Source organism: Garra rufa, chromosome 1 (genome assembly GCF_049309525.1).
Source record: "Garra rufa chromosome 1, GarRuf1.0, whole genome shotgun sequence".
In the NCBI taxonomy this organism is placed as follows: domain Eukaryota; kingdom Metazoa; phylum Chordata; class Actinopteri; order Cypriniformes; family Cyprinidae; genus Garra; species Garra rufa.
Genome location: NC_133361.1, coordinates 84520023 through 84592111, shown reverse-complemented (window position 1 = coordinate 84592111; position 72089 = coordinate 84520023). Strand labels below are relative to the sequence as shown.

At 38.5% G+C, this 72089-nt stretch overlaps 2 protein-coding genes across 2 annotated transcripts; one reads left to right on the top strand and one right to left on the bottom strand.

Annotated features, from left to right (window-relative positions):
* Positions 1-20209: 20209 nt before the first annotated feature.
* LOC141326361 (RRP12-like protein) lies at positions 20210-27971 on the top strand. The gene is made up of 6 exons (XM_073835110.1): positions 20210-20352; positions 20436-20499; positions 23169-23252; positions 24744-24830; positions 24921-25003; positions 27824-27971. Exons 2-6 carry the CDS (start codon positions 20470-20472, stop codon positions 27873-27875), a joined length of 336 nt encoding a protein of 111 aa, XP_073691211.1. The 5' UTR covers positions 20210-20352; positions 20436-20469; the 3' UTR covers positions 27876-27971.
* A 3077-nt stretch (positions 27972-31048) lies between these two features.
* Positions 31049-67007, bottom strand: LOC141321196 (NACHT, LRR and PYD domains-containing protein 12-like). The gene is made up of 9 exons (XM_073833358.1): positions 66944-67007; positions 66741-66860; positions 62370-64143; positions 62017-62190; positions 60219-60389; positions 59938-60108; positions 57267-57428; positions 53817-53863; positions 31049-31653 (listed from the first exon to the last, which is right to left on the bottom strand). The coding sequence occupies exons 1-9, from the start codon at positions 67005-67007 to the stop codon at positions 31106-31108; spliced, it is 3231 nt and encodes a 1076-aa protein (XP_073689459.1). The 3' UTR covers positions 31049-31105.
* Between the last annotated feature and the right edge of the window lie 5082 nt (positions 67008-72089).

Here is a 72089-nt window from a genome sequence, read left to right as displayed (position 1 = left end):
ACCAACAATCAACAAACATACATTAATCTCAAAAGAACCATACTTAAAATAAAACATAATTACCTTGTTCTCCCTTGAACCAGGAGCTAAACCCATAAACTGAAAATCTGTGAATCAGCCGTGTATCCGTGCCTTGTTGTCGTGCTTCGCATAGCACTCCATGCCCAGCGTGCTTGCTTCACGTCCAATACTACACGCGTCATATCTAATAGGCTCAGTAAATTCGGTGTCATAATTAAAGTCCCTGACCATAACATAATTTACCCAACAAATCGAACCATATACAAAATAAACATACACAAATAATAATAACATAATTCCAAATCACAAACAAAATAGCACATAACTTCAGGTTTCATTACACTCCCACCAAATCATACAGCGTATGAAAAACGTGAATGATTTCCAGATATAAACACTCTAGAACTCATAGTAAACAAACCCATTTTATGCAAAGCACCAATTTTTTTACTCCCTCAAGAGAGAATAATATAGTGACACTAATTGGTCTCCATCAACTGTACAAGTTTTTGTATAGGCCTTTAAATCATTGATGATTTATCGAGACGTTTGCCTTTCATATCAAGTTTTGAATCGCCTAGACATATTCTGGCTTTTCTAACAAGTCCGTCAGTACTAACAGTAGTCTCTTTTACTCTGCCTAGTTTCCATTTGATTTCTTGGCAAATCATCATCTTTCACTATAACAATATCACCAACCTGAATATTTCTCTTAGGGACGTGCCATTTTTGTCTAACGGCTAGATTTGCAAGATATTCTCTGCGCCAGCGACTCCAGAACTGTTCTAACAGATGTTGCACTTGTCGCCATCTTTTACGGGCGTACGCATCTTCCTTGAAATTTCCTGGGGGAGGTAAAGCAACCGTTGACTTTAATGTGAGTAGATGGTTGGGAGTGATTGGTCTTAAACTTTCAGGGTCAGTTAAGCAATCAACAGTGAGGGGTCTGCTATTCACTATCGCCATAGCTTCATAAAGGTTCGTAAAGAAGAATCATCCAATCTTGCTGAATGAAGTGAAAGTATGGAATTTAAAACTGCCTTCACGGTTCTGATCTGACGCTCCCATACTCCACCAACATGACTAGCATGTGGTGCATTCATCACGAAGTCATATTGTTTTTCAGACAAGAATACAGTCAGCCTTTCTGTGTCAATTTCTTCAAGTGCTTTTTTGAATTCATTTTTTGCACCCACAAAGTTTGTTCCTTGATCAGATCGAATCTGCTGTACAGCGCCCCTGATGGCAATAAAACAGCGTAAAGCATTGATAAAAGAGTCCGTTGACATGTCCGTGAGCATTTCAATATGCACAGCACGTGAACACAAACAAGTAAGAAGTAGGCCATACCGCTTGCATGCACTTCTTCCCCGTTTAACAAGGAATGGTCCAAAACAATCCATACCAGTGTACTTGAATGGAGGTGACTGGTTTACTCGCTCTGATGGCAGATCAGCCATTTTCTGCACCTCTGTAGGTCTTCTAAGTTTTCTACATGTAACACATCCTTTGATATACGAAGCAACAGCTCTACCAATCCCTGGAATCCAATATCCACAAGATCGAATTTCATTAATGGTAAATCCCTTTCCTTGATGTTTGATCCTTTCATGATAATGTGCGATTATCATTTTTGTGACGGAGTGATTCTTTGGAATTATAGTAGGGTGTTGTGAAGACTCTGAATGATCTGAGTGACGAAGTCGACCTCCCACCTTTAGCACCCCGTCTCCATCAATGAACGGATCAAGAGAATACAATTCAGAGTGGGATGAAACATTTTGTCCCTTCTTCAGATTCTTCAATTCATCCTTATAGACATGACCTTGCAAGCATTTAATAATATGCAATTCAGCTTTTTGTCGCTCGGATGTAGTGCTCAGGTGACTTGACTTATCTTTACTGGCTCTCCTTATAAGTCGAGCAACAGCTCTAACCGCTCGTGACCACGAAGAAAATTTGGACAAGCGATCAATCAAATTTACTTCGTCAGCACCTTCCGTTTTTAAAACTTGCGCAGTCTTCACCTCTGGGTCTTCCATGGAAAGCTGTGTCTTCGTCTCTACTGGATTCGGTAAATCTTTCTTCCATAAAAACTTAGGGCCAGAAAACCAGATGGATGATAACAATTGATGAACATTTAGACCTCTCGAGGCGTGGTCAGCAGGATTTTCTTCAGAAGGGACGTACCTCCATTGTTGTGGAGTTGTGCTGAGCTGTATCCTTTGTACACGATTTGCCACGAAAGTGTGAAACTTACGAGCTTCATTCCTTATGTATCCCAATACCGCTTTTGAATCAGTCCAAAATAATTCCTCCGCATCAACATAACTTAGTTCTCTTTTAAGTACATTGCTTACTTCAACAGAGATAACTGCTGCCGTCAATTCTAGTCTGGGAATTATGACCTTCAGAGGCGACACTCTTGACCTTCCCATTACTAAAGCACAGTGCACATCTCCATCTTCATTGCAAAGTCTCAAGTAGGAGCACTGCCCATAACCAGAAACGCTAGCATCTGAAAAGTGATGCAACTCTACCTTGACAATTTTCCCAAAATTGTTAGGCGCATATGTTCTTGGTATATTTATTTCTTGCAAGTTGGTCATATCTCGTTTCCACTGCTCCCACCGTAAGTGAAGTTCCTCTGACAAGGAATCATCCCATCCAGTCCCACGCTTGCAAATCTCCTGCAGAATTCTCTTTCCATTAAAAAGAATAGGTGCTATAAACCCTAACGGATCATATACTGAAGCCACTGCGGATAATATTCCACGACGAGTAGCTGGTTGTTGTTGCAGCTTGACATTGAACTTGAAGCAATCTAAATTCCTTTGCCACTGTATTCCAAGGGCTCTTTCTAACGGCAGCTCAGATGCAAACTCCAAATCCTTAGCATCAAATGCAAGCTCGGACATAGGAATACTGTTCAAAACAGTGCCATCATTCGACATGAATTTATGCAGTCGCAAACCACCCTTTGCACAAAGTTTTCTTGCTTCATCAGCAACCTTAATTGCCTTCTCTGAATCTTCCAAACTAGTTACTCCATCTACATAGAAATTTTTTAATACAAATTCTGAACCTAGAGGATATAGATGACAGTTCTCGTTTGCGATGTGCTTCAAGCCAAAATTCGCACACCCTGAAGAGGAGGCGACGCCAAAGATATGGACCTTCATTCGAAACTCAAGAGGGTTCTGATTGAATTCTCCATCTTTCCACCAAAGGAATCGCAGGTAATCTCGGTCAGCCTCATTCACATGAAATTGATGATACATTTTTTCCACATCACACATCAGTGCAACTGGATATTGTCGAAATCTAATCAGAATGCCAATCAAATTATTAATCATGTCAGGACCTTGAAGCAAATAATCATTCAATGAATTACCGTTAAACCTTGCTGAACAATCAAATACCACTCGCAACTTATTGGGCTTTTTTGGATGGAAGACGCCGTGGTGAGGCAAATACCATGTTTCTCCTCTTTTGCCGCTATCATTCACTACCTCGGCATCCCCTCTTTGAATAATCTCACTCATATATTCCTTGTACTGTTCCTTATACCTTTCATCCTTAGACATCCTTCTCTTGAGATGGTCAAGTCTGGCCACAGCCAATTGTTTGTTATTTGGCAGAACAGGTCTTTCCTTAAAAGGTAACGGCATCTCATAATGCCCATGCACATTTTTGTGAATGCATTCCTTCAACTTATTGAGGAAAAGAATATCATCTTGAGATACCTTTATTCTCTCTTCACTAATGTCCTTGAAATCGGTTTCAAGAACACGAATCACATCTGCTGGAGTGAAAGGAGGAAGTTCCTTGGTCGCAAGGCGATGACATAGACCACTTTCCTTGGGCAAATCAATACGTGGAGATGAACACCCTACAATACTCCATCCCAAATCAGTTCGTACAGCAAAGGGTTCGTCATCCTTTCCAACAATCACCTCTCGAGGAGCCATCGACCGAGGGCAGTTATACCCTATTAGCAGACCAATCTCACAATCCTTTAATGGTGGCACCTTTTCCACGATACTTGATAGGTGACTCCACTTCTTTGCGACTTCACAAGTAGGAATGTGCTGACGATTCACAGGGATATAATCTCTGGTGTAAGCAATTCAATTCAAGTTTATTTGTATAGCGCTTTTTACAATACAAATTGTTGCAGAGCAGCTGTACAAAAGTTTTAGGCTACTACAATATATTTAGTAGCTTATTAGTGGTGAATACTGTATGTTGAGTCGATGTACATATGATATAAATATTAAAATCAGTAACTGTGTAATCAAACAGATGATGAACACTAATTGCAATGGTTATGTGCTGTAATCGACTTGTAGGAAAATTATGTAGTGCTGTATGTTGTTTCAAGGCTGGCATCATCTGCGGTCCTCTGAGGGGTTGGCATCATCTCTTCTTCTGAATCCGGGCTGAATCTTGTGTAAACCCTAGTTACCACGGGATGGAAATCCCGTGGCAAGAGACAGAGAAACAAAGAAATAATTAGCGTAGCTGCTGTTCCAACTTCCGACCAAACAAAAATGATGTGTTTAGCCCAAGCTGAGGAATATTAATGTGCATTTGATCAGATGTAACTGAAATTACAACGTTATGAGATACATTATGTGAATGCTTGGCTAAAGAGATGAGTCTTTAATCTAGATTTAAACATAGAGAGTGTGTCTGAACCCCGAACGTTATCAGGAAGGCTATTCCAGAGTTTGGGAGCCAAATGAGAAAAGGCTCTCCCTCCTTTAGTGGACTTTGCTATCCTAGGTACTACCAAAAGTCCAGAGTTTTGCGACCTTAGGGAGCGTGAGGGATTGTAGCGTAGTAGGAGACTAGTTAGGTATGCAGGAGCTAAACAATTTAGGGCCTTATAGGTAAGAAGTAATATTTTGTAAGTGATACGGAACCTAATAGGTAGCCAGTGTAGAGACTGTAAAATTGGGGTAATATGATCATATTTTCTTGATCTGGTAAGGACTCTAGCAGCTGCATTTTGGACTACCTGTAGCTTATTTATTGAAGAAGCAGGACAACCACCTAGTAGTGCATTACAATAGTCCAGTCTAGACATCATGAATGCATGAACTAACTTTTCTGCATCAGAAACAGGTAACATGTTCCGTAGCTTAGCAATGTTTCTAAGATGAAAGAATGCTGTTTTTGTAACATAGGAAATATGATTTTCAAAAGACAGGTTGCTGTCTAATATAACACCCAAATTTTTGACTGTAGAGGAAATAACAGTACATCCATCTAGTTGCAAGTTGCAGTTTAAGAGATTCTGTGTACTGTTTTTTGGTCCAATAAGTAATATCTCAGTCTTATCTGAATTTAACAGTAGAAAATTATTGGTCATCCAGTCTTTCACATTTTTAACACACTCTGTTAACTTTGATAAGTTAGAAGTTTCATCTGGTCTTGTTGAAATATATAGTTGAGTGTCATCAGCATAACAATGGAAACTAATCCCATATTTCCTAATAATATTACCGAGGGGTAACATGTAAATTGAAAATAGCAGAGGACCTAGGACAGATCCTTGTGGCACTCCATACTTTACTGGTGATAACTGCGATGACTCCCCGTTTAAATAAACAAAGTGGTAGCGATCGGACAGGTATGATCTGAACCATCCTAAAGCCTGCCCTTGAATACCTGTATAGTTTTGTAATCGATTTATGAGTATTTCATGATCTATAGTGTCGAACGCAGCACTAAGATCAAGTAAAACTAGCAATGAGACACAGCCTTGATCTGACGCAAGTAGCAAGTCATTTGTGATTTTTACAAGTGCAGTTTCTGTGCTATGGTGGGGCCTGAAACCTGACTGAAATTCTTCAAAGATATTATTATTTTGCAAGAAGGAGCACAATTGAGCAGACACAACTTTTTCTAGAATTTTAGACATAAATGGAAGATTAGAAATGGGTCTGTAATTTGCCAATTCACCAGGGTCTAGCTGTGGTTTCTTAATAAGAGGTTTAATAACCGCTAGTTTGAATGGTTTTGGGACATGACCTAAAGATAACGATGAGTTAACAATATTAAGAAGCGGTACTTCTGCTACAGGTAACAACTCTTTTAGTAATTTAGTGGGTACAGGATCTAATAGGCATGTTGTTGGTTTAGATGTGGTGATAAGTTTATTTAATTCTTTCTGTTCTATAGTTTTAAAGCACTGGAGTTTTTCTTTGGGTGTAATGACTAATGTTGAAGTATCAGTTGCTGTGGTATCTATATTAGTTATTGTGTTTCTAATGTTGTCTATTTTATCAGTAAAGAAATTCATAAAGACGTTACTATTAAACTGTGCAGGAATATTCAGGTCAGGAGGTGTTTGGTTATTTGTTAATCTAGCCATTGTGCTAAATAAAAACCTTGGATTGTTTTGGTTTTTTTTTTCTATGAGTTGGTGGATATACTCGGCTTTAGCAGCTTTTAAGGCCCGTCTATAGCTGGACATACTGTTTTTCCATGCAATTTTAAAAACTTCTAAGTTAGTTTTTCTCCATTTACGCTCAAGATTACGAGTTTCTTTTTTGAGAGAATGGGTATTACTGTTGTACCATGGCGCAGTACGTTTTTCTCTAACCTTTTTTAGCTTGATTGGGGCAACAGCTTCTAATGTGTTAGAGAAGATAGTGCCTATGTTACTAGTCATTTTGTCTAGTTCATGTTTATTTATGGGTGCACAGAGCAGCTGAGATAAATCAGGCAGGTTATTTGCGAATCTATCTTTGGTAGCAGGAACAATAGTTCTGCCCAGACGATAGTGCGGAGCTATATAGTTAACATCAGTGATACGCAGCATGCACGATACGAGGAAATGATCGGTAACATCATCACTTTGAGGTATGATATCTATATCAGTAAGATCAAGTCCGTGCGATATAATTAAATCTAGTGTATGATTAAAACGATGAGTGGGCCCAGTGACGTTTTGTTTGACTCCAAAAGAGTTTAACAGGTCATTAAACGCAAGTCCTAACGGATCATTTGTATTATCAACATGAATGTTAAAATCCCCAGCAATTAATGCTTTATCAAAATTAACCAATAGGTCAGAAAGGAAATCTGCAAATTCTTTTAGGAATTCTGTATACGGCCCTGGAGGTCTATACACAGTAGCCAGAGCAAGAGATAGGAGAGATTTATTTTGCATATCTGACAGAGTAACATTGAGTAGGAGTACTTCAAATGAATTAAACCTGTACCCTGTTTTCTGGGTAACATTGAAAATATCACTATAAATTGTTGCAACACCACCGCCACGACCAATCTGACGAGGCTCATGCTTATAACAGTAGTTTGGTGGAGTAGACTCATTAAGACCAAGTGCTTTGGGTGCGAGTGATCTAATGTTTAGGAGCCCAAGCTTTAAAAATTGATTTTGTTCATTTATTGTGCATTTTTTTGGTCTAATCACGATTAGATTTGTTCTAGATCCTGCATTAAATTTTTGTTTTGACCTCACTATTCGAGGAACAGACACAGTCTTTAAAGATTGGACAGCACCAATACTATCGTTTAAATGTGCATAACAAAAGCCATCAACGCAACTATTTGAAGAATTGCTTACTAGTCAAATGGAGCGCAGCGTCCTGGAGATGTTGTCCGACAGGAGTTCTGCTCCGACTCTGCTGGGGTGCAAACTAGAGATATAGAAAAAACAAAACAAAAACAATCAATCTCGAGAGTTGAAACACCAAACCAACAATCAACAAACATACATTAATCTCAAAAGAACCATACTTAAAATAAAACATAATTACCTTGTTATCCCTTGAACCAGGAGCTAAACCCATAAACTGAAAATCTGTGAATCAGCCGTGTATCCGTGCCTTGTTATCGTGCTTCGCATAGCACTCCATGCCCAGCGTGCTTGCTTCACGTCCAATACTACACGTGTCATATCTAATAGGCTCAGTAAATTCGGTGTCATAATTAAAGTCCCTGACCATAACATAATTTACCCAACAAATCGCACCATATACAAAATAAACATACACAAATAATAACAACATAATTCCAAATCACAAACAAAATAGCACATAACTTCAGGTTTCATTACACACATACACCTACCTCCTGGAGAGTGTTCTTGATCTGGCCTACTGTTGTGAAGGGCGTTTTCTTCACCAAGGGAAATAATTCTTCTGTCATCCACCACAGTTGTTTTTGGTCTTCTGGGTCTTTTGGTGTTGCTGAGCTCATCGGTGAATTCCTTTTTATGTTTTAAACAGTTGTTTTGGCCACACCTAATGTTTTTGCTATCTCTGATGGGTTTGTTTTGTTTTTTTCAGCCTAATGATGGCTTGCTTCACTGATAGTGACAGCTCTTTGGATCTCATCTTGAGAGTTGACAGCAACAAAATACCCTCAAATTAAAGCTGACAGTCTGCAGTTAAATTCGGTCATTTCATTTCAAATCCATTGTGGTGGTGTATAGGGCCAAAAATGTTAGAATTGTGTCGATGTCCCAATATTTATGGACCTGACTGTATGTATTCAAGCAATGTAGTTCTATGGGGTACAGCATTTGATGTTAATCTCTCAAAAGACAGCAGTTACCATTTGTCACATGTACTTTTTTTTATAGCTCCTAGAATTAGCAAATCAACTGTGCCATCATCTCTGGAATTTGGGCAGGATTGGCCAAATATGGTGGCTGACACCTGCACCTATTCACCAACACTATTTCTCTGGAATTATTGTTGACTTATTGTTTGTCTGTTTGTTTGAAGGAGGATGATATCAATTCAATGGCCACCAGGTGCAGCATTGCAGCCTGAAACCACCAGTTATCTGCAGTGAAGACTGCATTCCTGAACAACTTGACTGTGACAGCTCAGATGTTACGGCCCATAAAAGTGCAAGATAGTTGTGAAGGGATCCTTTTGGCCCATATCTCCAACATGAATCAATGGTAAGTCCAGTGCAACAATTACAAATAAAAATACTATATGTTGTTTATTGATTTACAACACCCTAAATACATGTTATGTCCCTCCAGGACATTTACACCAGGTGGTGCGTGAGGAAAGCACACAGGACCATCAGAGACTCCAGCCACCAGAGCCATGGATTGCTCTCATCGTTACCATCAGGCAGAAGTTATTGTAGAACCTGCACCAGCAGACTGTGAGACAAGTTTTTTTCCACAGGCAATTAGACTGCACTGAACTTGTACCAGAAACCGTACACTGCACATCAAGCTCTTATGTACTGCACTCTATCAGTTGCACTGCCTGGACTCTGACTCACTATTATTCTGCACCATGACATTCTGTTTGCACTAATTCATTCCATACTGCACTGCAAAGGTATGCGTACTGTGATTATTGTTGTAATTCCATGCTCTCTGTATAGCATACTATTTACCATATTGTTCTCTACCTGTATTGAGTCCCATATAAATATAAAACATATGTTGTGCATACTGTCATGCTGCAGTTTGCACAAAAAAAATGTCACCGCATGCACACTTGTGATCATGGTATTGTGACAAAGTGATATGATTTGAATTGGTCATGTGTCTTTTGTTCGTCAGTTGTACTGTAGTGTGCTGGATAACAGCTGCAAATTGTTCATGACATGGAAGAAAATTAAGATATGGACAAGCAAACAATAGGAAGAAAACCAATAGAGCTCTGATGGTGAGCAGGAAACTGAATGTGATTCTATGATACTCAAGACATTTAACCATGCATGGGTGGCTTCATCTGGTTAAAATAACATGGTTTTAACACAAGCCATTTTTATTTCTCTTGAATATCATTTAATATGCTGCTTTAGCTGTCTTTATGATGTATTGGATAAAAATATGGTAAATATTCTTTATTAGGAATGGTGTTTGGTAAATACACCATTTAATTTTGTAAACAATACACATAATTACCATGAGTGTTTTTATTAAGATGTGACATTTGGTCATATTAATGACATTCAATTACATCAGTGTTTCTCAACCCTGGTCCTGGGTGCCCCCCAACACTGCACATTTTGTATGTCTTCCTTATCTGACATACCCATTTCAGGTCCTGGAGATGTTTTCTAATGAGCTGATGAGTGCAATCAGGTGTGCTTGATTAGGGAGACACACAAAATGTGCAGTTTTGGGGGAAGCCCAGGACCAGGTTTGAGAAACACTGAATTACATGAAGGGAAGTTTGAAAGATTCATTAGAAGAGACTGCATGGACTATATTGCTACAGGCACTTTATACACAGCTGAGGGTGATGGACCAGGGAAAGATCAACATAAATCCTGTACTGTATAATAAATAAGATGAGCATGCACATTACTGATGTTTTGCACATGAGGATGAGGAATATTTGACAAAGTTACAAATTAAGTCTTTTATATTATGATCCTTTGCATTGCATGAATTGTATGGCTTTTGCATAAACCACACTGTCTGTACCTTGTCTTACTGAATGACACACTGACATTGTGTGATAGTACAAAGAAGTCTCACAATATGTATTGGTTGTTTAAACGGCTGTCTTCATTTCCTGTCATCACGGTATTCTTGCTCCTGATCTAATGAAATAAATGGAGCCCAATTCAAATAGGAAATGTCTATTCTTATTCTAAGATAACTATGACTTGCAACTTACATATTGGCAAGTTGTTGAAAAGACAGTGTGTTGTCATGATGAGAATGGGTTTGTGTGTTTTTACTGCCCTTCCATCTCCAGGGGCCCAGTAGAGTCCCATGGAAGAGCAAAAAAATGAACATTTCAAATGGCTGTAAATCAGTGTCTGATTATAATGTCAAAGAGAAAAATGGCAGGACAACTACTTATGCTATGTTAATTACATAATGTTGGACACAGTTTTCAAACATACATGGAAAGGTGGTGTTTTAAAAAGTGATCTTAGTAAAATACCAAATTTCATCCTGCCTCTTAAATATGTCATAGTGGAAAATGCAATCTTTTTTTGAACAAAGGTTTATCTAAACATGTTCATTGTGCAAATATCTATTTTAATATTAAACATTTTAAACTATATTACCCACAAACCTCTGCCATTCTATCGATAGAACGCAAAAATATGGCGCTGTTATTTGTAGTTTAATAAAGACCTGCTTAGGGTTAGGGTTACGATCTCGGTACATTAGGAAGTTCTCACAACATAGCAACACTTCATTGTTAACCCTCTAATGCATGAATTATGGATTTGTACTAAAAAAAAATATTTAATCTAATTTTGTGGAAGATTTACGATAACAGATTAATAATTTTTTTTTTTTTTTTAAAACACCACCCCCCCTTAGTAGATTTTATTTTGTTGCCCCAGGGCAACGCTATGCAGTATAGGTAGTAAATCACAGAGAAAAATGTAATATTGTCTCAACATTTATTAGGAAACTTGAGGGAACAGGTACTCTTTTGAACTGAAAATGTGTTTCAAATATTTAATTGACATTTGTCCTCTTCAAATATGTCTTAACAAATATTTTATTTAACTTTTTGTCAGTCCATTCAAATTCAACAAATAGTGGCCATTTTCTTTTAAAAACATGCTGTAGACATGTTTGCAGTGTTCACTTTCTCACTCTGTGTGAAACTTCAAGAAGCAGTTTGTAGTGCTTGTGAAGCAGAGGTGGGCATTACACTTCCTGCATTTAGCTTTTGGAGTGCCTTTGCAGCCTGGTACCCTGCACCTGCCCTTCTTCTCACTCATGATGATCCAGTGGGCTGTAGCATCCAACCTCACATCTGGGATTGGGATTGGAGCAGTGGGTCCCTGCCTCTTCTTTGTCTCATAACTTGAAATTCCACCACTGGGCCGTCCTCTTTTCTTTTCCAGACTTTTCCCAGATTTGCAGTGACCCTGTGCAATGTAGGATTTGAATGCATACAGCCGCATGACCTCAGCATCTGACAGGTTATTGCATTTACAGTGCCGTTTGTACAACAACCAGCAGGTCACCACAATCATGTCTAGAAAGTGGAAAAACAGACGATGATACCACTTTTTTGATCTGATTTTGGTTCGGTAGAGGGCTATAAGTGAGTCGAGGAGGTCCACCCCACCCATGTGCTGATTATAGTCTCTTACAACAACAGGACAGGGGACATCAATGATCGCCTTGCTTCCTCTGTCCCATCGCTGGACATGAGTGACTGGATGTGCTCCCACGTAATCACTCAGTAGGGTCACTGAGCGATTGTCATACCACTTTACTGCATACAAAGTGGTATTGCCAACAATTGCTGTCTTTTCTTGAAAAGACCCACGGCCAGATCTTTTCAGCTCAGCATCAGAAACCATGCTGCTGCCTGGTAATCTGTTGGAGCGAACAGTACCAAGACAGTGCACCCCTTGACGAGCTAGCTCAAGTTGTAGTGGGACACTGGTGAACCAGTTGTCAAAGTACAGTTTGTAGTTTTTGTGTTGTGGCACTGGTTGAGCAAGGCGGAGGACAACATTTCCACTGGCTCCTATATCTACCAAATGGGTGGGCTGCACTACTTTTCCAGTGTATACTTCAATGTTGTGTGGAATACCATCAGAGCCAGCCAAAACCATAAGCTTATACCCCCATTTTTTGGGCTTCTTCGGCAGATACTGCTTCAGGCGATTTCGTCCCTTAAATGGGACCATTTGTTCATCAATACTCAGCTTCTCTGACATGGGTATTGTATTCATTTTAGAGACAAGATGAGTAATCAAGGGTCGGATCTTGAACAGCTCATCAAAATTGTCATCGGATCGAACTGGTTGATCATCATTATCATTGAAATGCAGGAATCTCTTGATTTCCTCCCATCTGTTTAGAGTGAGTGTATCTGCTACTTGAGAAATTCTGCTTTCAGGGCGCCAAAACATCCGTGTTGCTGGCAGTCCAAACAAGGACATGTACAAGGTAGTGCCCAAGAACTTCTCCAGTTCGGTTTTGGTTAGGTTAAGGGGCTTGTTAAGATTAACCTGTGCTGCATACAAATTTGACTGTTCTACAACAACGTCAAGTATATCATCAGAGAAGAATGTTTTGAAGTACTGATAAGGGGATAAGATGTCATCAGCATTTGGAAGGCTGTCTTGCCAATCAGGGTATGCAGGGAAACTAGAATCATGGCTGGTTTTCCACCTTGGTTGCTGAGGGACATCCTCACCATCATCATCCTCAGATTCTTGTTCTTCTTCACTCCTCTCATTATCGTTTTCTTCATCACCTAGAATAAGAGAACATTTGTGGCTAAATGAATTGCAAATTGTGACTTTGATAGAATTGCCTTCCTTTCCCTAATAACTTTGCTTTCTGAAATCCTATTTTCTTCAGGAGTAACGGTATATATTTAAATATGCCTTTTATTTTTAAACATGTTTTTTTCTGCTTCTCAAACCTCTTTCTGGGGTCCATTCTTCATCACTGTCACTTCCCTCAAGCTCACTGTCCTCACTACAAAATCCATTGTTTGCTATAATTCTGACAAATGGCTTCTCTCTGTTCTTTCTACCATAAAATGTCCCTGCATCCATTTTCCTGTAAACATCAGTGCAGAAAACAACGCAAAATCAAAAACACTGAAATTGGCATTCAAAAAAGTCAAATGTCTGTCTTTAGCATGTTATTGCATTGAAAACTAGCCTGCAAAAATAAAGAAAAAATTATATATATTTCTTTATTATTATATTGAGCACAAATACATGTAATGATATGTGATTACATCAAAAAACATTGTCAATGAAGAACTCCTTGAAAAGTACCCCTTACTGCATAACGTTGCCCTGAGGCAACACAAAGAAAAACTGAACTGATTAACATGCTAAATAAAAAAAAGTGAATAAAACCTGACAAAATGCTTATCTACTCCTTCATGCACACATACATATTTTTTATTTACAATTTATGTCATGTTAAATAAGATTACTAAAGCAAATAATCTTACCTTCTTCTCACAGCATGCACTCCTGTGACCACGTGTCAGAAAAGGAAGTCCCGCCTTCAAATAATGCTTGATAGAGACTGCCACACCTTTTTGGACTGTTTCATAGCAATTATTTGACCGTTTTGATTGGTTGAAATCTTTTAAAGAAACGTGTAATGGAAATGGGGCTTAAGAAAACATTGTGTTGCCTGAGGGCAACACTATGCGGTAGAGGGTTAACTGAAGGTATTACTGATGTAATAATAAGAGCAACACGGACTTTGGACTATCTTTTATCCCAAATGAAAAACAACGCTTAATGTTGCAATCACAGCGAGTTCCGCGAGTGCCAAATGGCAACCCAATTGAACAGAGGCGTCTCACTTACTTGTCCACATATGGTCATTCATGACAGGATCTTCCGGGTTCTTGTGGCGAATACAGATAATCGGTCAAATATTTATTTGTCCCCACTCAAATAGAAACTGGAACAACAGATTGGACGTTTGGTTAACTTGATGCAGCAATAGATTTATTGCTTACCAGGATTATTTTTATTTTATTTTTTCAAATAAGGGCATAATGGTTCCCATTGTAAATTATGTTTACACTAATATAAATTTATGTACAATATTTAAACTCAAAAGTTTGTATGTAAGTTCCTGTGAAAAATTCAAAATGTTTCATTTGCTTCCAAAACAAAAAACATGCACCTCTAATGATTATTTAAACATGCAGCTTTTTTAAAAATTCAATATTGCTTCTGTAACATTTACAGTGTATTAAGGGTAAACAATTAATCACTTCTGTTTCCTGGAAATGGACCTTACAAAATTGCCACATGAACTATAGGAATAATAAAAATAAAATAATTAATCACACATGTTGTAGTCATTTCCCAATGTTTATTGACATATCAAACTTTTCACATATAAACAGTGCCCAGAACAGCATTCTCTCTCAGTTTGTGCCATTATGAAAAAAAAAAAGACAAAACAAGCAGTTGATTGTATTTGAAATGCATTTGCATAGAGGTAATTAAGAAATAGGCAATAGAAAACCCCTTAAAAAGATTGTCTAATATTCCAAAATAAAAAGAGAATTTGTTTACAGAAAACGTTAAGATAATATTCAATGCTTCTGTTTAACAAACTAATAGGCAAAAAATGATTACAACAATACTTGAACATTTTACAATTATTACCTTTAAATTTATATCTCTCCTGTAATCATTGTTTGCTTCTATTGTGACTAAATGCAAGACAAATTATTGGGTAATAACAATTATAATTTTATTATTATTTAACTTTCTCCTCTACAGTCAACACTCCCATCTCTACTGTGGGCACTCCTGTCACTATCACTATATATGTATATACATAAGTAGTCTGTGAGAAATCCTGCAAGACAGGAAGAAAGAGAATTTATCACATGATGAACAATAAAAACATTAACAACAACAAATGGCAGATGACTAGCGTGTACAACAGTAAACAGAACGCTATTGTCCGTTGGTATGGATGCTAAAATAGTTCTTATTGTTGTTCTTGCTCTTGGTATGAACAGCTTTAAGCAATCTGATTTGGTCAAATTAACAAATGATCTGATTTGTGACAAGTTAAACTAGCATTTCCAGACTTGTGCTTCTTAGACAGATGTGTTAAATAAAAATCAACATGGAAAGAAAGGCAGACTCTGAGGTGTGGGCAGATATCATGTACTGTTAGAACAGGAAGAGGCAGTGCCAATTTGTAAAGGTTAATATAGAGAGAATACAATGGACTTAATATAAACTGGACTGGTATAAATACTCTGCCTCAACTCTCATGTTAATTGTGTCCATTGTAAGCAGTCAATGGCCAATGACAGAAGTACAAGTGAAAATCATAGAATTTTAGTGTGAGTACACTTGTACAATACCATAGACATTTGCTGACCTGGTAAATTGTATGAATTATTAATACTTCAACATGAGACTTTGTTGGTTGTTCTTTCTGATGGGGCTGTAGGGTATGTAAAGATGCTGCGCAAAATGTAACTGCAGCAGGCTTGTGCAGGCTTAAGCCTATTCAGACTAAAATGTAAATCTGAGCTTTTTCAACTGAAGGACACTTGCACTGACTGATCTTAAAATATATCAGTCCCTTTTGTTTCGTCTCAAGATGGACACCAGTAATGTTTTTTTTTTTTTTTCTGAGCACATTTATAAAAAAATACTTAAATCTAATTGAACTAGATTTCAAGATGGTAAGTGTCTGTCAATAGGAGGTGAACCTGATTGCTCTTGCAAACATGAAGTTTTTGTAGCTCCACCTCCTCTAAAATAATATTAATTTCCTCTTTTTGAAAAATGTATTTTCTTTGTTTTTTGGTTTCAGCCATTTTGCTAGTGTCTTCACCCCTAGGTATGTGCTCATTTATATTTTTGTCCTATTAGCAAATGCACATCAGGTGGAGATAATTAGGCTAAACTTTTCAAAAATAAATGTAAGAACTTATTTATTTATTTACTTATTTATTTATTTTGATGTGAGATCAGCAATTGTTGATACAAAAATGGATAAATAATCTACTTAATTAAGGTTTCATATAAATATTGAAAATTATGCTGATGTAATTTCCGGCAAGGACTGTTAGAATTTGTATTATGCGAGATTGGAGCAAGACAGTGTTTTTACGGTAGGACATTTCCAGTTAATTTATGTTTTTAAACGTGCTCAAGAAGAAATTGTGCAGGACTTTATAATTATGTTATTCGAGTTGAATATACATTCACACAAGTAGAAGAAGAAACGGAAATAAAAAATGAGATGGATTGCTATAACAGCATGTGCAACAATGATGAGCCATTCTACAGCGTGACATTTCAGCACTTGACCAACGGACAGCGACTCCTAAGTAGCACTTAAAGCAGGACTGCGTGCAATTGTGTTAAGTGCATTTTTGGGAAACGCACGTGAAACAATAACGAACGTTCGCAAAATGACTAGAAAACGCTCTTAAGCGCCAAGATCAATGGTTATCGGGAAACGCAGCCCTGGTTGGTTGTTTATACACTGACCCGCGCATCACTGCCAGCCACCCAGTCTCCTCCCCCGGCGGGAATGGTACGGACCAACTGCAAGCGCAAAAACAGAATAATGAGTCATGTGTTATGTGTTCAAAAATCCTTTTCGGATGCTACAGCCTAAACTTGTAGAACAGAAAATTAAACAGAGAGACAAATATCTTTTTGTGAGGTATTTAAAAAAACAAAAAATGAAAGTTTGAAGCCAATTTTTATCTGTTTAATTTTGATGGTGCAAATTGAACAAAGAACTGCAAACCGTTACACGGACCAACACATGAATCATGAAAATGTTGGTTTGCGACACATGAATCATGAAAATATTTGTTTGCAACACATGAATCATGAAAATGTTCGTTTGCGACACATGAATCATGAAAAAATTAACATATTGAAAATGAAAATATTCGTTTGCGACACATGAATCATGAAAAAATTAAAATATTGAAAATGAAAATATTCGTTTGCACACATGAATCATGAAAATATTCGTTTGCGACACATGAATCATGAAAAAATTAAAATATTGAAAATGAAAATATTTGTTTGCACACATGAATCATGAAAATATTAAAATATTGAAAATGAAAATATTTGTTTGCAACACATGAATCATGAAAATATTAAAATATTGAAAATGAAAATATTTGTTTGCACACATGAATCATGAAAATATTCGTTTGCGACACATGAATCATGAAAATATAAAAATATTGAAAATGAAAATATTTGTTTGCAACACATGAATCATGAAAATATTAAAATATTGAAAATGAAAATATTTGTTTGCAACACATGAATCATGAAAATATTAAAATATTGAAAATCAAAATATTTGTTTGCGACACATGAATCATGAAAATATTTGTTTGCGACACATGAATCATGAAAAAATTAAAATATTGAAAATGAAAATATTTGTTTGCACACATGAATCATGAAAATATTAAAATATTGAAAATGAAAATATTTGTTTGCAACACATGAATCATGAAAATATTAAAATATTGAAAATCAAAATATTTGTTTGCGACACATGAATCATGAAAATATTAAAATATTGAAAATGAAAATATTTGTTTGCAACACATGAATCATGAAAATATAAAAATATTGAAAATGAAAATATTTGTTTGCAACACATGAATCATGAAAATATTAAAATATTGAAAATGAAAATATTTGTTTGCAACACATGAATCATGAAAATATTAAAATATTGAAAATCAAAATATTTGTTTGCGACACATGAATCATGAAAATATTTGTTTGCGACACATGAATCATGAAAAAATTAAAATATTGAAAATGAAAATATTTGTTTGCACACATGAATCATGAAAATATTCGTTTGCGACACATGAATCATGAAAAAATTAAAATATTGAAAATGAAAATATTTGTTTGCACACATGAATCATGAAAATATTCGTTTGCGACACATGAATCATGAAAAAATTAAAATATTGAAAATGAAAATATTTGTTTGCACACATGAATCATGAAAATATTCGTTTGCGACACATGAATCATGAAAATATTCGTTTGTGACACATGAATCATGAAAAAATTAAAATATTGAAAATGAAAATATTTGTTTGCACACATGAATCATGAAAATATTAAAATATTGAAAATGAAAATATTTGTTTGCACACATGAATCATGAAAATATTAAAATATTGAAAATGAAAATATTTGTTTGCACACATGAATCATGAAAATATTCGTTTGTGACACATGAATCATGAAAATATAAAAATATTGAAAATGAAAATATTTGTTTGCAACACAAGAATCATGAAAATATTAAAATATTGAAAATGAAAATATTTGTTTGCAACACATGAATCATGAAAATATTAAAATATTGAAAATCAAAATATTTGTTTGCGACACATGAATCATGAAAATATTTGTTTGCAACACATGAATCATGAAAATATTCGTTTGCGACACATGAATCATGAAAATATTAAAATATTGAAAATGAAAATATTTGTTTGCACACATGAATCATGAAAATATTCGTTTGTGACACATGAATCATGAAAAAATTAAAATATTGAAAATGAAAATATTTGTTTGCACACATGAATCATGAAAATATTAAAATATTGAAAATGAAAATATTTGTTTGCAACACATGAATCATGAAAATATTCGTTTGCGACACATGAATCATGAAATTATTAAAATATTGAAAATGAAAATATTTGTTTGCGACACATGAATCATGAAAATATTTAAATATTGAAAATGAAAATATTTGTTTGCGACACATGAATCATGAAATATTAAAATATTGAAAATGAAAAATTTGTTTGCAACGCATGAATAATGAAAATATTAAAATATTGAAAATCAAAATATTTGTTAGCGACACATGAATCATGAAAATATTTGTTTGCAACACATGAATCATGAAAATATTCGTTTGCGACACATGAATCATGAAAATATTTAAATATTGAAAATCAAAATATTTGTTTGCAACACATGAATCATGAAAATATTCGTTTGCAACACATGAATCATGAAAATATCCGTTTGCGACATGAATCATGAAAATATTTAAATATTGAAAATGAAAATATTTGTTTGCAACACATGAATCATGAAAATATTTAAATATTAAAAATGAAAATATTTGTTTGCAACACATGAATCATGAAAATATTTGTTTGCAACGCATGAATCATGAAAAAATTAAAATATTGAAAATGAAAATATTTGTTTGCGACACATGAATCATGAAAATATGAAAATACCTTTCATACACTGCACTTGTCTGGTGGTTTGGTCTCTGTGATGTTTGTCTGTGTGGGCGTAGTCAGTCTTCCAGCGGAAACAGCGCACCCCAAAACGAACGAACAAGCGGCGGCCGATTATGACATCACAGGTTTGGTCGCCGGCGCAGCATAACCGGAAGCTGGCGAAACCATTGTGTATTTTGAATAGGTGCTTCTGTCTTTATGTAAGTGTGGAAATGATGTGTTAAAAGTATTATGTGCTAATGGATTGTGTGTGTTTTTTATCTAAAAAAAACGAAAATAGATTGTTATTAAATAATTATAACAGATGTTAAGTAAATGTGGTACTTGTGTGTATGTTAAATGTTATACTTACCTTTGAAGGGTATGGTCCAGAAAGGGGCGGGGTTTGGCCTATATAAGCCAGGCCAAACCCAAAGTCATCACTTGTTTACCAAGTCGATGCAAGAGTGCTACTGCTGTACCTCGAGCAAACCCCAAACCCCTTAGTATATTGTAGATTCCTGTTTATTACCTGCGTATATCATTGTTGGATTGTTTTCAGCATTTGTATATATTCTTCACTGTGGACGAACTTTTTGGCACTGTAAGTACATTTCACCTTGCACGAAAGTACTTCAGCGAATTAAATTTTTGACATCCTTCACGGATTCACATTTTTCCCCGAAGGCAGGCTGGTGAGCTCGTCTTCATCACAGACATCATGTTGACTTTGGTGACCGGGAGCCAAGAGGTGAGACACAGTTTAAAACACCGATTAAAACAGAAACTGGATGATGTGGGTGGGCCAGAATTCTTCCGTTTGCAGCATAAAATAATTCGTACGTAAAATGTGGTTCTACAAAATTTACATTTACGTTTTTCCAGGCACTAAATCGTACAATACTGGCGTATTTTTAGCATCTAAATGTAGAAATATGCCTACTTAGCTATTTTTAGCATTTAAAAGTACAATACTGAGGTTTTGACAACGTAAAAATGAAACCTTGGGCCTAAAATGAACACTCGCCAAGCGCCGAATGTGAGTAAAAATCGGCGTTGTCGAGTAACACTAGCCAGGTTTCGATCCAAGGGTGTTGGGTTTTTTTTTTTTTTAGTTGATGGAAATGCCATTTATCGATCAAATTTCTCAAGTCTCAACAATCTTTTTCCGTTTAACTTTAGCGCATAAATTCTATATCGATAGTTTAAATGGCGCAAAAATTTGTGTGGAAAAACTTTTTGTGAGAAAAGGGGCTTTAACGCAAAAAAAAGGCGGGTTCACATGACAGAATTAGTCAATAGTCTGTGTTTGTGGTGTTGTTCACTTTAAAGCACCTTTTCTCTGAAGTTCAAAAGCGCATTAAATCATATTCTTCTTATTAGATTGTAGCCAACCTAAAGGTATTTTATATAGGTATATGGTTAGAAAAAGAGTTACCTTTCAAATATACATATCTTAATGTGATGTTTCTTTAGTACGTTGCAAGTTAAAATGTATTCATTTTGTACAAAAAGTACAACATAAATTCGTTTTGGCTTGTTAGCTTATATTTTCATGCTTGTTTTATTCTCGGTTCTGTTCTACCGTTAAATTTAAAGGATTTGCTGCAGAGTGATGGGACGTAAAATAGCATGGTTTTATGTTTGGCTGGCTGTGTTTTATTATGACAATGAACAGGCTGCGTTGTCCAGTTAGTAGCCGAATGCTGGAAACAGCTCAAGGGCAACTTTTTTTGTTTGTTATTTTTTTGCAATCCACCAAAACTTAAGCGACAATTCGGTTTCTCAGGGATGACGTCATCACGTACACCAAGCTATAACGAAATACAGTCAGTGCTTCGTTCAAGGCACAGTTTTAGGACATTGTAAAACCCTTATTATTATTATTTCGTTTTGTTTGGCAACCGGAAAAACGAAAATGAAGCTAGATTTTTCGTATCCTGTTGTTTGTTAAAAACAAATGAGCTTGCTTGAATATTTGTTTCACATGCGTTGGCAGCCTTGATGCTTTAGTCTGATTATATAGCCTATTAATTGTATATTGATATATATATATATATATATATATATATATATTATTGAATCAGTCGTATCGCTTTCTTCTTTTGGGGTAAATTGCCTGCAGGCTTTATACTTTAGGAATAGGCTGCGCATGTCTGTGAGCACAATACGGATAAGAGAGAGATTGTACCACTTGTTGGATTTATACGAATTAAGTAAATTAGTTTTCGATAGTTTTATTTAAGAAGACATTTCAATTTGTAACGTGTTGTTGTTATTGTGAAAGTATACACAAAATAAAAACATATTTCTTTCCTCTGTTATCACAATAGCCTAGGGATCGGGTCGGCGGCTGAGCTTTATGTGAGATGTATATTTGCAAGACATATAGCTTAGCCTAGGCAACAGCCAAACAGTTCTTAATTATTTAATAAAACGGAGGAAAGCGCGCTAATGCACGTTAAGCCCCCCCATAGAAAACAGTTACAGAAAACGCTTAAGGTAGCCTAATGAACGAATAATGTAATATAAAAAGACCACCTCTGGTACATAGTTTATTAATAAGTTATATTACGCACAGCCAGGAGCCGAACATGAACGGAACACGCAAAGTTTCGAGTGTTTTCTCCCCCGTAGAAAAACATTAAAAATGTTTACCATGGCTAAATTGATTAATGCGTTGCTCATGAAATTCATTTCATCTATAGCATATTTGGTCTTTTTTTATCACCGTATTCTTTATGGGAGGAAACCCTTTAACGTGCAAGATTCGCTGTTTTTGACGTAAGCGAATATAATGTTTTCAGAAAAGATCGTCGTGATTAGCTGTTTTGTCATAAGCAAGAAGAGCCAATTAAATAATAGGATACAAATGGGCTGATAAGTTCAGAGCAGTGCGATGTCCCTATACGGTTCTAATAACTTGCCTAAAAAGATATTGCTGCTTTATTTCGGAAGATGAACTGTTCCCATTTTTATTCTTTATAACCCAAAAATGTAGCGACACAAACCTGGGGTTACGCCGCAGTGAAGTAAAGTTAGAAAGGTGCGCATTCGGCTCTATTGTTAGCAGATGCTGAGCAGCTTCAGACAGCGCACCAGTAACTTAGCGCTTCAATAGACGAAATCACACACAGTTATGTCAAAATGCGCGGTTTTGGCGATTTATCAAGTCTTAGCTTACTTTAAACAGAAAAAGAAAAAGAAATCACCACTCAACTGCTCTAGTCGCTGATTAATTTGGACAATTTAACTGAAGATTGTTTTAAAATCACTTACATGTACATTGTTTGATAAATATAAGAAATAATAGCTTTCAATGATACCGTACTATTATTACAGTATAATACAAATGCATTTAATAGAGACATTAGTGTAGAGATGTAGAGATGCTTTAATCCTGCTTCTGTTTCTCTACAGCTGGTGACAGCCGAGGCCTGGCAGGCAGTACTGAATGAAGTCAGCAGCCCTGTGTCTGCGGAACTCGCCATGCAGATCATCACGGTGAGTGTCATAATTCATAAACGCATGCGGAGATGGTAATAGTGCGTGTCATAAATGGTGCTTGTCGTTCTCTTACAATGGTCTTCTTTTATTTTGCACTTCTGTGATTTGATTTCATCATTAAATACACTGTCCTTAAAATTTTTCATTAACACTAGATCAGGCGATTGTATGGAATTTGGAATTTATCGTCAGAAAACGAATCTTCTACTGTTTTCTTTTCTCTCAAAACGCAATTTTATAAAAGTAGCGTGTTTTTAACTATGCAGCAATCATTTTAAATATCTTAAAATATTTTTTCGTTTAAAACATTTGGCTAAAACCAAGAAAAGATGATGCTGTATTAGTTATGACTAAGCGCAAGGTGGGTTACCAGATCAAGACTCGCTTCGTGTTTTTTTTTTTTTTTTTTTTTTTTCTATTTGAGTATTATTATTATTATAATTATAATTAGCAAAGTCAAAGTAAAAAAAAAATAATGCTATTAACCATTTTTCTACTCAAACCGATTTCAGAACCGTAACAATACAGAGAAAGGCAGGAACAGAAACGTTGTTTTTGTTCGATTTAAGCCCTGCTTAAAGCATTTGGAGCCCGGCATGACAAAAATTAAATGGTCGGCACGAATTGGTTTTCTCGTTTTTTTTACAAAATTGACTAAAACATTCGTTCCCACATTTGACCAAGACATTACTACATCGTGACCAGGATTTGGTTTAAGCAAATCAACGAACGAATGATTGTAATCGTGCACTCACTTTACTTAAAACGAGAGAACGAGTTTCCGATGTTTCCCCGCTTGTTTTAGAGCGTTAAACCCGCTCCACTGCCCTTGAGCTCATGTCTCGCCTCTCGAAGCACGAGAATGTCCTGCGGCTGGCCCCTACGCGCTGCGGGGGTGTCCCGTACGCCACTGTGTCGTGAGGTCAATTCTATGAGCCTTTTATTTTATAGTCTTCAAAGTGTGTTTTGATGCATTCCAGGCTTTTTATGGTTGCATGCCGTCGGACAGCGGACTCCGATATGGTTCGCATTAAAGCGAAAGGCCCACGTTGGGCTTTTTCAGTAGGTAGTTGCGGGCTTACTGCTGTGTTTTAGAGCAGCGTTTCAGTCCTTTATGAGCAAAAATATGCATCTGTTCTATTCGACCGTGAAGTGCCCTGCAAAATGGACATCACCGGATATTCCAGTTCGAAACGAGTCCCACTGCGCAAAGATGTGAAAGACACGTCCAAACAACGTCTTGTACGTCGTTTTTGAATATTGACGTAATATAGACGTCCGTCAGACTTCTAATGTTTAGCGGGGTCTATATGTTCCATTCAAAGGGCATTAAAGAGTGAATTAAAATTGTATTTATTTACAGAGGTATGTGATGTCACATTTCAACAGATTTCCCCTGCTCAGGGAGAAGGAAGCAATGAACACTGTGTAGGGATCGTGTCAATGGAAACACAGTTCATGCACTTATCTTTCTTTTCACCTCTGCAGCATCTGCCTCGACTCTTCGGCTGGGCAATGAAGTCGCTTCTGAGCTCGGAGACACAAGTTGCCTCTGCAGCCGCTGAGGCTTTGAAGGTTGGTCTCAGAATGTCCCTCAGCGATGTCACAGCTTGTTTGTGAGAAATAAACATCAAGTGTGTGTTGCTGTTTTTTTTCTCCCTCCAGAGCATCATTGATTGCTGCATTTCTGTTTATATGGAAGCGAATGCCACCGCAGGAGATGAGCCTCTCATCGCAGAGATGTTTGGGTGAGCTTCTGTGCCATAATTCATCCTGATTAGAGTTGGAAGATGCATAGCAGGGGAATCATTTTCATAATGCTTGGTTCCAAATCAAGAATCAGTGTAATGAATCCCTCGCTCTCTGAGTCAGTGGGTGGAGGTCTTGACATGATTTCACCATGATTGCGGAAAAAAGGGCTAAATTGTTAAATATTGTACATTTGTAAAATGGCTATTGTTTGGCAAAAGTGATCTGGTAATTGAGATTTATGGATTTTGAAGATTGCATTTTTGTTTAGTCGGGACACGTTGTTAATTGCATTATTATATTCAAGCGTTATTGGTCATGTAAAGTGAACCTGCATCCCAATGTGCATACTATTCATCCTAAGTCATATTAGTAATTATCAATATTGTTCAGCAGGGGCGGAGTGGGGCACTAACCCCCCCCCCCCCCCCCCCCCCCATATAGCTGATGGAAATGTCTTATCGATAAAATTTCTCATGTGTCGACATAATCTTTTTCCGTTTAACTTTAGCGCATAAATTATAAATCCATACTTCAAATGTCTGGAAACACTTTTTTGTAGAGAAAAGGGGCTTCGCTACGTTGCAAGTTAAAATGTATTCATTTTGTTCTGAAGATCTTGTTTTACGTGGATATTGGAATGATAAGTACAACATTTTATATTAACTTGTTTTGGCTTGTTAGTAGCTTTTTTTTTTGTTGTTGTTCTTCTAGTGTTATGAGTATTGTTCTGAAATAAAAGGGGGGAAAATAGCATGTTTTTCAATATGTTTGGCTGACTGTATTTTATTATGACAATGAAGCTGCGTTGTCGAGTTAGTAATGCTTAACTGCGCGCAGGAGGCGCCGACACGATCACTTGATTTGTTTTCCCCCTTATAAAAGTGGAAACAACTTACAATAGCCTACTCCTTCGTTTGTGGTCATAAGAGTAAGACATTGTTCCAAACTATTCTAAATATTTATTTTATTAATGCACATTCACAATAAAAGCAAACAGTGTGCTTTTTACAAAAGGAAACAAACAGGATACCTCAAGAGCGCATCAGAAAAATGAAACTAAATTCTGCATAGGTTGATATAGGCTGCTAATTGTTTCACATTTTTTTCTTTCGTTTTGTTGATTCATATTTTATTTAGAAAATAAATTTATTTTATTTATAATATATATATATATGGCTGTATAATGTTTTCTTCCGTTCGCAGAAGCGCTGCAGGCGCGTGACCATGTGAATCCTCACACTCTGTTGTTTATGCTGCTTTTTGCGTGTGTAAAATGAATCCATGGATTAATCCAAATTTAGGTATTTTTAATGGGTCACAGCCTCGTATTAATAAAAATTTCCTTTAATTGTAATTTAACAATCTTGTAAGTTAACAGTTAAAAATGCCTTAACGACCGTCGGTTGACAGGAGAAATAAAATAACCGAAATAAACATTCCCATTTCTAAATCAAAGTTAATCAGAAAATGATGATAATACAACTGCTCCTGTTTATGATTATTGTTGATGATCAAGTAAATAGTCGATAACAAAGTACAAAAGAAAAAAAACTCATGACACTTGTTAATAAAAATTAGCTAACTAATATTAGGTTTTGTTTCAAATGGACAAAGAACAGGCTACTAGCCTATATAATTTACGCAATATAGGTGAAATGATGTATAACCTATGGGTAACATCTGAAGAGAGTACAATAATCGAGGGAGGATATTCGTCTTGATTAAACTAGTCCTACCAAGCAGTGAAAGAGGAAGAGCTTGCCAGCGCTTTAAGTCTCTTTCACAGTAGTTTCCAGAATTTATTTCAATCAGTTGACATTAATCCTGTCACATGTGTTATTATTATAACAAATACAGATTAAGTTAAAAAGTAGCAGTAGGCTCCCTAAAGCAAAACAATAATTGCAAAGTTCATTATGTTTTATTGACAAGTCTTGTTAAGTTGTAGTTTACTATTGTTCCTAGTCAAATGATTGTCTGAGTGATTACTTAATAGGAAAGAAAAGAAAATAATAATAATAAAAAAGGACAGAGATGATTTTTAAGTGATTTTACACTGTCTCTGTATCGACTCACTGGACTGAAATCAACATTTTGCATAGGCTTAGAACTCTATTTAGAACAATTCTATATTCCCTTTCTTAGAATCATAATTAGTTAAATTATTAAATGCCATGTTTGCATTTTGAAGGTGACAAAGTGTTTAACCATTAAAAATGAACCACGCTGTAGGATCTTGTAACAATGGAGGTGAGAATCCAAACGCAGCTTTATTCAGATCAATAATCAAAGTAGTACATTATAGACAATCCAGACTCAGAAACAGAGTCCAGGCAGAATGGTGGAGGCAAGCGGCGATCAGACGGAGTTAATCCAGCAAACAAAGCAAGCGTTGAAAGGCAGGAGGCAGACAATCAAATAACAGAAACAGACAGATCAGCAACGGGAAAACAAACAGGGAAAAACAGTGGGAATTGTCAGCAATGGCAGAACAAGATTGAACTCAAGTTGTCAATCATGACAGAGCCCCTCCCTCTTTAAGGAGTGGATTCCACACAGATATGAAGTCATATTTAATGATCAAATCTGTGTCCGAAATTGTAAAATCTCTCTGAATAAGTAGACATACTTTGAATATTACAGTATTTAATCATTGGTTTGGATCTGTGGTCAGATGCTTTCTGAAGGTCTTTCAGGGCAATGATTCAGGAAACAGGTGAGTGAAAGTCAAAGTGAGAGTAAGAAAGATGTCCTGAGTTTGACTGATTCACATCAACACTGAAGCTTGATTATGAATCTGAATCTGATTCTCTCAGGGATCCTGAATCTGGTGTCCAGATGAAGCTCAGATCAAATGAATCTGATTGACTGAATCAATCTGTGTTGAGAAGCTCAGAATGAACTCAAACTCATCACAGTGACATTCAGATCTGAGTTGGAGGAAATATGAAAAGTGACGGGACGATCCTGGACTTGGAGCCGTTTAATGCTCAGATTTAGATCTTCAGTCTTCAAGCTCTCCAAGAATCAGAAGAATCCTGCTGCTCTTGTGTTCAGATGAACATCTCTACTCTCCTTCCTCTTATCCACCACAATAAATATGGCCTGATCATTTACTCACAATTCATATTATTATTCATATTAAATCATAAAATTAGCATTTTGGACATTATCAGTAATATTGTTATCAATTATTATTATTGATGTTATTAGAAATTTAGACAATTATGTTATTAAGTTATATATGATATATATTGGAAATTATTAGTGATATTATTTAATATTTTGAAAGTTATTACATTATAAAATTGTTATTTTAAAATGTATTAATAATATTTTTAAATTAGATTTTTTTTTTTTTCTACAGTGCAGAAACATTGTTTTAATAATCATTTTTATGGAAATTGTCAATTGATATAATTAAAGAAATCATATAATTAATAATTTAAAAAGTACTAGTAATATTATTAAATCATAAAAATAATAACTTGTAAATTTTAGTTATATTATTACTTAATTAGACTTTATTTTTACAGTTCAAAAACATTATAATTCACATTTTATGGTTATGTTCAACTGATATAATAAAATATATTTTAGAAATTATTAGTAACATTATTAAATTCGATTTTTTTTTTTACAGTGCAGAAACATTGTAATCATAATTTTAACGAATATGTTCAATTATAATAAATCATCAAATTAATATTTGTGAAATTATTATTAATATTTTCAAATCATAAAATGACTATTTTGAAAATTATTAATAATATTATTCAATCATAATTTGTAATATTTTTGAAATTATTAATATTATCAAAATCATACAATTAATATTTTGGAAATTATTATTATTACATAAAAAATAATATTTTGTAAATTATTATTAATATTTTCAAATCATAAAATGACTATTTTAGAAATTATTAATAATATTATTCAATCATAATTTTAATATTTTTGAAATTATTAATATTATTAAATCATACAATTAATATTTTGGAAATTATTAGTGACATTATTAAATTAGACTATTTTTTGCAGTGCAGACACATTGTAATCATATTTTTTATGGATATGTTCAATTATAATAAATCATCTAATTAATATTTAATAAATTATTATTATTATTACATAAAAAAAATAATATTTTGTAAATTATTATTATTATTATTAAATCATAACATTAATATTTTTTAAATTATTATAAAAAAAATCAAATCATAAAATGACTATTTTGGAAATTATTCATAATATTATTCATTCATAATTTTAATATTTTGGAAATTATTAATATTATTATAGCATACAATTAATATTTTGGAAATTATTAGTAACACTATTAAATTAGACTTTTTATTTTTTACAGTGCTGAAACGTAATCATATTTTTCATGGATATGTTCAAGTAAAATAAATCATCAAATTAATTTTTGTAAATTATTATTATTATTACATAAAAATATATATTCTGTAAATTATTATTAATATTATTATTAAATCATAACATTAATATTTTTACAATTATTATTATTATTTTTTTTTTTTTTTCAAATCATAAAATGACTTTTTTGGAAATTATTAAGAATATTATTCAATCATAATTTTAATATTTTTGAAATTATTAATATTATATCATACAATTAATATTTTTTTATTTTGACAATGATAATATAAGGATGGACAAATTAAGAAAAATAAAATGTTTAAAATAATATATAATTAAAAGTATGTTTTGTGAATTGTATAAATACTGTTTATTTTTGATAATTTATTTAATTGAGCATTGCAACACTTGTATTTGTGTGTGTGTTTTATTGATATCATGTGAATAAGTCTTGTCTCTTTCATTTCATTGCTCTGTTGTTGTTTTGATTGATTCTTGTCCTCGTTTGTGAGTTATAACAAATAAAAACATCTGTTTAATGATTCATGTAAATGCATTTGTTATCATTTAAATAATAATTAAACAATTCCTACTTTGTCATTATTCATTATTTGTATTATTTTGCTCTCTTTTCATTGTAGAGCAGAATTAGATGATTGTATTTGTAACACATTTCTGCAGTTATTTGTTTAAATAGTCATTGAATAATAAAAAGGAGCCCCGTGTTGACAGATATTTCAGATAAAGTAATATTCTCTAAATAATTGTTTCTAAGCTCATATTAGTTTAAATCATGTTTGACATGTTTTAGTCAATAAAATATCTGATCTTTGTTCAGAGAATATACTGTCATTAAAACATTTTAATACTCAGAAGAAAAGCACATTTTATAAAGTAAATATTTTAGAGATCAAGATCTGATAATAATGTAAAATATTGTTAAACTAGTTTTGACTATAGTTCAAGCTGTTATATCCCTGTTATATATTTATTGTCCAACATTCCCAGTTTTCTGACGCATGTCCTTAATTTAATTGTATATGCTGGTATTAGTTCAGCATTTATGATCCTAGAGAGCAGATCTTGTGAACAAATAAATAAAAGACAGTCTGTTTTTGATCATGTGTGTTATTCTGTGTTGTCATCCATTTATTTATTTGGGCAATAATAACAAACAGGATTAGAGTACAAACAAAACATAGACAAATCCTTTCAGTAACAAACGAGTTATGGTTTAGTAGTTAACAGAAGTCATATACAAATATTCTTAAGAAATAAATGGAAAGGATTCAAAAATAAAACTGTAAATGTTGTTGTGATTCAGGTTTGGTATTTTAGCTATAATGCATGTTTAGTTTAATATGATATTCTGCGTAGCGATAGCATGAAGCTAGTGGACCGCTGCAATGGATCCTTCTATTGACGTTCACTTCCTGTCCGTATAAGTTCAGCGATTGTGTTTTATTCCAAACAATAGAGGAAATGAGAGAACGGATATCAGGCTGATGTTGATCATAATGCAGATGATTGATGAGAGACTGATATTATTGAGAAACACAGATCATCATCACACACTGATCTACTGTCTAGATGAGGATTATTAGATTTATTCTGACTGATGATCATATTAATGTCATGACTCTATCTGTCACTCATTGATCATCAGCTCAAAGCATTATGGGTAGATTCTCTCATCAGTCTGTTCTCATTCATCAACACAGTGAAACTGATGATCCAATAGTAACCCCAAACCCAGGATAGAGCGTCTGAGTGAATGTGGTGTGTTCTGTGTGGATGTGTCTCATTGTGTCAGAGACGCTGTAGAAGGACAGAGTTCCTGCTCCGTGATCCACATACACTCCTACTCTATAGACACCTTTCACTCCTGTTCTACTGATGATGGGCTTCACAGGGAGATCAGTCTCTATGTAATTGTGTCTGAATGAGTAACTGGAGGAAGAGCAGAACAAACTCCAGGACTGATCATTAAATCCAAACCTACACTCATTACCATCTCCCTTCCTGCTGATGCTCTTATATGACACTGATATAAACACACAAGCTCCTCTCCACTCAATCTCCCAGTAACAGCGTCCACACACACTCTCTCTAAACAACACCTGACGATTATATCCATCAAATCTGTCTGGATGATCAGGATAATGTTGATCTGTGACAGTGTCAGTAATCACTCTGTTGTTCTCAGACAGACGGAGGAGTTTATTCACTGTGTTCAGATCCAGAGTGAGCCGATGGGAATCTGATGGAGATAAAACACATCAGAATCAGGAATGAATGCAGCTCATAATAGTGAAATAATCCAATCATTGCTGGCATTACATCCTAATTAAATAAATTATATTATTGTTTGTTTGAAATGAACAGAGAACACATCCATTCATATTTTGGTAAGAGTCACAATTTCAGCCGGTGATGATGGTTTTCATAAATTAGTTTTGCACAAAGAACCTAATTGTTGATTTTATAAATGTGACTGTTGTGATTATTAATGAGTTATTGTTTATGAATTGGTCACAGTTCACAAGTAGTTCTCAATGACAATTCTTTTCTTTAGTAATGATCAAATACCTAATAAGGGACTACCTTTGTCCAAAATGATCACTTACCTACTGCTTAGTTAATCTTGCTTCTATATGAGTTAATAGTATTAAGTGTTAATGTAGAACTACCTATTACTTCCTGCATAGTTACTTGTTAACAACGGCCCATTATTCTAAAGTGTTACCGATTTGCATTTATGAACGTGTGAAACTTAATTAGTAATATGAATAGATTAATAACGAATGCTTCATTATTCATATTATCATGATCAAAATATCCAAAAACAACATTTTCAAAATGCAAATTAAAATTAGAGACTATCTTTTATTTTTTGATAAACACAAATGTATCATAACCATAACTTTTTAACATGACTACAGTGCCAAAAGATGTGGAATACAGTTTCCAAATATAAAGGCAGATATATTAAACCAAATGTAGACAATAGTAGCCTAGAATCTAGACGCGCCCCTAGCGGCAGCAAATTACATTTGCTTCTAAGGGCAGTCTAGTAACTCTCCGTTCACTTGAGATTTCCAAAAATCCAAAATCGACCGGGCCAATCACGAGTCGGTGGGCGGGTTTAACATGATGACGACTGACCTGCGACCATTAGTTCCGTCAGACGTTCTCTGGTTCCGTGAATTACGCGTGAGAGATAAAGCGATGGCTGCTGCTAGCGAACAACTTTCTTTCGAATCGGCTTTGGCCGCCACTCTGAAAGACTTGGAGTTAAGCTTTTCTCTGAGAAAAGAACAAGAAACTGCACTGAGTTCGTTCTTACAAAAGAAGGATGTATTTGGAGTTGACTACTTCACCTTCTTCGTTGCTCCGATTGGTTGTAGCGCTATCCTATTGCGTGGAGAGTGAGTTTGAAAGACAACCGTTTATCCCGCCCCTCCGGTTGAGCGCTGTCTATGGAGAGTGCCCAGACCCTACATTTATGTGGGTCTGGCTTGTCAGGCTAAGACAATAGACCAATAGCTAATACTTTAAATGATCAATAATTAAACCATTTCAAATAAACGGAACTACAGTATGTAAGGTTGTTTCTGGAGGGACACTCATTAGTGGCGCACTCTAGGCACTCGCTCGGTGCGTAAGGTTTATTTCGGTAATGCCATTTTAATTTAATTAATGTCGTCTGCTTTTGTAAACCAAATCAAAGTTATGTTTGCATCTGCATCTGCATTTCTTAAAGTTAGGCACATTAAATAACAGCATGGTTTTGAGCTTCTGGACATAAAATATTTGACCTTCTGTGTGTCTTTAGAGGTAACATTATGTTTGGACTTTCTTTTGAGTCCATATTTGTGAAATTATGTAAATTGTTAGTTGTACTGGTGCTGTAAATGAACAAAGAGGACACTCTTACTGCATGTTTAATGTTTAATATTTATTCATCTGCACATTGTCTTATAATTGCACATTTCATTTTTTTAAATATTTATTATAGTCTATTCCTTTTTCTAATATTTTACAGTTATTTTTTATTGTATATTTGTACATAATGCAAATTTCTTTTTACAACTAAAGTTAATCTTATTATATTCTAATTTGTTTAATGATCTTATTTCTCATTCTATACTAAAACTTCCTCATAAAATGTATGGGTTATTAGCAGTCGTATAAGCATTTCACTTTATATACTGTGTATGTGACAAATAAAATTTGAATTTGGTATGTAATTTGATGATTTGTTAATGTGTCACTTCATTACTAACTCATTATTAACTACCCATGCACTAACATTAACTAATGGCTAGTTAAGGTTGATTTTGACATGACTTTACTTGAGAGGGCCCAATCATAATGAATTCACTCTTAACTACTCACTAAACTCAGCTCATGATTTATGATATACTTCCTATCACTTCCTATTACTTAAATTAATTTCAAAGCCAGACTATTTCTCATTCTTTCCTAAAGATTTAGTTTACCCATAAATGTTAATTAATGCATTAACTATCAAACATGTACTAACATTTAGTTAAGGCTGCCGTTATTCATCCATGGATCCGTATGACTCCAGTTGTAGTTAAGGATAGCCCTTTGTTAGTTCATAATTAGTTAATTCCTTGAATAATCATTAGTAGGTGATGAATTAAGTGTTAATTTAGGCATTAGTACATGATTATTCATCTACCCTTATTGTAAAGTGTTACCCAAATTTCTCTTATCTTGTTCGTAACAAAAACTTATGAGGTAATAACCAAACACTTCCCCATCTAGGGTTTCTACCAAACTTAGCCCAGTATGCAATAGAGCAAGGCTTGGTAACAACGTCCTTTAAAAAAAGAGAACGAATAGCTTTGTTCCCTATCAGTCGGTCTCTTCGACGTATCGTCGAGACCGACGAATTGGGATATCGCCTGGATAGGCCAATCTACTTCGTGTGTATACAAACGAGCCAATGAATATTGGCATGCATGATTGCAGCCAGCTGCGGCTGATCACATCGTGAGCATATAATGCGCAGCAGGTGCATGCATCATCAAGCTTTCGCTTCGGAGCTGGACCATTCTGTGTGGGACGAGTCAGAAGCAACACTTACCTCCTTTTCTTCTCTTTTGTGTTGGCGGCACGGCGCTTCAGCGGCGTGGTCTTCCGTGTCGAGTGGAAGCACACAGCTGGTTTTCACCATCCACCTTCTGTGTTGCTGCGGCCATTTCCCCTGTGCGCCTCAGCACTAAAAGAGCAAATTCCTATAAGAGCAATTTCCTTAAAGAGTGAATTTCTAAAGGAGCTCCGCGGGTTGAGCGTCTTTTTAAAGACGAGGCGTCATGCCTTTCTCCCCGTGCGTTTCTGGGTGCGGCCGTTTCCTGGCGCCGGGTGATGGCCACGCACACTGCCTCACGTGTCTGGGCTTACTACACGCTGAGGCAGCGTTCGTGGATGAGTCATGTCCCCATTGTGGGAGTATGACCATCGCGGAGTTGCGGACCAGACTCCGTTTCCTGCAAAGGGGCGGGGTTCCAGTCCCTCTGCCCAGAACGAACGTTCCTCCAGGCAAACGCCGGGGGGGCGTTGTCGCTGGCAGCAGGGGGCTGCCCGGTCTGACGGTGACGGTGAGGAACTCCCCGCCCACTCCATCGGCGGGGGCTCCTCCTTCCACCGACGCTCCGTCGCCACCGGGGCTCTCAGGGGAGCGGGTTGGACCTCCCTTAGGGGTACCGCCCGTTACCTTTGGGGCCCCCTCCGACGAACAGATGTCGGTCGCAGCATCGGGGGGAGAGCCAGACTTCTCTGAGGAGGAGGACGGCACACTGTCGTCCACTGGGCGGTCAGCGGTGCCCGATACTGACCCGGAGATGATGGCTATGCTTGCCCGGGCCGCCGAGAGGGTAGGGCTTGAATGGAATCCTCCATCACGTCCCGACCCCTCCCGGCTGGATGACTGGTATCTCGGGGTGGCCCGCGCTGGTTCTCAGCGCCCCACCCCGGTGCCATTCTTCCCGGAGGTGCATGAAGAACTCACCCGAACGTGGACGGCACCTTTCACTGCCCGAAACCGCTCGAGTGGGACTTCCTCCCTAACCACCCTCGATGGCGGACCAGCGCGGGGATACGCGGCAGTCCCGCCGGTGGAGCGTGCGGTTGCGATGCAACTGTGTCCGGGCGCCGCTTCCACTTGGCGGGGCAACAATCCGTCGCTCCCGTCCCGGGCCTGTAGGCACTTGTCGGCTCTGATCGGCAGTGCCTATGTGGCCTGCGGCTCCGCTGGTTCCGCCCTTCACGCTATGGCGTTACTACAGGTACATCAGGCCCAGGCACTGAAAGACCTGTACGAGGGTGGTCACGACCCAGAAGTTCTTCGTGAACTTCGTATCGCCACGGACCTCGCGCTACGTGCGACGAAGGTGACCGCGCGGTCTCTGAGTCGTGCCATGTCCACCATGGTGGTCCAGGAACGCCATCTCTGGCTGTGTCTGGCTGATATGAGGGACTGCTATAAGACCAGGTTCCTCGACGCTCCGGTGTCCCAGACCGGCCTCTTCGGCGACGCTGTGGAGAGCTTTGCCCAGCAGTTTTCCGCAGCCAAGAAGCAGACTGAGGCCATCAGTCACATCCTGCCCCGGCGTACAGCTGCTGCCTCCACCCGTCCGCCGGCGGCACCCCAGTCTGCTCGTCGCCGAGGGCGGCCCCCGGCTTCCGCCTCCGCTCCACAGCAGCCACCGCAGCAGCCTTCACAACGGCGCCGTGGAGCAGGTCGCCGGGCAGCCGCCCAGCCCGTCCAGGCCCCCACAAAGACCAGTGGGAAGCGTAAGAACAAGAGACCCTGAGACGGGCGACCCAGAGATGGAGGATGCTGCTCTTCGGGAGATGGTGACCGCACCACTCCCTCCCCCGGAGGAGGGCCCGGCGGAGAATCTTCTGTTTGTTTTTTCCCCGCCACCGACCGTCAGGTACCCAAATACTCGACAAAAGAGCAAATTTCTCTATCTCTGGGTCCCCAAGCGGGACTGCGGGGAGTGCGCAGGCCACCCCTGCGCCTCACCCGTCCTCCCCCCTCGCCAGCGAGCAACGATGGGCGGTTCGAGAGCACGGTAAGACGGACTACTCACGCACCATCGGCTCATGCGCAGGTAAGCGTCTCACACACCCAACATACAGACGCTCTGACCCCGCCCCGGTCCGGCAACGAGACTGTGAGGCAGGGTCCCTGCCCCCCTCTTCGCTGCACCCCCGCGGGTACGACGGTGGTCCCCCTTGTGCCGCTTGTTCATTTTCTGGGAGCCTGGAAAGAGCTTCCCAGCCCATCTTGCTGGCTCCTTCGGACCATCACTTTCAGCTATGTGATTCAGTTCGCCCGGTGCCCTCCCAAATTCAGAGGTATCCATTTCACCTCAGTCAGGGCCGCAGATGCTCCCATCTTGCGTGCAGAGATCGCTTCCTTGCTGGCGAAGGAAGCAATACAGCCGGTCCCTCCAGCCAACATGAGGACGGGCTTTTACAGCCCGTACTTCATAGTACCCAAGAAAAGCGGCGGGCTTCGGCCGATCTTGGATCTGCGCGTCTTGAACCGAGCCCTTCACAGGCTACCGTTCAAAATGCTCACTCAGAAACACATTTTCAGATGTGTCCGTCCCCAAGATTGGTTTGCAGCGATCGACCTGAAGGACGCGTACTTTCATGTCTCAATCCTTCCGCGCCACAGACCCTTTCTGCGGTTCGCGTTCGAAGGCAGGGCATATCAGTACACGGTCCTGCCCTTCGGGCTGTCCCTCTCCCCCCGTGTCCTCACGAAGGTCGCGGAGGCGGCCCTTGTTCCCCTCAGAGAACAGGGCATTCGCATTCTCAACTACCTTGACGACTGGCTCATCCTAGCACAGTCTCGAGTTCAGTTATGCGAACACAGGGACCTGGTGCTCGCACACCTCAGCCAGTTGGGTCTTCGGGTCAACTGGGAAAAGAGCAAACTCTCTCCAACACAGATAATCTCTTTTCTCGGTATGGAACTGGACTCGGTCAGCCAGACAGCACGCCTCATGCAGGAACATGCTCAGTCAGTGTTGAACTGCCTAGACACGTTCAAGAGCAGGACAGCGGTCCCACTGAAACAATTTCAGAGGCTCCTGGGGCATATGGAAGCAGCAGCGGCGGTTACACCGCTGGGGCTGCTCCATATGAGACCGCTTCAACACTGGCTTCATGGCCGAGTCCCGAGGAGAGCGTGGCTTCGCGGCTCTCACCGGGTTCGAATAACACCGGCTTGCCGCCAGACTTTCACCCCGTGGTCAGACCTCTCATTTCTACAGGCAGGAGTACCCATGGAACAGGTCTCCAGGCATGCTGTGCTACACACAGATGCCTCCGCCACCGGGTGGGGAGCCACGTACGACGGACAGGCAGTTTCAGGGGTTTGGACGGGGCCCCAGCTGACTTGGCACATCAACTGCCTCGAGTTGCTTGCAGTACATCTCGCCCTGCTCCGCCTCAAGGGGCACCTACGTGGCAAACACGTGCTGGTCCGTACAGACAATATTGCGACCGTTGCGTACATCAACCGGCAAGGCGGTCTACGCTCCCGTCGCATGTCGCAACTCGCCCGTCATCTCCTCTTGTGGAGTCAGAAGCATCTGAGGTCGCTTTGTGCCATTCACATCCCCGGGTTGCTCAACCGTGCGGCCGACGAGCTCTCACGAGCTGCGCTTCCCGGAGAGTGGAGACTCCACCCCCAGTCGGTTCAGCTGATTTGGAGACGCTTCGGCGAGGCTCAAGTAGATCTGTTCACCTCCCCGGAGACAGCCCACTGCCAGCTCTTTTTCTCCCTGACCGAGGGCACACTCGGCACGGATGCACTGGCATGCAGCTGGCCGCGGGGCCTCCGCAAATATGCGTTTTCCCCAGTGAGCCTTCTCGCACAGACATTGTGCAAGATCAGGGAGGACGAGGAGCAGGTCCTTCTGGTAGCCCCTTACTGGCCCACTCGGACCTGGTTCCCCGAACTCATGCTCCTCGCGACAGCCCCTCCCTGGCAAATCCCTCTGAGGAAGGATCTTCTGACTCAGAGACGGGGCACCTTATGGCACCCGCGTCCAGACCTCTGGAAATTACATGTCTGGTCCCTGGACGGGACGCGGAGGTTCTAAGTGACCTACCCCAAGGGGTAGTTTACACTATTACTTCGGCGCGAGCACAGTCTACTAGACATGCCTACGCCCTTAAATGGAACCTGTTCGTTGATTGGTGTTCCTCCCGGGGAGAGGACCCCCGAAGATGCCCGATCAGAGCCGTGCTCTCCTTTTTGCAGCAAGGGTTGGAGCGTAGGCTGTCCCCCTCAACCCTTAAAGTCTATGTGGCTGCTATAGCTGCCAACCACGACCTCATAGAAGGAAGGTCGGTAGGGAAGCACGACCTGGTCACCAGGTTTCTTAGGGGTGCCAGGAGGTTGAATCCCACTAGGCCCCCTTCCGTGCCCTCTTGGGACCTGTCGCTAGTGCTCACAGCACTGCAGCAGGCTCCCTTTGAGCCCTTGCAGTCAGTAGAGCTGAAGTTTCTCTCGATGAAAACTCTGCTCCTGCTTGCATTGGCTTCCATCAAGAGGGTAGGAGACCTGCACGCATTTTCGGTCGACGATTCGTGCCTAGAGTTTGGCCCGGCGGATTCCCAGGTAACACTGAGGCCCCGGCCTGGTTATGTGCCCAAGGTTCCCACTATTTCCTTCAGGGACCAAGTGGTGAGCCTGCAAGCGCTGCCCTCGGAGGAGGCAGACCCAGCCCTGGCTTTGCTTTGTCCCGTCCGAGCACTAAGATGCTACGTTGACCGGACACAAAGCTTTAGGACCTCAGACCAGCTCTTTGTGTGTCATGGAGGCAGGCAGAAGGGGAATGCCGTCTCCAAGCAGAGGATGGCCCACTGGATAGTGGATGCCATTACCCTGGCCTATCAGGTTCAGGGTGTGCCCTGCCCCCTCAGGCTGAGAGCACACTCGACTAGGAGTGTTGCATCCTCCTGGGCATTGGCTCGTGGCGCCTCGCTAAATGACATTTGTAGAGCGGCGGGCTGGGCGACCCCTAACACGTTCACGAGGTTCTATAGCCTTCGTGTAGACACAGTCTCCTCCTGTGTTCTCACCTCAAACGGGTAGACACAGAGAGGCCTCGGGTCGGCTTGCTACATTGCTCCAGAGTAACCTAGAGTAGCTCTGTCGAGCTCCTCCGCCGAGCTTGACGACCGACGTAGCGGAACGTCAGGCGTCAGGCCCTCACTCGATGAATCCTTCAGAACCGGTAGAGGGCTAGGCTCTACGTAGAGACTTAATTGCATCTCTTACAAATTCCACATTGCGCCCTAGAGGCTGTGTGTTTCCCCGGTAGTACTTCTACCAGTATATGAGGGTTCAATCACCTCCAATCTTCCATATAAACCTGAATTGAGTTATATGTGTATTGCTCCGAACCTCCTATCGGAAGGACGTGAGCTCCGCATATTCCCAGTGCTCCAGTTTCACTGAAATGGATGGTGCTGAGTTATACAGTGACTGGCTCTCCTTGATGCGAGCCCCTGGCCAAAGCCAGTAACAGGACCCAGGGGGGCCCGCTCAGGACACTGGAAGGGGCAGCAGCCATGGCGCTTTGTTAGAGATCCCAATTCGTCGGTCTCGACGAGACATCGAAGAGACCGACTGATAGGGAACGTCTCGGTTACGTATTGTAACCCTCGTTCCCTGAAGGAGGGAACGGAGACGTCTCATCCCGTCGCCGCGGCTCCTGTACCACCGCTGTACGGCCGGGCCTGTCCCAGCTCCTCAGCGAAACCTTGATGATGCATGCACCTGCTGCGCATTATATGCTCACGCTGTGATCAGCCGCAGCTGGCTGCAATCATGCATGCCAATATTCATTGGCTCGTTTGTATACACACGAAGTAGATTGGCCTATCCAGGCGATATCCCAATTCGTCGGTCTCGACGAGACGTCTCCGTTCCCTCCTTCAGGGAACGAGGGTTACAATACGTAACGAGACGTTATTTTTAATATGCCAAAAACAAATTTGACCACATATTGTATCAGACTGAGAATGGACTGATAGAAGATTTCTGTCAGAAGTTGCGTCGACGGTTTCTGACGTCACTCTTTGGCGCCAGCCATAGATATATATATATATAAATACCTAGATGCCTCATTGGCTGCTTTGGTCCGTTGCTATGATACGCGTCTGCCATGTTTGACCGGGCAACACTGCCTTAAAAACTAATGCAGGTAAACGGGGGAGCTGCGGTTTATTATTCTGGATAAAAACACGATAACGTTTACATTTTACAGCTGATTTCAGTGGATTGTGATCTACATGGAGTTAAAAATAACTCTGTCTTCAGTTATTTAGTTAGGCTTGGAAAATTATTGATTTTCTTAAGAAATTGTGAAAGCGCACCCTTGTCATGATTGTTAAATAGGATGTTTTTTTCAGCTAACAGTTCTAATATTATTTTAATGTAACTGTGGTTTATCCATTTAATGTAATTTTAATGTACAATAAATAAAATTAAGTTTTTCCATTGCTCTCTCTGTTTTCAACCCCAACATTTGAGCTTTTCTTGTGCTTCAGGTCAGAACACAGCTCTTTCCTTTTGAAATAGTGGGGAAGAAATCGAAATAATACATATTTAAGTAATAATAATTTACCATCATTAAGACACTAGAATAAAACCAATGAATACCAATCAACATGTGATTCACTGGTAGGTCTGCTTTCTACTTTCTACTTTCTTAGCACTCTATGCAGATATAAACTCCACACAAACAATAACAAATGAACCTGACCCAGTAAAGCTTAGTTACAGCGGTGAAATATTGTGCATTGATACAGTGCACAGTAAAAATATAGTGATATTTGTAATATTACAAGGTGTGTGTAGTCCATGCTGTAGTAAAGGGAATAATATAACAACATAGCAAGTACAACAGAACAATAACAGTAATTTAATAGATTTATAATAGCAAACATATGTATAATATCATAATAAATACATGAAATGAATGACAATACATGAGTAATACCAAGTAGAATATGTAATATATACAGAACATACAATATGAAAATAAATGAATAGTAAATTATAAAGTAAATTATACTATAGTGAAAAGTAGTTTAACAATATTTGTGTAAAAAAATAAAAGACAAATAAAATAACAGGAATCATACAACATGCATGTTATTGTTTATTTAGTACTGACCTGAATAAGATATTTGACATTAAAGACGTTTATATCTAGTCCACAAGAGAAAACAAAAGCTGGATTTATAAAAATATCCCATTCAAAAGTTTACACCCCCTTGATTCTTAATCCTGTGTTGTTCTCTGAATGATCCACAGATGTGTTTGTTTGTTTAGTGATAGTTGTTCATGAGTCTCTTGTTTGTCCTGAACACTTAAACTGTCTGCTGTTCTTCAGAAACATCCTTCAGGTCCCACTAATTCTTTGGTTTTCCAGCATTTTTGTGTATTTGAACCCTTTCCAACAATGACTGTATGATTTAGAGATGCATCTTTTCACACTGAGGACAACTGAGGGACTCATATGCAACTATTACAGAAGATTCAAACACTCACTGATGCTCCAGAAGGAAAAAACATGCATTAAGAGCTGGGGGTGAAAACTATTGAATAGAATGGAGATGTGGATCTTATTTTGCCTATATATATATATATAATTTATAAAAAATAAAAGCAATTAAATGTATTATTATAATATGAAAATTCAAATGGCGGGTAATAATAGATTATGACGTAATTTTTACGACCCTGTCCGTCAAAATGACATACAATGAAAAAGTCTAACGCAACCCATATACAGTCATTAGTATGTAGTTGTTCTTCACTACAAGAGTAGGCTACACACTTAATAAGATCAGCATTAAACAGCCTGTGTCAATAATGTATAATGCGGTCTATAGTATTGTGGTTGACTGAAGAAACTGGTCATATTTAAATATTGGACAGAAAATGACAGAAAGATTAACTTGAACAAATACAATATTAGTCTGAGGAGGTTTAGTCTGTTGGAAATGCAGAGAACAGTCCACTGACAGGCTTTCTTCAGCTTTCCTTCAGGCTTGTGTTCTCATGTTTGCCATTGGATAAAAAGGGGAAAATAATAATCAGTCCACAGTTTTATGATAAACTATCAAATCCTTATGATCTAGTAATGATAGCCTTTTTGTAAATGAGCATAATAACAAAGTGCTCACTTTACTCATTAAGTATATTGTGCTCATAAAACAATTTTGTTTATGATATAAACTACAATATACGTTAAAACCTAATAAGAATGAAATTAAACTTAATGATTTCATATAATGCCTCAGCTTTCACAGCTAACTAAGGTTAGCGATATTGCTAGCTATTAATAGTCTGTCACTGGTGGTAAATTAAGCTGTCAACAAATGTTAAAAATGACCCAAAAACAAATATAAACAAGTGTTCAGTCTTACCTGTGAAAGATAATCCCCCGAGATCTGTGTTCATTCCTGTGTGATGGTTTGTAGATGCTCAAGTTGCTGACAAGTCAGGTCTCTATTCGCTTGTACTGATATGAGACTCGCTAATGTTTTGAGTCCAGATTAACAAACCCGGTTGGTGTCAGTTACTGGATCTGTGCATTTTGTTTTTAAAGTTACGTAAGGGATAATGTACAGGCAGCCGGTAGTTATCGCAGAAATAAGCCCCGACAGTGTGATCAGGACCCGACGCGAAGCAGATTTTGCACAAGGTGCACTTGCGGATAGTTTTTCAGGTTTGCAGGTGGGTCTCCTGAAGCATCTTGGAGACGTTGCCACAGTTCTTCTAGATTTAATCTGTCTCAGTTTGTTCTGTTTCTTCATGTCATTCTGTGCAGAATGGATGATGATAAGATCAGATCTCTGTTTGGAGCACTGGCTGTTGTCAAACAAAAATCTTACTGGATTATTACATTTAATGGCAAAATTAATGTTTAGAAATATAAAATAAAATTACCCATTGAAACACTACAGCAAAAGATAGACATAACTGAATTAAAATCCTTTTTAGCTGGTAAAAATACTAGTGTTCTAATAATTTTGGACACCACTGTATATGGAGCCCAAGGATTAAGATAAAATGATGTGGATGAGATAGAAATGCATTTTTAGTTCAGTTTCTCCTTGGAGCTCTGAATAACTGGTTATGAAAAATTCAATAATCTAAATTTAGATCTGAAACTAATAAAATTGTTAATCTTGACAATTTTGTAGATGTACTGGTTTTGTATTTATTCAGTTCTAAAGGACTAGTTCAATTCTGATACAAATATTTCCTGCTGATAATTTACTCACCCCTGTGTCATTCAAGATGCTCGTGTCTGTCAGGAAAAGGTTTTTGAGGAAAACATTCCAGGATTTTTCTCCATATTTCGATGGGAGCCAACGGGTTGAAGGTCCAAAATTAATTAAAAATTAATTGTCAATGCAGCTTCAAAGGGCTCTACATCATCCCATCCAAGGAATAAGGATCAGTGGGAACTTGTAAAGCCCTTTGAAAGCTGTATTGAAGTTTTGAAACCTTTATCCTTGACCTTAATCCCACTGAAGTCCACTATATGGAGAAAAATCCTGAAATCTACTCCTCAAAATCTTTAATTTCTTTTCGACTTAAAGAAAGAAAGATATGAACATCTTGGATTACATGTGGAAGAGTGAATTATCAGGAAATATTTTCTAATAGTTTTAAGTTAAACATATATTTAATTAAATTTAATAAAATTGCTGAAATGTAAAATGTTAATTTTATGTGGCATTTGCACAGACTTTGTATTGCAGACTGTTTTTTGTCTTTTAAATAAAACTGTTAATTTTCCACCTTGAGCATGCTTTGACACTTTATTGAAGGTTTTTTATTGTAATGATTTGTAAAATAACAGTTTCTCTGTAGAACATTTAGTGCTTTCATTGTAATAATCTAGTTAAAATGTGTCAAATAAGGGTTTTACACTGTAAAAAAAATAGTCAAACGACTGGCAGCTACGGCTGTCAAACAATAATCATAAAGTTAAAGTAAAATATTGTAACCAAAAAAAGGGGAAAGTCTGTAAAATAAGGGTTTTACACTGTAAAAGAGGTCCCGTAAAAAAACGGTCAAATGACTGGCAGCTACGGCTGCCAAACAAAAACCGTAAAATTAAAGTAAAATATTCTAATTGAAACAAGGAAAAATCATTAAAATAAGGGTTTTACACTGTAAAAAATGTCCTGTAAAAAAACGGTCAAATGACTGGCAGCTATGGCTGCCAAACAAAAACCGTAAAATTAAAGTAAATTATCGTAATTGAAACAAGGAAAAATCGGTAAAATAATGTTTTTTTTCTGTAAAATCTTTAATGAAAATTTCTGTAAAATTATTGTTTTTGCACTTTATTTTAACTAAGATATTTTACTGTAATATTACGGTTTTTGTTTGGCAGCCGTAGCTGCCAGTCATTTGACCGTTTTTTTACGAGATTTTTTTTTACAGTGTACCTTAAACTCAGGAAAAGACTGTGAGATAAAACCATGTTACATTTACATTTACATTACATTTATTCATTTAGCCGACGCTTTTATCCAAAGCGACTTACAATTGGGAATACAACAAGTGATTCATCCTAAGGAGGCAGATCAACATAGGAAGTGTTCAAAAATACCATATATCAGGCGTTGTTAGAAGAGTGCAGGCTAGAATGAGAAGATCAAGAAAGAGAGGAAAAACAGGCTAGAAGGGAGGATCAAGAAGAGGAGATTTTTTTTTTTTTTTTTTTTATTGAGTCAGATAGTGTCGAAAAAGATGGGTTTTCAGCAGTCGTTTGAAAGCTGTTAAGGAGTCTGCATTCCGGATAGGGGTGGGAAGATCATTCCACCAGGCAGGGACATTGAACGAGAATGTTCTGGACAGTGATTTAATACCTCTCTGTGGTGGTACAATGAGGCGTCTTTCACTAGAGGATCTCAGTCTTCTGGAAGGAGTATAGATGTGTAGTAGTGAATGGAGGTAGGCAGGTGATGATCCGGTGGCTGTCCTATATGCCAGCATCAGTGTCTTGAATTTGATGCGTGCTGTAACTGGTAGCCAGTGCAGGGATATGAAGAGAGGTGTAACATGGGCCTTTTTGGGCTCGTTGAAGACCAGTCGTGCTGCTGCATTCTGAATCATTTGTAGAGGCTTGGTTGTACATGCTGGAAGACCAGCTAAAAGAGCATTGCAGTAGTCCAGCCTGGAAATGACCAGGGCCTGGACGAGGAGTTGTGTAGCATGCTCTGTTAGGAAGGGCCTGATCTTTCTGATGTTGTACAATGCAAACCTGCAAGATCGAGCGGTCTTAGCTATGTGGTCTTTAAAAGTCAGTTGGTCGTCAAAGATAACACCCAGATTTCTGGCTGAAGTTGATGGGGTAATTGTTGATGAACCTAACTGGATGGAGAAGTCATGCTGTAGAGATGGAGTGGCAGGAAAGATAAGGAGTTCCGTCTTTGCTAAGTTGAGCTGTAGATGGTGTTCCTTCATCCATGCAGAGATATCCGCCAGGCAACCTGAGATCCGTGCAGCTACCGATGGATCGTCTGGTTTGAATGAAAGATAGAGCTGTGTGTCATCAGCATAGCAATGGTAGGAGAAGCCATGTGCCTGTATGATGGGGCTCAGAGATGTAGTGTATATGGAGAAGAGGAGAGGTCCAAGAACTGAACCCTGAGGAACCCCAGTGACCAGTTGATGAGTTTTGGATACCTCGCCTCCCCAGGCCACTCTGAAAGACCTACCAGAGAGATAGGATTTGAACCAGCGAAGTGAAGTCCCTGTAATGCCCAGCATTGAGAGGGTGGACAGGAGGATCTGGTGATTCACAGTGTCAAAAGCTGCAGATAGGTCCAGCAAGATGAGTACCGATGATTTGGACTCAGCTTTTGCCGTCCGCAAGGCTTCAGTGACAGACAGTAGCGCAGTCTCAGTTGAATGGCCGCTTCTGAACCCTGATTGGTTAGAGTCCAGTAGATTGTTCTGTGAGAGGAATAAGGATAGCTGGTTGAAAACAGCCCGTTCCAGTGTTTTTGCTATGAATGGAAGGAGAGAGACAGGTCTGTAGTTGTCTATGAGTGAAGAGTTAAGTGTAGGTTTTTTGAGCAGTGGGGTTACCCGGGCCTGCTTAAATGTAGTGGGGAAAGTGCCTGTGAGAAGAGATGTGTTGATGATGTGTGTGAGCGCCGGTAGGATTGTAGGGGAGATTGCTTGGAGAAGGTGTGAGGGGATAGGATCTAAAGGACATGTCGTCGGATGGCTGGAGAGGAAAAGTTTGGTTACTTCTGCCTCCGAGCAAGGACAGAAGGAGAAGTGGGGAGTTCCAGCCGTGATTGTGGTCAATTTTAGTTCCTGCATGTGTGGAGCTGAGAACTTATTATTGATCGATGTAGTTTTGTCTGTAAAAAATGTGGCGAAATCATCAGCTGTTATAGAAGTGGTGGGAGGTGGTGGAGGGGGACAAAGCAGTGTATTAAATGTTTTGAAAAGGTTGTGTGCGTCCGGGGAATTGTTGATCCTGTTGTGGAAGTATGAAGATTTGGCTGTATGTACTTGGGTAGCGAAAGATGAGAGCATAGACCGATACATACTGAGGTCGGATGGATCCTTAGATTTGTACCATTTTCTCTCGGCTGCCCTAAGTTTGGAGCGATGCTCACGAAGAACATCGGATAACCAAGGGGTTGTCGGAGCAGATCGTGCTGGCCTGGAGGAGAGAGGGCATATAACATCTAGACAGGAGGTAAGAGTGGAGCATAAGGTGTCAGTTGCTGCATTAGTGTCCAGGGATGAGAAGTGAGTAGGAGAGGGAAGGGAGGAGGATACTAAAGAAGAAAGATGGGAGTGTGAGAGATGTTGAATAACATTATTAATAAAAGCAATGAAAGTCTGAGGAAAGGATCTCTTAAGATACTCTACTAATCCCTCCACAATTCTTACTGAGTTTATGCCAACTTGATTTGCAATTGTATGTGCTGTTCTCCATTGGCCATTCTTTAAATCAATTAAGTCTATAACTTTTGTTAACCCAGCATTCAAAAATTTAGTGACTAAAGATGCTGACACATTGGCTGGTAACTGAAAAAGGGGATTTAAAAAAAGAGGTTCTGAGACACCATAATGTTCCTCTTCATTTCTCAATATTTTAAAATAGTTCCAGGATTTCATCACTCCTAAATAAAAACCAAAAGGTAAAGAAAGCCCTTTCTCCACCATGGTCTTCTGCATTAGGAACAACTGTTTATCAAGTCCAAGCCCACCACAACTATTGATTATATATAAACCAAACACAACCCAAGGCACAAGATCCGAGCTGTACAAAAATTTTTGTAATGACAGTAGCCTCATTGCTAAGATTTTAGATTCTAAATGTATTAATCCTTGACCTCCCTCTGCCACAGGAAGATAAAGGACACCTGGAGGTAACCAATGGTAGCCATCCCAAAAAAAGTTGACAAATGCTTTTTGAACTCCTAAAAGTTATTATTTCGGGGGATCTAAAACAGTAAATTTATGCCATAACATTGAAGCTGCTAGATTATTAATGACCAAACATCTCCCCCTAAAAGAAAGATGTGGCAGAATCCATCGCCACTTCTGAATTCTAAGAATTACTTTATCAGCTAGCCCTTCCCAGTTCTTTTCTGAATAGCTTTTAGTCCCAAAATATAAACCAAGAATTCTAAACCCACCCCTGGCCCATTTACATTGCTGCGCCAGCCTAGGAGGTTCTGCACCCTGCCAATCACCCAAAATCAAGGATGCACATTTCTCCCAATTAATACGTGCAGAAGAAGCTTTTTGATATTGGTTTATCGCTGAAATCAATCTTGTAACATCTTCTGAGTTTTTTATTACAACTGTTACATAATCAGCATAAGCTGTGAGTTTAACTGAATCTATACTCTGGTCACGAGGAACATTAAACCCTCTTAATTGCACCCTGAGTGAGACCAATAAAGGCTCAATGGAAATTGCATACAAAAGACCGGATAGAGGACACCCCTGCCTTATTCCCCTAGTTACAGCGAAGGGCCTAGTTAAGGAACCATTGATTTTCAACATACTATAAATTTCATTATATAACATTTTAATAAGGGATACGAAATAAGAACCAAAACCGAAAGCTTCCAGAGTTTTAAATAAATACTGATGATCCACTCTTTCAAACGCTTTTTCTTGATCCAATGAAAAAAAAAAAAACAATGTCCAAATTATGCATTTTTGCCACTGTAATCATATCCCTCATCAGGAACAGATTGTCAAAAATTGTCCTTTTGGGAACACAATATGTTTGGTCCATATGAATAACTGATGCCATATATTTCTTAAGTCTATTAGTCAGAGATTTCGATAAAATCTTAAAGTCAACACATATCAGTGATACTGGACGCCAATTCTTTAAGCATCCAAGATCCCCCTTTTTTGGAATTAATGTTAGAATTGCCCTTCGACAACTCAAAGGGAGAGTCCCTTGATTGATGCATTCAAGAAAAACTTCATACAAGTCCTGACCTAGTAGATTCCAAAAGGACTTGAAAAATTCTGCAGTAAGCCCATCCAGTCCAGGTGACTTCCCAGAACACATTTCTTGAACCGCTTGTGAAATCTCTGCAAAAGTCAATGGCCTGTCCAACTCATTGCGTTCCTCTTCTGTTAATTTTGTTAAGTTACATAGAAGTTCATCAGTCGCTGTAACATCACATAATTCCGAACAGTATAGATCCTCATAAAAGGAAAGAGCATGAGACTGAATTTCCTGTTGATCTGTTATCACTCTGCCACCAGGCATTTTCAACTGATGAAAACTCTTCTGTTCTCTTGGCTTTTTTTCAAGACCAAAAAAGAATGACGTAGGAGCATCCATGTCATTCAGCTGTGCAAATCTGGTCCTTATAAGGGCTGTTTTTCCTCGCTCCTCCAATAAATTCTTTAAAAGAAGTTTATCATTTGCAACAGAGTCAACAATAGTTGAGTTATTGTGGGTACAGTCACTGCTTTTCCCAAGGATAGCTTGTTCAAGGGACTTCATTCTTGCTTTTAGTATTCCAGCATGTGCAGTGTACTGCTGGCAAAAAGTTTGGATTTGTGTTTTACCAACATCCCACCATTGACTCTGTGACTGAAAATTACCCCTCTCCTCTCTCCAAGCTTTCCAGAAAAGATTAAAAGAGTGAATAAAAGTGCAGTCCTGCAATAATCTATTACTAAAGCGCCAATGTGATTTATAGGATTTACGAAGAGAAACAGAAACTACCATAGATGCATAGTGATGGTCTGACAGAAAAGACAGAGAAATTGAACATCTAAAAAACCTACCCCTATTGCCCTCTTCAACATAAAAACGGTCTAGCCTAGTACCCGACATACCATTGGAGTTGGCTTTCAACCATGTGTACTGTCTGTCTCCAGGGAAGGCCTCCCTCCACACATCAACTAAATCATGCTCATCAATCAGTTTATTTAAACTCTCAGCAGAAGAATGGTGAGGTTCATCATGATTCCTATCTAAGTATGAATTAACAGTGCAATTAAAATCGCCACCAAGTACAACAATATTTCCCTGAGGACACTGTAGTAAAGCATCGGACACTGTTTTAAAAAAGGAGATGCGTTCTTGACCAACATTTGGTGCATACACATTAATAAAGGAAAAATGAGTATCACCAAAAACAATATCAGCTCTCAAAATCCGACCAGGTATTATTTCAATCACATTTGGTTGAAAACCAACACGTGGAGAAAAAAGGATGGCAACTCCAGCACTAAGATTTGTGCCATGACTTAATAAAACACTACCTTTCCAATCACTAATCCATTGTGCTTGATTTTGGTGATCTGTATGTGTTTCTTGCAGCAAAATAACATCTGCCTGTTTTAGCCGCAGATAATCAAACAAAGCAACTCTCTTCTTTGTGCACCAACAACCATTAACATTAAAAGTCCCAATGTTTAAGGTTGTCATGACGAAAGATAAAAGAATGCAATAAAGATAATACATCACCTTGCGTATTCAAGACCCTATTAACATTTTTTATGACAAGTAATTAGTCTTTTTTTAACAGCACTGACATGCTTCTTTAACCTATATCTTTTAGGCTGATCAAGCTCTTCCAGTGAAGCTTTTCTCATAATCAAGGCGCAAGAATCGACAAACAGTTGTAGATCAGAGAAATACTTCTCTAGTTTTGGTCTTCGCTGGTTAAATGTATCATTAAGAAAATCATTGATTTGTTGTACTGTATAATAAGGTGGTTTCATTTGAAAGCCGCATTTTTTCTCTGCAGCACTTCCTTGGGAACTGACATCAGTGAAATAATCCACAATATCAGATTCCTCACTGTCAGAATTTTTTTCCATGGACTGAGCCTCACCTCTCTCAGACAGCTGGTCCTCATCGACCTGTGACAGGCCAGACGGTGCTTGTGAGTCTGGAAACTCTCCGACTCCAACAAGCTCACCCGGTTCCCTGGGGACTGAGTCACTGAATCCCGCAGTGACGGTCACAGATCCACCGCTCACCGCACTGTGAACATCAGCACATTCGTTGGCGTTCACTGAACGCATTCCCGCATTTTCAGCATGACTGATCAGTGCGTCCTCTTTCGGATGTTCATCATCTTTTGACAATGAATCCAATTCGGTCCGCTGATCAGTTTTATCACTGCCATCCTGGTTATCATTTACCAGGGCAGGCGCCACTTGCACTGAAGGTACTTCAGGCTCAGTCTCAGTGTCTTTTTGTTCAGTCACCTTATTATTAGTACATCTCAATTTTGTATGTCCGTAAACCCCACAAGAGAAGCATTTCATTGATTCTGTGCTAATAAAAATTGTATAATCTTTACCTGCTAAAGTCAATTTCGCAGAGACGTCCAATTGTTGAAATTCAGCATTCAAAATCATAGCAGTTTGACGTCTGAATGACATAACGTGTTTTAAATCTGGATTTTTAACACCAAGAGGGATCATTTTGATCGGCATCATAATTTTACCATAGCGGCTAAGTAATCACTCAAGTGATTCGTTTGTAATGAACGGGGGCACATTGGAAAGAGTTACCTTCTTTGAAGGGCTCGACAGCGGCAAAACAGGCAAAAAAACATTGCCAACAGATAAGCCAACTTCCACTAAATGGTGAACCATAGACTCTTCTCTCACAAACACCACGACAGCTTTGTTCATTCTAGATGCCGACAAAACGTTCCGAGCACCTATTTCGTTACTAATAGCCTTCAAACAATCTTCGACAGAAATTGATTCGTCTGGTAAACATTTACAACCATGCCGGGCTGTTAAGGAAGCAAACCCATCAGAGTCTGAAGGCATTTTTCACAACTCCTAACTAAAGAAAACTAAACAACACTAACTTTTAAAAGCAATTGAAAGAAAAAAAAAGAAAGAATAGAAACTCACACAAACCAGCCGCCACACGCTCAAACACCCACGCGCTCCTCCCGATCACTCCGCTCATGCGCACACAGAGAGAGAGAGAGAGAGAGAGAGAGAGATACACATACATAAACTTCTTGTCAGCGTTTGCCTGCGATTAAAATATCCTAGATACTAGATCGCTACATTATATTCATCAGCAACGGGGCGGTAAAGCTGCTGTTTTTGAATGAATCGTTGTTTGTAGAGAGAGATGCAGAGCATGCAGGCAGGTAACGTTACGCACACACACAACTGTCATCTCTCTTGTCTTCACACTCACTCTTGGTCGATCGATAATCTACTGAACAAATGCTATTTTTCATTCAAATAAATGTGATCTTACCGGACTATTTAATCTCTGAGTCTGATTTGAAGCGGACAGAATGCTAGAGCTGTGTGTCATAACTGAAGAAAATAACCGTAATTTTTTATCCATTCAGTCAAATTTTGCGCTGCAAATTCGCACTTCGCGGAGGGCGGTTATTAGCCTCCACATCGTGCATTTAAAATCCTTTAACGCACGGAAAACCGTTGATTATCCCTTGCTTATATTATCTGTTTTATATATTTAATACGGTCACACGTTATATTAGGTGGCCTTAATTATTATGTACTTAAAGAACAATGTACTTAATGTGGTCATGTTGCATTGCAAAACACTTTTGCTTCTATTAAGGTGGGATATGGGTAAGGTTAGGGGCAGGTTTGGTGGTATGGATAGGTTTGAGGGTGGGTTAGGGTGTAAGGGTTGGTTCAACAGTGGTAAATACAGAAATTAATTACTAATGTAATTACATATAGGTTTTTAAAAATATAGAAATACAATGTAAAAACATGTATGTACACAATAAGTACACTGTACCAAATTACTAAATTAAATGTAAGTACGTAGTTGTTAAGGTCACCTAATGTGAAGTGGGACCTTTAATACTTGGTCAGTTCGATTTGTTTGGTTAACTTTGGTTAAATCTTTTATTATAATACTGTGCAGTGCACAAAATCAAGATCCGAAAGATGGTTCATTGTGTTCATTGTTCATGATGTTAAGTTTAGAAATGATGTGAATTAGTGTGACATTTTAGCATGCAAATAAAGGGAAGAACTTCAAGATATCGGCCCTAAAAATCGGCCAAAAAAACCAGGAGCACATATCGGCTGACCCTGACCTCTAACCTCATTACCTCATTACCTATCGTCATTACAACAAATGTAATAAAATCATTCTTGCTGAAATTGCTCAACTGCAATACACAATCTATTCTCTGCTCTAGTTTTACTCGTCCATGTCTCAGTCTGCCGCTGTCTAAACATCGATTATGAAACTGGTTCCACATGTGTATCACACTAATGTACATACTATATTTCCTACAGCAAATCAAAAAAGGTATTAATAATTATGAAGGCACTATAAAGTATGCCTATAGAAATAAATGATGCTATTTTGATGCCATTTAATGACTTTTAAGTCCCAGTCACATCATGCACAATTACTGTCTGATCAATTTAGTCACACAGCATCGTCTTTTAGTTTCACTCTCTCTGAAAATCCTGCACACAAATATGTGATAAAATGAAGCAAGATCAGATTCTTACAGACAAGGTCAGAAACTTTATTAAAGATAAAGCAGCTCGTTTTAGCAGCTTGCCTTCAATATAAGCTGCTTTTAGACTCTGTGTTTTGAGAACGTTTCATTTCTTAAAAGTACAGTGACCTCTTATGTCAAAAGGTCAAGGAAATTTGATTTCTCAGCTCATATACCACCTGTTTTACTACTGGTTTGATCAGTCACTACAGTCCTTCTGAAGCAGAGTCAAAAGTGAAAGTGAGAGAGTGAGTGAGTGTGTGTGTGTGTGTGTGTGTGTGTGTGTGTGTGTGTGTGTGTGAGAGAGAGAGAGAGAGAGAGAGAGAGAGTACATACATTTGTGTAGTCCTGCTGTAATTCTGGATTCTCCTCCATGATCCACACTATAAAACACACACAGAGTCATATTATTATATTTTCAGTTATGATCTTGGCTTCCAATGATTATAAAAACAATATAATCAAGATAAAACAACATGTTAAACCATGAATTAAAAATTCTAGCAATATTCTAGAGCTTAGCAACATGCAAAAGGAAAATAAGATGAAATGTTTTTCACAGAACCTTGCTAAAGCAGCATGTTACAATGGTGAGGGAAAAGCTGATCTCTGTATTGCGTGTTATCACAACCATACGGTCTTAAAAAACAAAACAAAAAAGAACATACAGCCCATGATCACAACAAACGATTGTTAGTCGTCTACATTGTCATCTGAGGAGATTATGAAGATTAAACACGTGTTTTTGTTTAACTCTGAAACATAAGATGTGTAGTTGTCTGTTTTTGCTATAAAACAAACTTTTGAGATTTTCATTTTCAGGAAATGAAGAAAGAACATTTATATTCTGCTTATTTGTTTATTCAAATCAGTCCTGTTCTTTTCTGTTTCCTAGTGTGTTTCCCCCTGTGTTTCTAGTGTATTTGGTTTGTTCCGTTCTCTCCTCCTTTTGGTTTAGGTTTAGTTGGTTAAGTCATGCCCATATTTGTACTTCCCCTTGTTATCTCGTTATGTTGCCACTCCCCGGACTTCGCAAAGTAGTGTTTTGCTGTTGCGGACTCTACCAAGCGTTTTTCCTTTTTGCCATTGCCATGTAGTGTTTTGTTCCATAGTTATAGTCATAGTTATAGTCTTTTCTGGTTTCATTGTTTTATTTCATGTTACTTTGGACTGCCCACTTGGATTTTGACCCTCGCCTGCATTATTGGATTAATATTTGGATTACCCTGTTTGTTCCTGTTTGCTGGTGTTTGTCCCTGCCTGTCTTGACCACGATCTGTTTAATAAAGCTCGCATTTGGATTCAATGCTGTCGTCGAGTCCCTGTTACACAATACTTTGCCTACCACAGATCCAGCTGTTTTTTCACCACAGATCGTCATGAACCCTGGAGATTGTCTGGTTCCTCTTTGCCAAAGGAACCGGCCTATTGAGGAGTATGTGGCTGAATTTTGTGAACTTTATTATCAGGTAGATTTCAAAGACTTTTCTTAAGGACATTTTTTGCTTTATTTTAGACAAAGACATAAAATGCTGTATCCCCTACACACCCCACACTGGACACTAGAACATTTCATTGACATTGACTCTTTTCATTGACCTTTTACTGTTGGGATTGTGGATCAGATTAGACCCACAATCCCACAGTACCCACACCACCAGAACATTTTCACATCCCATTGGTCATATCTGGAATTGTTCACATCATGCCTACCAAGCCAAAGCCTGCTCACGTCACATCTACCCAACCACAACCTACTCACCTCACGTATGTCAAGGCACAGCCTCCTCACTCCAAGATTGCCACACCAGGGCCTGCTCACGCCAAATCACCTTATGGCTGCTGTTCCTGCAAGATCATGTCACATTGCAGCTGAATCACATGAAGTCACAGCTGTTCCAGCTAAGTCAAGCCAAGCCACAGCGGTTCCTTCAAAGCTAAGTCAAGTCACAGCCGTTCCTTCAAGGCCAAGCTGAATTACAGCTGTTCCGTCTAACTCAAGTAAGGTCACAGCTTCTTCCCCAGGGCCAAATCACATCTTGCCTGAGCATCTCGATCCAAGTCATGTCTCGCCCGAGCCTCCGGAGCCACGCCAAGCCGACGCTCCCAAGCCACGTAGAGCCGACACTCCCAAGACACCGCAGAGCCGACGCTCCCAAGCCACGTAGAGCCGACACTCCCAAGACACCGCAGAGCAGACGCTCCCAAGGCACGCAGAGCCGACGCTCCCAAGCCAAGCAGAGCCAACGCTCCCAAGCCACGCAGAGCCGACGCTCCCAAGCCAAGCAAGCCACCCAGAGCCGACGTTCCCAAGCCAAGCAAGCCACGCAGAGCCGACGCTCCCAAGGCACGCAGAGGCGACGCTCCCAAGCCAAGCAGAGCCGACGCTCCCAAGCCACACAGAGCCGACGCTCCCAAGCCACGCAGAGCCGACGTTCCCAAGCAAAGCAACCCACGCAGAGCCGACGCTCCAAAGCCTGGCAGAGGCGACGTTCCCAAGCCACTCAGAGCCGACGCTCCCAAGCCACACAGAGCCGATGCTCCCAAGCCACGCAGAGGCGACGCTCCCAAGCCTGGCAGAGGCAACGTTCCCAAGCCACGCAGAGCCGACGCTCCCAAGCCAAGCAAGCCACGCAGAGCCGACGCTTCCAAGCTAAGCAAGCCACGCAGAGCCGACGCTCCCTAATCCGCCATGGCCTTCTACTCTGCCTGCAATGCCAACGCTTCCTGCTGTGCCTGCTCCGCCATGGCTTCCACTGTTTCACTGACTGCCATTGCTTCACGGGCCAGGCCCACCTCTGCTCCATGATCCAGGTCTGCCACTGTTCCATGGCTCAGGGCCTCCACTGTTCCACTGTCTGCCATTGCTCCACGGTCCAGGCCCACCTCTGCTCCATGATCCAGGTCTGCCACTGTTCCATGGATCAGGGCCTCCACTGTTCCACTGTCTGCCATTGCTCCACGGTCCAGGCCCACCTCTGTTCCATGATCCAGGTCTGTAATGCCAGGCCAGCAGAGGGAGCCCTTGCTCTACACAGACTGTTACTGCTCCCTCTGCTTCTTTGGTTAATTCCTGTTTGGCAGCCAAACAGGACATCGCAAAATATTGTTTTGCTGTTGCAGACTCTACCAAGCGTTTTTCCCTATTGCCATTGCCATGTTTTGTTTTGTTTTGTTCCATAGTTATAGTCATAGTTATGGTCTTGTCTGGTTTCATTGTTTTATTGCATGTTACTTTGGGCTGCCCACTTGGATTTTGACCCTCGCCTGTATTATTGGATTACTTTTTTGGATTACCCTGTTTGTTCCTGTTTGCTGGTGTTTGACCCTGCCTGTTTTGACAACGATCTGTTTAATAAAGCTCGCGGTTGGATCTTCAACGCTGTCGTCAAGTCCCTGTTACATCACTAAAAATGGACACAGTCATCACGTTTTCAAGCTATTTCATGTTTCATTTTGACATGACACAAAGCAGTGGGAGAGTTGTTTACCTTTTTTTCAAAATTTAAAAAACAAGTAGGAAGTAGTTTGATTGTGTGTTGTCATTTAACTAAATGAAACCAACATAGTTGCTTCTTATTTATTTTATGCGTGTTATATGCATTTAATGAGAGAGGACAGTGGAGATCAATGTATCTTACACTGAAACTATCTAAGTTATTTTTGTTTATTTGGCTCAGACTAGTGCTCTTTAAATCTGTTATATTGTTGTGTCCTCTAGAAACCCTTAGACTTCTACGTACATAGAGACACTGAAATCTAAAAAAACGTTGCTGCTCAACGTACTTGAGTTTGTCCAGATTCTTGCATTTTTCAGAGAGCAGCCTCTTTCCTGAATCTCCTGGGTGGTTGTAGCTCAGATCCAGCTCTCTCAGGTGTGAGGGGTTTGAACTCAGAACTGAAGACAAACAATCACAGCCTTCCTTTGTCACCATACAGCCAGACAACCTACAGACACACACAGAAACAGGTCCACGTTACATTAGTTTGGCTGTCAGACATCACTAAGACACAGTCATTTCAGCTGTTATTTTCTGTAGTTTCAGTCACAAAAGTAGCATAATCAGAAAAAGTTATATTCCATTAAAGTACAAATGTACTTAGGAACAGGCACAATGTATTTTAACTAGACACCCAGGGTTGACTTCCTGGGGTCAGTGATGGCGCTGGGAGAATCACTTGCATTTTTTCCTGATTACCTAATTTTTTAAGTGCAATTTATTATTTGAATTACTTTTATTTGTGTATGCTCAGCAAATCAACAAAACACTGTGCTTTTGTAAAATAATGAAAATAAACAGGGTGCGCTTTCAGCCGTCTCAGTCTCCGCAAATATGTTTTTGAAACGTGGCAACAAAATTAAAAAGCTCAGACATTCTCAAAAGTCTCAAAAATATCTCTGTTATGTATGGTAACCCTCATTCCCTGATGGAGGGAACAGAGACATGGTGTTGAATGATATGACACTAGGAGTCACTCTTGGGAGCCCAAACACCTCTAATATCTTGAGAAAAGGCCAATGAAATGGGGTGTGCAGATTTTGCATAGTCAAGTCAAGTCACCTTTATTTATATAGCGCTTGTAACAATACAGATTGTGTCAAAGCAACTGCACAGTATTTAAACACAACAATAGTGTGTAAGTAACGCATTATTGAAGATAATCAATTTTCAGTTAAAGGCAGTTCATCAATGAATTCAGTGATATCATTGTCAGTTTAGTTCAAAGAGTATACAATATCGCTGGAAAATGTCCTCAACTAAACACGCCAATGGCGACAGCGGCAAGGAACCAAAACTCTACAGGTGACAGAAATTGAGAAAAAACCTTGGGAGAAACCAGGCTCAGTCGGGGGACCAGTTATGCTCTGGCCAGACAAAACCAGCAGTTTGTACCAATGTCCGATTGTAGAGATAGATAAGCTATACATGTGGCAAGCAGTGCAGACAACAATTGTAGGATAAGAAGCCATTACTCACCGTGATTGTGGAAAGATTCCAACTTACCAACTGATGTTGTTCGAATTCCTGAAAAAAACGGAACGGAACTGGCTAAAGGAGTACTAACGATATTAAACACGAGAGAAAAAAACGTGAATGGAACGCAGATGACAAGCTAACCGGCTAACGCAATGCTAAAGATAGTAAACAAGAGTTTAAAAGCGTGAATGGAGTGCGAGTGGAAAGTTAACTGGCTAATGGAATGCTAACGTGCTGCACTCGTGTCGTGATTATAAAATAATGGGAACGATCAAATTAGTCAGATTAGTTTGATGGATAAGATCAGAAATCAAGTTAAGCTATATCTATCAATTTAAAACGGCAGAATTAACAATAAGATCCAACAGAAAACCGAAGCTGCAGGGAGCAACAAACACAGACCACTCTGCAGCAAGGCAAGGCAAACAGGAAGCAGGGAAAACGCACTGGCCGCGCACATAGCTGGCCGCGCAATGGATATCCGGTTATAAATAGGCTCATTCCTCGAAGGCAACCGTAGGAACTAACTGCACTTTGAAAGGATTGGGACATGTAGTACACATCTTTCCGGTCTATTGCCACCAACCTGTCGCGGCCGAAGATTTTGGAATCTAATTCTGACAAAAAACATAATTACATACAATAGTTTTAAATTACGCACAAGTAAATTAAAATTACACACAAATGTTTTGCAGTCCGCCATGACACTCTGAAAAAAAAAAAAACAGACCCGGCTAGAACACGCGGAGTGATACAAAATTGTGAAAGGACGTTCCTGTAGCGATACCAGTAGAATATCTCACGTAACTACTCAACTTTACATAGATTCATTTTTAGGCAGCAGATTAGGCAATTAAGAGCGAATGCGGACATATCAAAATAAAAATACTGTTTGCAAATAGTTCAGATGCATTACAAATTTACATTCACAGTAAAATTACAATACTAATAAGGATGTCTGTCTTAATATTTTATTATCTAAATGTAATAGCTTCTTGTTCTTGTTACTTCAATAGATTCATAGCAATTCTCATTACAGATTTGGAAATATGTTTGGTGCATTTTATATTTTCAAATGTATATCCATGTTGATTTAAACTCATAAAACTTGTATTAAATGGAGTTTGTGTAGTTTTTCCATTTTCCAGCGATATCGTTTACTATTTGAACTGAACTGACAATGATATCACTGAATTCATTGATGAACTGCCTTTAACTGAAAATTGATTATCTACAATAATGAGTTACTTACACACTATTGTTCTGTTTAAATACTGTGCAGTTGCTTGGACACAATCTGTATTGTTACAAGCACTATATAAATAAAGGTGACTTGACTTGACTTGAAGTAGCATTTACTTCAAACTGAGTCTCTCTGAGACATCATTTTCTTGGGTGTTAATGAATTCAGTGTCATGCTTCACTCTCAAACAAAATGTGGTAGCATGTTGTTAATTATTTCATGGAAAACAGTTTACCTCAGTATCTCCAGCTTAGAGTTTCTCTTCAGTCCATCAGAAAGCAGTTTCACTCCATGATCCTTCAGGTCATTGTTACTCAGGTCCAGCTCTTTCAGACCAGAGTTTGAGGATCGTAAAACTAATGACAAACTCTCACAGGACTGGGCAGTGAGATTACATATGGAAAATCTGAATGAGTAAAAACAGTAATTAGACAAAATATAAGTCTTGGCAATGTGATTTTTATGATTAATTTAATGTTGGGGGAAAAAAATCAATTAAAGCGTTTGAACTCAAACCTCAGTATCTCGAGCTTAGAGTTTCTCTTTAGTCCATCAGAAAGCAGTTTCACTCCTGTATCTTTCAGGTCATTGTTACTCAGGTCCAGCTCTCTCAGGACAGAGTTTGAGGATTGTAGAGCTGATGACAAACTCTCACAGGACTGAGCTGTAATATTACAGCCATATAGCCTGAGTGGAAAACAAAACAAACGGCCATATTAATGTGTTCATCTGGTTTGTATTCCGGCCTTTATATTTGGCCTAAGTACAGCATAATCAACATTTTCTTTCAGGAAAACCACATGATGAAAGTAGTTCCAGGCAGATCTTTACTGCATTAAATGACCGTATCACTTCACCAAATTATTTCAATTATTTTAAAAAACTTTAGCTAGAAAATGACTTCATCAATAAAGCAAGGGGACAATAACAAACTATTTTCCTGTAGTAAAGCTGCTTTGACACAATATTGTATAAAGTGCTATAAAGTTGACAACTTGACTTGATAAAACAACAGATACATTTTTGCAACAAAATGGCATTTTATGATGTATGGAAAGCACATACTCCATTTTTTCCCACTTTTCTCCCCTTACAGACGCAAACATTGGAAACATACGCATGCTAATATTGTTAACGCTACTCTAATTATATTATCAGTAAAAAAAAGTTTAGAAATTAATCTTACTCACAATAACACAAAACTGGATGAATGCCTTGAAATATATCATCTGATCAATGTCTTGATGTGTGGTTACTGTAGTGTAAGCGGAATAATTGACTGCGGGCAAAGTTATTTTTTCAATTATTAATAATGCACAACTGTAAATCGCGTCATCACCACCTCAGGTGTGCATTATTTTTCTAATAATTTAAAGCAGCCCAGAGTCAATTATTCCTTAATTAACTCATGTATATAATTTATGTTGTGATTTGTTTATTTTTCAGTGTGACTGTGTGTATGAATGTGTATATATTGTCAGAATTGTTTTTGTATTCCTCCTTTATTATTTTGGATCGATATTTACTAATCTTAAAATATGCTAAAGCATTTAATAAAAACAAATGAAAATTAAAATTGCTTCGATGTGTTCCAATTCATATTACTAATATTTTACAGTTTCAGTGATTTTGCACTGATTTTGTTTTAATATTGATGATTTTGGCATACAGCTCATGAAAACCCAAAATTCATATCTAAGACACCCAGGGCTTGGTGCCTTGTTCAAGGGACTGGTATTGAGGGTGGAGAGAGCACTGGTGATTCACTCACCCCACCCTACAATACCTGAGATTTGAACCCTCACTCTTCGAGTTATAAGTCTAACTCTCTAACCATTAGGCCACAACTGCTGAAACATACTTAATACTCGATCATACAGTAAAGGCAGAATTTGTAACTGTAAAGTTTTAGCAGATTGTAGTTCGAAACGTATTAAAATTCTTTCTAAACGCTCTTCTAGTAACACTTTACAATAACAAGACAAGACAAATACATGACAAGTATATGCTGCTGAGTTTGGTTCATTTTTGTGTGGCGAGGTGTTCTGCAAACAAGTTCATGGAAAGGAAACCGCAATGACAGAAATACAAGTAAAATGTACTGCAGTGTCAAATCCAGGTTTTACAGGATGTTAGGAAACAGAGATGGATTTTACATTAGGTTTTTTTGAGTAGACATTCCCTGCCTTGTTCCCTTGGAAAAACATCACTGATACATTTATTCTATAATATAAATGGGAAAATTGGCTATCTTTAGTTGTGAATTGGCAATTCATCCACATATTGTAACCTAGTGATTTAGTGAATGTCAAACCTCAGTATGTTCAGCTGACAGTGTGAACTCTTCAGCCCATCATAAATCAGCTTCACTCCTGAATCCTGCAGGTGATTGCTGCCCAGGTCCAGCTCTGTCAGATGGGAGTCTGATGATTGGAGAGCTGAAGATACAGTTTCACAGCATGTTTCATCAAGACCACAGCCGTCAAATCTGAAAGAACAGAAGGTTTGATTGATTTTGATTATTTTCTGATGTTCAGTGTTTTTGCAACATATTTTATACTTCACTATCAGGACAAGAAGATATTTTAAATAATATTTCAACATTTAATTGTTTAACGATGTAGAATAAAATATTTGATCAAACAGCAGTCAGTAAAAATTACTCACAGGGCTTTTTTGCAGCTTCTCACAGCTGGAATAAGTCTCATGTAATTTTTTCGTGATGATGTGAATCTCTTTGGGTTGAAGTCATCCAGCACCTTCTCTGACATCAGCAGTATGTAGGTCAGCACTGTGCACATTGAAGATGAGAGCTCTCTTCCTGGATGTGCATCTGAACTGATGTAACTCTGGATTTCCTCATATAATGAATGATCCTTGAGCTCAAGCAAGCAGTAGAATAGGTTGACTGAAGCTTCATCTGAGATATTCTTGTTTTGCACTTGTTTAATGTATTCAGTTGTTTGTCTGATGCTCTCTGTGGTGTCTTCAGCTTTTGTGATCAGACCCTTGAGCAGGTTTTGACTGGATTCTAGTGTAATGCCCATCAGAAACCGCAGGAACAGGTCCAGATGTCCTCTCTGACTCTTCATGGCTTTATCAACAACCTTTTTTAGTAACTCCTGCAATGTGATATTTTCTTCTGGATTATCAAAGAAGAACTGAAGCTCCTGCTTGTTCTTGTTCAGGTAACAGATGAACACATGCACTGCAGCGAGGAACTCTTGAACACTCAGATGCACAAAGCAGAAGACCTTCTTGTCATGAAGTCCATGTTCCATCTTAAAAATCTCAGCGATCATTCCTGTCAACTCAGTGTCTTTACTCACATCAATATCACACTTTTCCAGATCTTCCTCACTGAACACAATGTGTTCCTGCTTCAGCTGTTCAAATGCTAGCTTGGCTAGCTTCAAAATTATCTCTCTATTTAAAGGTAAGAGTTTTGTACGTTGTCTTTCTGTCTTTGCATCATATTTCTGGTTCTTCATTTTCATCTGTATCAGCAGGAAGTGGATGTACATTTCAGTGAGTGTTGTGCTGATGTTCTTTTCACTGTCCTTGAGAATATCCTGAAGTACTGTAGCAGTGATCCAGCAGAACACAGGAATGTGGCACATGATGTAGAGACTACGATTTGTCTTAATGTGTTTGACGATTCTGACAGCCAGAGTCTTATCTGTGATTCTCTTTCTGAAGTACTGCTCCTTATGTTTGTCAGTGAATCCTTGCACCTCAGTGAACAAACCTACATGTTCAGGAGGGATCTGATTGGCTGCTGCTGGTCGTGAGGTCACCCAGACCAGAGCTGATGGAAGCAGAGTCCGTTTGACCAGATTTGTGAACAGCACATCTACAGATGATCTTTCCTCAACATCATTCACTATTCCACTTTCAAATTCCAAAGGCAGCTGACTCTCATCAAGTCCATCAAATATGAAGACAAGTTTACATTCTTTATATAACTTTGATTTTTCCAGACCCTTCAATTCAGTATAAAATCTCAGCAGAAACTCATGGAGATTGAAATCTCTGTCTTTAATGCTGTTAATCTGTCGGAATGGAAGCAGGAACACACAGTGTATATCCTGATTGGCTTTTCCTTCAGCCCAGTCCAGGATGAACTTGTGCACAGAGATAGTTTTTCCAATGCCAGCGACTCCTTTGGTCAGCACAATCTTTTTCTCATTTTTTCCCTTTAATAATTTAAATATATCATTGCATTTAATTGGTTTGTCCTGTGTTTGTTTGTTCTTGTGAAAAGCATCATCAATCTTCAGAATCTCATGTTCCTGATTAACCTCCTTCATATCTCCCTCTGTGATGAAGAGCTCTGTGTAAACATCCTGGAGATGTGCTTCATTTTCTTTCTTGCCCTCAAAAATACATTCTGCTTTCTCCTTCATGTTGGATTTGTGAGTTTCCAAGAATTTTTTCAAACCTGCTGTTACAAAAGATAATAAAGTTAATAAAACATTGGGAAAAATCAAAAACAGATTCCTTCCTTTTTTATAAACATGATAAAGCTTTTACATCATTGTGATCTGTTCAGTATTTCTTCAACATACTGTAATTTAACTACTTTTGAAAGTAACTCCACAGACTTTAAACATACAAAGATGCAGCACATCTAATACTTGAATGGGAAAAAGTGCAATGCACAATTTGGTGGAATAGTCCTGCTTCTGAATAAAAGAGTCAGTTGTTAATTGGTAAAGTCATTGTGTCACTGCAGCTGCACTTATCAACTTCGGTTGCTATAGAAACAGTCAGCTTCCTGACCCAGCTAGAAATGTTTAATGTTCTGGGAATGTTTTCAGCTGAAAGTTTTATTTTAGTTCCCAGAATGTTCTGCTAAAAGGTAGGATAACTTTCTCTAAAACATTCTACAAATGTTTATTGATAGCATTATTAGAACATTATTCTCCAACATTCTAATAAATAAAAAAAAATGTGGACTTACATTGCTCAGATGTCAAATTTTGGTTGAAAGCAAAAACCCAACCTTTGTTTGATGTCAAGCTCCAACATCATTAAATAACTCCAAAAACAGCATTACCAGCTTCACTTGTTATAAACTGGAATGACTTTATTTCTGTTTTATATATACAAATCAACAGAGGTTTAGATGTTGATGTCTGTTTGAGAATAATAGTTTGGTTTGATTTCACCATTATGGGGAGAAGCGTTTGCTTTAGTTGAGCATTTTGACTCTGGACTTTGTTAAAAATATTATCATGTAGTGATTTAATCAGATAGTCTGTATTTCTATCTGTAATTTTTAAAACACACTGTTCACAAATCACTTCAAACTCCTGATAGCTTTCACACACAGACATCAAGAATCGGTGTATGAATCTCAACAATGGTGACATGCTTCATGCTGCAGTGCATTCTGGGAGCTCGAGTTTTGTAAGATGTACCCACAATACATTGCAGAATGAAGCAAGTCACCAATGTTTAGACTCATACACTGATTGTTGATGTTTGTTACAAAGAATTATTTTTTTTATCCTTGAAATGCATCTGATTTCTGCTGAATCTCTGTCTGTAGAAACACTGAACTGCTATAACAAATAAAGAGCAGCACCACAGATTAGACTAGATGAGAACAGATAATTAGAACGCTACATGCTGATAGTTTAATCATTAGCAAGCAAACCAAATCATCTGTTCACATTTTCTCTTACAGTTTTTGCCATAACAAACATAGTTACAGCAGCTGGAGAAAAACATCTTATCAACATAATGGTGAGAACAAACCAAACTATTACTTTCAAACAGACATCAACATCTAAACCTCTGTTCACCTCAGTAAAAAACTTGTGTAAATGTATGACAGAAATAAAGTCAATCTGGTTTATAATAAGTAAAGCTGGTAATGCAGTTCACATCCAATGTCCAATAGGAAGATTCCCACTTAAATCTTTATTAAAATGTTAGTGGATAATGTTCTAATAAATAAATCATGAAACATTTGTATAATGTTTTGAGAATGTTATTCTACCTTTCAGGAGAATACTCCTAAATAAATGGGAACTAACATAAGACTTTCTGCTGAAAACATTACCGGAACATTCTTAGAACCAAACCATTCCTATCTGGACAGATGCTCTCAGGACTGTGTTTGTGCAATAACCAATCTAGGCTGAAAAATACGCTTTTTTAATGCTATCTGAGCATAAGAAATTACTAATTATGAGACAGTTGTCAGATTTAATTGTCTATTAAATTTAGTCATAAGCCTGGAGAACAGTTTTGGAGAATGTGATGTTTCCTCATTCAGAGACACAGGAGCTGCACTTGCATGACTGAAACAGCTGAACGAGAGGCTTTTAAAAGAAGGTCACCAATTGAAATGACTTGATTTAAAGAGAATTGGTAATACAGTCACAACTGTGACTTATGCAGTAAAAAAAAAATGATGAAAAAAAAAAAACAGTTTTGAATACGACTGATAAGACTGCACCTTGTTCTTCTGTGTTTTTCTCTGCTGTCTTTGAGCTTTTTTGTGGCTCTGTGCGGAGAGAGAGAAAAGACAGAAGTAAAAAATGTGTGACAAAATTCACAGATGCACAAATGAAAATACTGTAGTATGTCTGCGTAAGAACAATATGACCATAAATGAACTGTGAGATTCATCTCCCTGTTATTATTCTCCTTCAGTCACCATAGAAGTAATGTCACACAGCCTCCTGTGTATTTTTATGAGAAGTTATTTTTCAAGTGCTGCATTATTGCTTTTCTTGGTTCAAGGTTATATTCCATATTTGATATTTCCAACTGTGTAAATGAGTAAGACAGTAAGAAAGAAATAAAGACTGAAGATTAAGGACACGATTGTGTTCATGTGACAGTTCTTCACACATCTGTGCAGACCATTGATGACTGAGACGGACTGAGAAACATTTATAATCCTGAACTGATGAGGAAGAGGAATCTAATTCTTAGGTCAACTTTTATAAGAACTGATTTACAATCACTCAGCATTATTTCACTGCGGGCTAATAAGCTGTGTCTCAGTTACAGTCACAGTACCGTGTCCTGCAGGGATCATGTTGAAGGTCACTGGGCCTGTGATGGTGTTTCCAGTGACTACAGGAGCATTTACAGTTCCTCCTGTCTGAGCATTCATATTAACACTGCTGCTCATCTGAACTGGAACACAGACAGAGAGATTCATTACATTTCAACATAAAGACAGACAACTTCACCATCACTGATATTCTGTTCTTCATTACCTTCCTTGTGTTTTTTATCTTCCAGCTCATCTTGTGTGTCACTATGCTGCTCAACAGATGCCATCGTCCTTCACCGACTCGCTGCTGTTGGACAGGAAGAAAAGCTTTTTAATCACTCCACCGTTAGACACTTTACTGAAATAAATAAGCAACTCTATGAAAATGAACGAGTAAATTAAATACAGCAGCAGTAAATATGAGTTATTAAATGTCTCTGTGTGGATATAATTGACTATATTTAAAGATAAAAATAATATGGGTTTTGTTTACTATAATCAGGCAAAACAATAAAAAATAATACAATGAATGGGAGAACTTGCTAAACGTCTGCTACTTCAACATGCTGTGTTTGTCTTGTGCTGTTTCTCTTTTCTTCAGTGAATCTGCTTGTTAACAGCAGGTGTTCATCAGTGTCTGAATTCATTTGTTTTTGTTCTCTCTGTCAGGTGACCAGCATACAGTTAGTTTGTATCCAGATCATACATGTTCTGGTCATTTTTAAATGATTTGTTCAGATGTTTAAACAACAAATTGTTTAACAGTTTTGAGAAGTTATCTTGTTACCATGGCAGTTGCACAGCAGACGTACTGTTCTGAGATCAGACTAAATCTTTTGTGTTCCACTTCTCAAGAAACAGTGAGGGAATAGTGAATGAGGCTGTAACCAACTAACCCTTTGTGGCAATATTTGCATAATGCCGCCCAAACGTATACTCCAAGAAAGAAGGCTTTGTTAGAGATTGTCTTACTAAGGGGAGATGAGAGGGTCTGTATTGATTACTATTGGAGAAAGCGTACCAGCTAACTCCTTATTAACCAATCACACTACAGCCTTGACGTCACTGAATTTCAGAGATGTGCGACACTCAAATCACCGTTTGGGAAGTGCTGGAAGCTGAATCACACCTATTGCAAAAAAGTCACTGACTTCTCTTATAAAATGGCTTTTTTTCCCCGTGGTAAACTAAAAAAGTTAAATCCAAAAGTATTGTTTGGTGTAAAATATGTTGAAGGTTAGCTCATGCTGTTGATTTATTCAGTGAAAAGCTGCTAGTTTCTATGCGAAAGCAAAAGCCCTTTATTTAGCCTTTATTTGGCAGCTGCTTCTGCCAGTCATTGACAGCTTTTTAAAAATATGATCTTTAAACATTATTTCCATTAAAGGCAAACTGTGCTGCCATGTATTTCACCATGTTTTATGGGTTTTTTTTCTTTACAGTGTGACAAATAGTGGATCCTGAAGCTATTCTAACTAACTCCTCACAGTTTTAAAACAAATGAAAATACCTTTACCTGGATCATAGAACAAACTAATTATTTCAGTTTTGTCATTATTGCGCTGGAGGAAGTTATCTGACAGTCACTTTATGTCCACAAGGCAGTCCAGCAAAGACGGATAAGAAGTTATTGGTTTTCAACATAGTATTGAATTCAATTAATTCAACTGATTTGATCCATACTGTGGAGATAGGATGTATTTGTATTTTCCAGTACTAGCCCTAACCACTAGGGGTCAGCAGTGTTATAGTCTTACCAGTAGAGTGTTGATCAATCAGAAGTGGAGCTGTGCTGCTGCTGCTCTTCCTGTTCCTGTCCAGAAAACAGGATAACAATCAGTTTGTTACAGAAGATCTTTTCATCTGTTCAGGTAGGGTGACCATATTTTAGTTTTCAAACTAAGAGGACAGTGGGGGCAGGATGTAGACGGGGGATGTTGGGTTTGAGGGCGTTAAAAATCCCCCAAAGTAGCGCAGTGACCATATCCCAAATATCAAAACTCAACATCAGTCATTTTCATACCTAAAATACATATTTTACATCACCGTTATGCAGACTGATCAACAGGTTTCCTAACAGTGGCCATCCTTCACAAACTTAACATACATAATGGATATTTGTATTATTTAACATTTAGTTATTGCAGGTTTGCATTGAATTTCACAGTTTTTATTCATTTTGAGCAGTACTGTATCTGTTTCTGCAGAACTAAAGTAACATCTTTCTCACAATTTCTCTCAACATGGGGACAGGAGAGCTTTTAATTAATAAATGGGCAAAGTAAACCCCAACACTGGCTCTGTCTAGAGTCCATTTCCACGTCACACACTCTGACATCAGCACAATGTAGTTTTTAGACCCGGAACATGAAAATAGCGCAAAACAGCTAAAGATTGTGAGAGTTCAATTTAAGTGCTTCTTTTGTCATTTAATCAGCTTTCTCATTTCCAGGTATATCAACATGTGCTGGTACCCACACTGACATTTCAGAGGAGGATCTTCTGAAACTGAAGACCAGTAAGTGTATAAACATGACGGCAGCGGCACCTCTCACCATCATCCTGGTCATTAAACTGGACACGTTCACTGAAGAAGAGAGACTCTCGGTGGAGAAGATCAGAGCCATATTTGGAGAAGAAGCAGATAAACACACAGTCATCCTCTTCACTCATGGGAATCAACTGGACAAACCTACTGAAGAATTCACTAAAGACAATGAGGCTCTGAAAGAAATCCTGAGTCGCTGTGAAGGAGGATATTCAATAATAAAGACATGGAGGATCGCAGTCAGGTTGTGGAGTTCCTGCTGAAAGTAGACGCTGTAGTCGCTGCTAATGGAGCTGAATATTACACCAGCGACTCTTACCAGGATGTGGAGAACATGCTGAAAAATAAACCAGAGGAACTGAAGAAGCTGTATGAGAACAAATTACGAGACTTACAGAGAGAACTGGAGGCCAGATTTGCTGAAGAGAAGAGGAAACAGCAGGGGAGAATAGAGACACTGACAGCGTCTGAGCAAGAGAAAGAAGAGAAGATCAAAGAGTTGCAACGACTGAACAAGTGTACAATGACCGAGGACCAGCGATATTATAAAGCAAAGCTCAGAGAGGCCAGAACAGACCTGTACTCATCCAAATATAATAAAAAAGATCTTTCAGAAGTTCTGCAACATCAGATCTTCATCACATTATGGAAATATGTGAATATGTATTTATGTGTATATAACAGGGGTCACCAACCCTGCTCCTGGAGAGCTGTTGGCAGAGTTTAGCTCCAACCCTAATCAAACACACCTGAAAAAGCCAATCGATGTCTTCAACATCACTAGAAAGCTGGAGGCAGGTGTGTTTGATTAGGGCTGGAGCTAACACTTCAGGACAATGGCCCTCCAGGACCGAAGTCGCCCATCCCTGAGCCAAGGTGTTTGTGTTTCTTGATCATTACAGACAGGTGTTGAACTGAAGTCTGCAGGACACTAGCTCTCCAGGCCTGACATTTTCTTTATTTAAAATATGGATTTTTATTTATTCATAGGCTATATGGCTGCAATAATATTAAAAAATATATATTTTCCTGATGTTTCAGATTTTCTGTTGATATGCTTTCAGATTTTATGTAATTTCACAGTATATCCACCTCTTATTACAGCAAAATTCCCAGCATTAAATTATTACAGCACTTGTGCAACCAGTCACAATTCACATTGGTACAATTTACTCAAGACGATGGTATGTGTGTAACCTGTGTGCCATTTTTGTATGACAAGTTATTTTATAAATTGTTATTATTATATATATAGGGTAATTGCACATAAATAGTTTTAACAAAACAAATATGATTATTTTTGAGAACGTTTGTACATGTTTACTGCAGACATGGCAATGACAAACGCTATGTAGTACAATATTTGAATTTGAATTTTAATTTTAGTACAATATTTTAATTGATTTAATTTTCTTAATTCACTAAACACTGCATAATCTAAAACTGATTGAAACTAATAATTTACCGGCATGTATGTACTGTAAGTCACTATTCTCTGCATTAGCAATGTTTTGAACATTTGGACTAAGGAGTTGACCGGTTTCAAATGATGTGTTCTCGTTGTAATGTATTGATTCGCATTAGTACTCACTAATTAATTATCATTCCTCTACTCTTGTAGTGCTGAAAAAAGCACCTGCGTGAAGGAAACCGGTAGGTTAAAGACTATATGCATACTGGCCCACTTCAAGCACTGTTCAGATTTAATACAATTGTAGTTTTTTTTTTTTTTTAACTGTTGTAGAACAACATATCCCAGGCATATTCTATCCTTGTTGTGAACCTTCTGGGAGTGTTTTGTTGATTTGGTAGTTGTGGCTGCTGTTATGTACTTATTTATTTTAGTATTTATTTATGTATGTGTTTCTACATTTATGTATGTCGTCATTTTTTTATTTATGCGTTTCTTTTTTTGAGACCAAGAGTCAAATGAAACTCTGGAGTTTACAGAAAGCAGCTGTTTCATTCTCATATTTCACAGATCTGAATTAAAAAATTAACGATCACACGATGAAACTCATCTTTGGGGAAAAAAAAAATAAGTGTAATTTCCATTCTACCATGCCTTGCCAAAGTTCTGGAGAAGCTTGTCCAAAAACAGTTAAATGATTTCCTGGATAAAAATCATATATTATTTGACATGCAATCTGGTTTTTGGACAGGACATGGGTGCATAACAGCCACCACAAAGGTCCTTGATGAGGTAATTACAGCATTAGACAACAAACAGGTCTGTATTGCCACCTTTATAGACCTCGCCAAGGCCTTTGACTCTGTCGATCATAGGATCCTCTTACATAAGCTTTCCAGTATTGGTCTGTCCTCCTCTAGCTGTGCTTGGTTTGCCAATTATCTCACCAACCGTGCCCAGCAATTGAAGGTTGAAAACATTATGTCAGACCCACTTAATATCTCTAAAGGTGTGCCTCAAGGCTCCATCCTGGGCCCAACCCTTTTTTCTATCTACATCAATGATATAGCCAGAGCTGCTGGCACCTCCAGGATTCATCTTTATGCAGATGATACCATTTTGTACTCAGTTGGTTCCTCTCCCATTTCTGCGGCTTCCAGTCTTAAACTCAGCTTCACCTCTATAGAGCAGTTCTTTGGCAATCTCCACCTCCGTATTAACACCAGTAAGACAAAATGTATCCTTTTTAGCCGAAAACCAGTCACCGTGACTCCACTTACAATCACCTGCATGAACGGTATGGCTCTGGAGTATGTCAAAAAAAATATAAATATCTAGGTATCTGGTTGGATTCATCCCTGTCATTTATTACACACATCAATAACCTTCAAACAAAAGTTAAAGCTAGAC

Excerpts from the sequence above, each read along its gene's own strand:
- LOC141326361 (XM_073835110.1), top strand. The coding sequence starts at position 20,470 with ATGTTGACTTTGGTGACCGGGAGCCAAGAG. Across the intron at positions 20,500-23,168 it reads TGGTGACCGGGAGCCAAGAG|CTGGTGACAGCCGAGGCCTG; the intron begins GTGAGACACAGT and ends GTTTCTCTACAG. Across the intron at positions 23,253-24,743 it reads TCGCCATGCAGATCATCACG|CATCTGCCTCGACTCTTCGG; the intron begins GTGAGTGTCATA and ends TCACCTCTGCAG.
- LOC141321196 (XM_073833358.1), bottom strand. The coding sequence starts at position 67,007 with ATGGCATCTGTTGAGCAGCATAGTGACACACAAGATGAGCTGGAAGAT. Across the intron at positions 64,144-66,740 it reads CATGATCCCTGCAGGACACG|GTTTGAAAAAATTCTTGGAA; the intron begins GTACTGTGACTG and ends TTGTAACAGCAG. Across the intron at positions 53,864-57,266 it reads AAGAATCTGGACAAACTCAA|TGTGGATCATGGAGGAGAAT; the intron begins GTACGTTGAGCA and ends TGTGTTTTATAG.